This window comes from Helicoverpa zea, chromosome 1 (assembly GCF_022581195.2).
Source record: "Helicoverpa zea isolate HzStark_Cry1AcR chromosome 1, ilHelZeax1.1, whole genome shotgun sequence".
Classification (NCBI taxonomy): Eukaryota; Metazoa; Arthropoda; class Insecta; order Lepidoptera; family Noctuidae; genus Helicoverpa; species Helicoverpa zea.
Genome location: NC_061452.1, coordinates 14,734,072 through 14,806,160, shown reverse-complemented (window position 1 = coordinate 14,806,160; position 72,089 = coordinate 14,734,072). Strand labels below are relative to the sequence as shown.

Here is a 72,089-nt window from a genome sequence, read left to right as displayed (position 1 = left end):
TAATTTTCGTCCTTAAGGAAACGGTCCTTTGAGAGCGTTATCACACCAGCGGATTTGCCGCTACGTCTTCATATATTAAATATATATGTAAAAAATAACTATAGGTACTCTAGCGGATTTTATCGCGCATATACTTGGCTTTTCTATGCACGACATAAACGGAAAAAATCTGTCACGTGTATCTTTTGAACAGTTCATCATCATCATCATCAGCCTATCGCAGTCCACTGCTGGACATAGGCCTCTCCAAGTGCACGCCACTGAGATCGATTTTCAACTTCTCGCATCCAGCTCCTGCCAGCCGTCTTGCGCAAGTCCACTCCACCGTGCCTGAGGACGTCCTACACTACGTTTGCCGAGGCGTGAAGGCGTTTCTAAAGTGGAGACTTTAGAACTCGTTTACCCCAACGGTTATCGGTTCTTTGGCTAATATGGCCAGCCCACTGCCACTTCAGCTTGCTGATTCAGCTTTTGAACAGTTAGTTGTCAATAGTTTGCTGAAGCGTAAACTATCCGTTGCCGCAAGGAAAACCCGAGTGGAAAATCGGCTAGTGTGAAATGCTCGCTGTTAATGGTCCAGTAAAATTGAGGTAACTTTGACATTTGGAAAGGTCGGAGCTGTGGCTTACTAACGTAACAGAGTAAATAACTTTGAAGTTTCAATAAACGAAAGGTTAATACAAAGTGCTGCTTTTGTTTTGTATTACTTTGCGGAATAAAAAAGTTTTTGTTAGAAAATGCATTTTTTTGTTTTTTACATTCTAGCTTAATATTTTTGTACGATTTTTTTTTTTAGCTGCATGTCTGTCATTGAGCCATAATTACGTCAGTATGAATTCGTCGCTCAATACTAGTATCAAACTTGGACTGTTTGGACTATAATGACCGTCAAAAAACCGACCATTCACTTCAGCCAACAGATAAACGTCTACACACATAAAGTTCAAATCCATTTTATACAAAATAAATCTAGACACACGGCAGTGTGTCCGCCAAGTTCGAGCAAAAAAAGCGACACACCGGCCGTGGGTTATATTACACGAACCATTTCGGGCCAAATTCGACCCCCCTGTAACTCAAAATCTATTTTATTTACGCATATCCAATTTCTAGTATTTGTTGAGACCCCCTCACTTATCTAAAATACAAAATTTCATTAATATACCTATTGTAGGTCTTGAGATATTGACGTCAGAAAATCGATATTTTTACTATACACTCACTGACTGACTGACTGACTCACTCATCAAAAACCTAGACCACTTCCAATGGTCGTATTGACTTGAAATTTGGCATGGAGGTAGGTCTTTATGTCAAGGTAAAGGGAAAAATCTGAAAATGGCCAAGTGTGAGTCGGTTTCAAAATAATGAAGGTGTTTTATACCCGGTGTAAATTTATACCCCTAAGGAACTAAAACGAACTAAATTTATCTATATTTCCTACTAATATTATAAACGCGAAAGTTTGTATGTATGGATGTATGGATGTTTGTTACTCTTTCACGCAAAAACTACTGAATGGATTTTAATGAAACTTTACAATAATATAGCTTATACATCAGAATAACACATAGGCTACAATTTGTAAACATATTGTTCGAAATACTAAACCTGCGCAGACGAAGTCGCGGGCACCAGCTAGTATATAATATATCTTCGAATGGTCGTACCGATCTGAAATTCGTTACAAAGTTTGTATTTAGTCAAAGTAAAGTAAAAATCTGAAAACGGCCAAGTGTGAATCACTTTCGAAAATAACGAATGTGTAACTTTGATTCACGAACATAATATATGATAACATGTCATGTCAGTCAGTTGGTAGATCTAGTCCATTTAGTTAATCTAGTTCATTTCTTTGTAAGAAACATAGTGCACATAAAAAAATCTGAAAGATAGTATAAATGAGACATTTCTTTAACTAACTTCATCATAAGAAAAAAATAAAATAAACAACCTTACAAAAATAAATGAAATCCCACCCAAAACAAAAATGTGAAAGACTGCCAAGTTCGATAATATGGGAATGCTTCGCCTATAAAAGAAGTGAGATCTGAATAAGTACCAAGTTCCATACACATACCTCAGTTAAAAATAGTTACTTTTTAATGATGTTACTTGGCAAGTTTTAATAGAAAATTAAATACTTGATTCATGCGTTTAGTAGGTTTATAACAAGGTGTGTGAAAACTTGCCAAGTAACATCATTAAAAAGTAACTATTTTTAACTGAGGTATGCGTATGGAACTTGGTACTTATTCAGATCTCACTTTTATAGGCGAAGCATTCCCATATTATCGAACTTGGCAGTCTTTCACATTTTTGTTTTGGGTGGGATATAAATACACGAGTGAGCACTTCATAGAAAATGGTGAAAGTGACGAATTCGCATTAGCATCACAAAGCGAAGCCTTCGGACTTAGCATAATTTAGGCAGGTCGGCTCAGCCCACATTGTAGTTAGGCTACACACTGATTTCAATGGTACGACCATCAGGTATCGATTTGAATCGAATTTATGAATATTCCGTGTTTTATAACGATGAGAAACAATTTTGAAAGTTTATGACTTCGGAAAGCTAATAAGCTCTCTGTTTTAGTCAATTATTTTGTATAGTTTCATCATAATTTCACATTTAAGTTATTTGACGTCTCCCTGCATCAGATGTAGTATTGCAAATTGGTTACAATTTTGTGATTGGTTTGTGTAGTATTACAATTTTGGTTTGCTAACGGCAAAAGAAAAACAACAGTGTAGAAAAAGTTTAATAGCCTAGCAAAGTCAGAAATTCCATCCGTTCTAAAATAGTTAAGAAAACGTATGTAGGTCCATAATAATAAAAACAAACCGCATTCTTGTCAAAACTGAGAACTTTTTCTGTTCCTATTCTAGTCGACAAAGAAAATCCGGGAAAACAAAACGTTTACAATGAAATACTTGCAAAGGTTTCTTCTCCACATTACAAATAAACAAAACACTTGAGAAGTTCATTGTCCCCAAGGATTTTAAATCGTAACTTTTTCCATTCAAAACAAAAGAAACAAAAACAAACGCTGAAACTGGATTTTCAATAACTTTCCCATTTGCCTTTAAAAATGAAAGTTGGAAGTTAACTGCGCAGTTAAGTCGGACCATTAAACTTGAGTTAAGTGACGCCATCTCGCGAGATGCAGCATCTCTTGCAGCTGCTAATGTAATTATAGGAGCCGCTAATTAACTAAGGAAACGTTTTCTAAACTTACTGAAGTTCTTTAAAATTATCATCGTTAGTTCCGTTGAAGTTTCTTGCATAATTTCATGATATTATTTTAATTACTGCGTTTGTAGGTCAAGTGTGGTTTTTAAGATTTCATTCAGCGTTTTAATTTCCTTTCAAACTTAATGTCCAAAAAATTGATTCATAGAAAAAAGAATTAATCATATTATAATGTTCAGCTTTCAACCTGGATTCCACTTTACTTATTAGAAAACTAGCTTCTGCCCGCGACTTCGTACGCGGATCCTGTCCCTTATGCCAGCGACTACGGGGTCAGCAAAATCAAAGATCTGAACCGTCTGATATTGAATTTTAAGGGCCCGTTGACTTGAAAACAACGGAATACGGATAAACATTAGAAACGTTCCATATATTTAATTAAATTGGACTAAACAAAACGCTGAGAACTGAACCGCAATAGGCGTGATCATAGGGATAAAAGTAGTGATTCTAATAAGTCTGCATTTAAGTTATGTGGCAAAAATGTTACACGTATTATTACGTAAAAAAACATTAAATAGATGACAAAGTCGTGGTGACTTAGTGGAAGTCGTGGTGGTTTAGTGGGTAGAGAACCAATCTCTCAAGTATGAGCGTGCGTCTTTGATTCCAGGTCTGGCAAGTGCCTGCCAATGCAACTTTTCTAAGTTCGTATGTACTTTCTACGTATATTTTGGATACCAATAACCGTTATTTGGAGGGGATGTTAAACTGTAGGTTCCGGCTGTCATTGAACATTCTTGGCAGTCGTTATGGGTAGTCAGAAGCCAGTAAGTCTTACCAAGGTATGTTGGGTTGAGCGGGTAACCAGGTTGTGGAGGTCAGATAGGCAGTCGCTCCTTGTAAAATACTGGTACTCAGTTGCATCGTGACTGGAAGTCGACCATAACATAATTGGGACAAAGGCTCTTGAGATAATAACGACAATAATAATGAGATATAGGCACCGCAGGACATCTGAGGCTGATGACGGGGAGTAGCAACCCCGCGGGGCTATACTATATGCTGAGTTCTCCAGGGAGAGTATCCCCCATCTCCGGCCGGTCGGAGTGAACCATGACGGGGGTAGGTCTCACGCCTCTGGCTTGGCTTGGCCGTCCAGAGTGGAGTCGCTAGAGCAGGATTAGTAGCCCTGCTCGGAGGGTAGGTGCCTCATGGTAAGCACAGGGAGCGCGTAATCTGTGTTTAAAGTCCGCCGAGGTATCCTCACGCTTCAGGTTCCCGGGGGCCCAGTAAGTGAGGTGGCGAGTCTCCACCTGCCATTTTTACATGTACCATTGACATCCACTAACATCCCATCACAAATAGCCCAAGTAGTTTCCCTCAATAGTTAGCAATAGTTTAGCACAGAACCGGGGATTGTCTTTTTTTTTAACGACGTCCACCGGTGAATGTCCTTGGGTTCATTTCTATAGTGTATAAAGGGATAATCGACGGTATTGTGTCACCATTTCATTAAAGTTGTCTCAAAAGGGCTTCAGCGTGTTGGCTTCGGCCCCACGTTTGCCTCCCAAAAATTCGGAACTCTGTAGTCCCGAGGTCTGGAAGAGACATACAAAATAATAATGAGATATAACGCAACAAAGTCGGAGAGTGAGGGCTCGTGACGCCACGTCTAAGTATGTAAAATTTGTACTAAGCAGTGACTTAACGAAGCGTTGTTGTATCTTCGTTATTATTTGTTTGTGAGAGAGAGAGAAAAGAAAAATACGTGTCCATTATTTTAGGATAGGATTCACCATACCTATTTCATAACATTCATTTCTATACATTTCAAGTGTAGTATTGCTCTTGAAGTTTCATATCAGGTGTTCCAGATCTTCGATGTTTATACATCAATAGAGAGTGCTTATCAGATTGAACCACTTTTGCTAAAACGTCATATCTTCATATGCTATAGTCTAGCTGGACTCCTGGAGTTCCACATCAGGTGTTTTACACCTTCAATTTGTATAAGTCAACAGAGAGTGCTTATCAGATTGAACAACTTTTGCTAAAACGTCATACCTCTATATGCTATAGTCTAGCTGGGCACCTGGAGTTCCACATCAGGTGTTTTAGATCTTCAATTTGTATAAGTCAATAGAAAGTGCTTATCAAATTGAACAACTTTTGCTAAAACGCCATACCTGTATATGGTACAGAGAAGCTGGGCTCTTGGGGTTCCACATCAGGTGTTCCAGATCTTCAAATTTATTATCTCAACTAAAAATGCTCATCACATGAAACAATTTTTGCCATGGCACCATTTTTATATCTCTTATAGTTTTGTTGGTCTGTTGGAGTTCTGCATCAGGTCTTCAAGTTTCGAAGATATATTATAGCCTATATGTTGACCAGGCTTAATACTGATACAACAAAGAAAAAATCATTGAAATCCGTTCAGTAGTTCCGAAGATTAGCGTGTACAAACAAACAGACATACAGACATACAGACATACAGACATACAGACAAACAGACAGAATTTTTTTTTTGGATTTGTGCTCCATCACTGTTTCTAAACCCCACCCAATTATTATTTTTTAAATATATTCAATGTACAGACACAGTTTTTTTACAGATTTATTATATGTATAGATATAGATATAGATATTTCCTCCTATAATATAGAATACCTTCTCACTGGAGTGAAGCATACTTTTGTAATTTAACTTCCTACATAAATTGCATTCACTATACTTAGTATCCTCGTACTTACTGTATCTTTAATAGAAGCAAGCCTCAATTGATATTATTTAACCAAAGCAGACCACCGCAGTTGTTAGAATTTCAGTGTCAAACAGAGCAAGCATCAGACAGCCGGGTACAACCCCGGGTCAAAGTTGACAGAATCAATGTACCACGGAACCACATAAATACAACTGATAAAAAGTTAATATTGATATTTCTTTGGAATTGTTAATTTCACAAGGTCCTACTTTTATAACATCTAAACTACTAACTTTTATCAAAAACAAACTGTTAATTTAATTGCTCCGATCACTCGATTTATTAGCATTTGATTATAAGGTCCTTATAATTGCGTGCGTGCTGACGTCCATGTCAATAATTAAAATATTACAATTGCTGTTGTTTTGTTACTAACATTAGGATAAGGAATTACTAACACTTGTATGGATCTTTGGTCTGAAATAAATAATTTATAATAATTATTTTTTATGACAAACCGATTATTATTCGGTTCAACAGCTATAAGAACATAATGAAATGGTAAGTAGTAGGTGCACAGCTCAGAGCTCATCTTACACATCCAACAAAGGCGGTATTGTTTTCTACTAACACAGCTTTTCTTCATTTATTCACGGCATAGTAACAAAACAAAACTTTTTCCTTTCTTTCTGTTACAACCATCAATTTCCCTCCCTGTCTCAAAATGTTATTAAATAGTCAATATTTAAGCTAGTATCTAAATAATAAAATGTTACTAGAAGATAAATTAATGATTAAGTAAATAGTTGTTAATTAAAACTCGGAGATAAAGGTATTCCTTCAAAATATTCCACTGCGTACAATTAATCCATCAAAATTGTAATATATTTATTATAGTGATCCATATTCCGATGTAAAAAAGAGGGAGTGGCATTAATCCCATACCTGCTATTCTGTCTAATAATACCTACATAGATAATTGCTCTTTTTCTTATATTATTGTAATTTACTAGCTTCCGCCTGCGGTTTTACTTGCTTCCTGAGGAAACTACCTCCCAGTCTTGAATGCCTATATGTTTTTCTGTTAGCTATGTTTCGGCTAGGTATAATCTAAATTGATCATTAATTTGAAAGGAACAAACATCCATATATACAAATATCTTTTTTTATAGGATTTATCTAAGCAGATAAATCAGTATATTCTTAAGAAGACAGATAGCTGTGTCTGGCCTACATAGTGTAACTACTTAGTAATAACAGTTTTTTCAGGTTAGACTAGTTCTCCGAATTTCGGGTAATACACACTAGTCAACCACATTACCTACTTATTGATTGCTCGTCTGAGGTTCTTTTGATTGCAAGTATAGCATTTTACTATGACCATACCAGGGCCCTGTGTTTGATTACTTTGACCTGTGTTGTTTGACTCTAAGTATTTTTAGATAGCATACCTTAACAGCCTCTCATCATTGCTGTAACCAGTGCTACTTTCAAAATGTCTACTTTCCTCACTTTAGCAATTCTTGTCACACCACGCATCCATCTTAACATTCTTATTACTCAGTATTCTTTTTCAGTGCCCAAAACTCAGATCCATACAGGACGACAGGTCTAATTATCATTTTCGTCATCCCTTCCTCATTGTGTATAATTGTTTATGAACACCAATCAATAACGACCTAAATCTGCATGCACTAGGGATATAGGATGCACCCAACACTCACACAAATCAATACGCAATCATAACATTACCCACACATACACATTGAGATACAATTGGAATCCGGGTCGTTAATTAACAATATATTGCCGACTATAATGGTCCTATTGCTAACCATAGCTGAAATACTAGAACAAAATGACTAGCGGACATTTCCTAACGAAAAATCTCCTAAGAGAGAAGCGCGCCAAAATGCGGGTGTTTGGGGACGAGGAACGTAACTAGCTCCGCCCTTACACGCCTTCTATGGAACTCGCCCAATATTTTCAAAATAAAATCACCAATCAATCAAGACCAATCTTTGGCAGATTGTTTTTGATGTGACAAAGAACCCGAATGTCTCGTAAGTTCTATTAACTGATCACGCGTACCATACGTTGCTTGACCTACAAGAAGGTGCCTGACCTAGAAGAAGGCGCCTGACCTACTTTCCTTATGGCGTCTCCGCTAGCTTTCCTTCCTCCGAGGCTCTACTCTATATAGTCGACAGCATTACGTGATCCCGGCGGCTTTCACATGGTTATTGACTGCCTCAATTACCATAATAGGCTGTTATTAGTGTTAATAGTTAATTCTGTGTGTTGTAGATTCTTATGTTTAGGTATTTATCGCAGTTTTACGTAAACTAAGGAAATTGGAGTGCTATGTTAATCTAATAAATCTTAATCAAAAAAATCTTTAAAAAAGCCAGCGTAGTCAAGTGCTACTGCTCTGACTGTCTTGTCGAAAACCAATGGCCAATATAGCCGAGTGTCGTAGAAATGTCCATACGTTGAGCTTGGTCAGTTTATATTGTGAAGTGAAAGAATATGGACAACGACGTAAAGCCTATTTCAGATACTGCTATATATTTAACTAGCAACCCACCGTATTTGTTATACGTATAAACCTTCCTCTTTAATCACTCAATCTATTAAAAACACCGCATCAAAATTAGTTTAGATAGATAGAAGATTTAAGCATACATAAGGATATAGGGATAGAGAAAGCGACTTTGTTTTATAATGTGTAGTGATGAGTGCTTATAATTATTATTTCAGTATATACCGCACCAAGGTAGTGAAAAACAAAAGACCAAAGAAATTGAATACCGATGTAAAACATTGTTTATTACAAGTGCATAATATTCGCAAGGAGTGCGATAATTGCAACTTCGAAAATAATCAGAATGATAGTACATTAAAGTGTAAAGATGAATTTAAAGTTTATTTGAATGAAACTTCAGTAAAGTCTACTTAAAGAAAATAATTTGAAATATTTTCAAAAATTCGTGCTAAAGAGTTATTAAGTAGTTTAATGAGTATTTTGTTGGAATGCTATTCAGATTTAACAGTAACATAATTATACAGGGTTACTTGTAAGTAGACCGCATCCTTTCATGAGGTGATAGTATAGGTCAATACGGATAAATTTGACCATGGGATACACTGGGCAAAAGTTAACCCGTTTCAAGATAATCGAATTTCAAGATCAGTCGTCTAGGTACACGTATAAATTTTTATTATTAGTCAAAAGCCTCGTTTTTGTGGATTTTTGAATGTTTTTGGATAGAAGATGAATCACTTCATAATATATATATATATCTAGCCTGTAGTGTCCCACTGCTGGGCAAAGGCCTCCCCATCTCGCTTCCACCCTTCCCGATCTTTCGACCGTGTCCACCAATCCGGACGATAGGCGTCTAGTTCGTCACGCCATCTCTTCCGGGGCCTACCCCGCCTGCGGTGTCCACTTCATAATAACAAACCATAAAACCATTTCTTCAGTTTGAAGAACTTTAATTATTATTCAACATATCGAGTATAAACCCGTTGCTCGAAGATGAAAGATGGAACGGTGACATCGTTATCGAGCGCCCACCAATCTTTCCATATTGCCACGAAACCTCACTAGCCAGCATTAAAAAACCACGTGACAACACACAATATATTATACTAAACATATATAAAGAAAGATAGATACCTACATAAAAATTGGGCCCTCCGCTACGCATCTTGAATATCAACCGCGCGATACAACAAGATATTTATTTGAAAACTATCAATACAAATATACTATAGTTCGGCCATTCAGAGAATGCGTTCCTGACACGTCGCGATTGAACTGACGACGTAACTTTGCAATGGCGTTGCAGTTACGATAAAAATATTTTTGCTGGTTGTTTACCGTTTTAACAATTGAGGAGCATTAAAACAACATTATTATATCAATAATCAATGAATGTTATTACGTCGTCAGTTCAATCGCGACGTGTCAGGAACGCATTCTCTGAATGGCCGAACTATACAATCTGGAAACGTGGGGAAAACGAACAATCGATCTAATTTACCACCCTTATTGCCATGGAATAAGAATCATTTTACAACGACTCCTTAGGTTCTTTTGGTGAAGTCTTGGACATGTTTATTAGTGCAGTCATCATGATCCTTATTACAATGGGTTAAAGTTGTAAATTGGATGGTATGGCGGTAGTTACAAAAACCTGTAAGACAGCAAGTTCGTATCGAAAAGTATTCGTTTACATTGTACACAGTCGATATTTTCTGATATAAAATCAAATTCTTATATTCCCTGTAATACCTACAGGAGTATTATTTTGTGTAAGTGAAAATGGTGGCCTCAAGTGAATTTTTCCCATGTGTGTTGACATTAACCGTTTCTGTGTTAGAAATAAAGATAAGAATGAAAAAAAAGGAATGTAAGAAATTAAATGAAGTGCTTTTCTCCAATTAGATGATGGACAATTAGTTTTGATCAAAAGAAATCCAAACATAAAAAGATGGAAGCAGCATATCCGATACCCATTAATTTGCTTCTAAATAAGGTCAAAAAGAGGAAAACAAACTTCCTTTGTGCTAATTGTGAGCGCCCGCGGCACAACGTGCTGCCACTTCGAACGTATACACCTGCCATTGTCACTACCTATAATCTTATATCTTTAACTGTTTTTTACTCTTGCCCAAAGCCAACGTTTTATTGAACGCTAGATTATTTAAAATGTTACGAAAACTGATAGGCAACAAAAAAGTGAAGACAAAAAGGCACATTTCAGTTCATCGTGCAAGCCACCACTATGCACATATTATCAAGTCCAAGTTGGAGCAGATCACATAACAAGTTCGGCATAGTTCAGTAAGTACATCTGGATCGGCACAACAGCCACCGATTATAACTTAATCCGCGACCCGATATACTAGCCAGGTGAATTTATACCTAACGATATTACAGTTGTTACATGAATTAATAGACGACCATCATCTGCCTAGCCTTTTATCCAACTATGTTGGGTCGGCTTTCACTCTAACAGGATGAAGCTGAGTAACAGTTTTTTACATAGAGCGCCTGCCTCAAGATATGATCTGAAGAAATATCTGATCTTAAGTATATGAGCTCTACGCAGTTACCCAAACAACCCAAGAGAAGACTGGTTGTCAGACATTCTAGCTTCTGACTAAGTGTAACGACTGCCATAGATGTTCAAATGACAACCAATACCTGCGAATATAACATGCCGTAGGGAAGAACTTCGGTAACCCTCATTATAACTAATCAATTAACACTTAACTAATCTACATACAAGAAATAACTTACATACTTAAATACTATTAAAATCTACTCTCCGCAAATCTCATTCTAATATAACAAACTATGACCTTGAAACGAAACCGTTTAGTAAGATTCTCCTGAGCCCTCAGCTATTGGTAGGATATTGGTCCATTTATAGGTCGTCCCGTCCCCGTGCCGTATGTTGTAAATGGCACAATCTCTAGTACATCCGACCCGAAGCGAATGCTATTGCCGCGAGACTCCAACAACTTTTCAATAACCATATTGGTTCCAGCCGAACAAAACTTGTATGATTTGCGAGTTAAATAAGGGACGATATTCTTCTGGACTATGAATAATTACTGGCTTATTGTCTTCGAATGGCTTAAATAATATGGGTCAAGTATCCCTATGCAAAATTGTTAGGGGAATCCCCCGGAATAGTTTTATAATTGGTTTGATGACAACCCGTGTTGAAAACAATAGCACCAGGGGAAGTACCACACACCTCGTTGTTTTACTTAAGTACAATTTGATTCAAAACTGGTTTCAAAAGCTTACACCACTAGGTACTATCTACAGATTTATGGAGATGTGGTACATATTTGCTGCTTATCGTACTTTGGAGAGCGATCGGAATTAAGGTAAAGTCCAAACAGCTTTTTACCTTTATATTCTGCCTGGACAACATGTAAATCTTTGTCAACCAAGATCTACTGGATCTAAAAAGATTTACTCGAAGTAAAAGTTTATGCAAGAAAGAAAAATTAAGGGTCAATTCCCACTGAAAGAGCAACGGCCGGCAGTGGCTGTAAGAGCACGGACAATGTAAGAGCGCGGCGCGGCGCGGCCCAGCGCGGCGCCGCGCGGCCCGCCGCGCTCGCGCTCAATCACTTGCATTTACGGCCGCTGCCGGCCGCTGCTCTTTCAATGGGGATTGACCCTTAAGGTCAATTTTATATTTCTTAAAACAAATGAGAATAATCTTCATCCAAAGACATCATTAACAATGTACTGTAACCTAGAAACCCAACAAAGGCACTTACTTAACCCAGGTCACCGACCAACGCTACAATAAGTGAGAAGAGACAAAACAATCCGTGACCCTGTACGTTTGCCAGCACGTGTAGCTGACCAAAAGCCCCTACAACACGGAGCAAGGAAACATGAGCGGAGATGCAATAATGCAGGCAGGTCATGCGACTTCTTCTAGGTCAAATTCGTACAGTGGAAATGACGAAAACGATCAGTTATAAGTGAACAGCCATTCTGGTTCTTTGAAACATCTGTCAACGATTTTTGGTATGTATTAAAAAAATGGTCGGGTTCAAAGAAGGCGCATAAGAGCGAAAACAGTAAAGTTCTTCGTCTCTCTCTCTCTCCCGCATTTTGTCGCGCTACTTTCTTAGGCGATTTTCAGTTATGGCACCTCCGCTAGTTATTTTGTTCTCCATGCCCTACACGAACGTAATGGATTGGTTCGATGCGGCGAGTTATTGTGTAAACTGCGATCGGTAGCCGTTGCTGCTGTTTGCTTGTGAAATGCAATGTTTGATGACATTTTAAAGGGTAGGCCTTTATTTTAATGAGGAATAGTCTTTTAAAATATGGCTATGGGTATGATCTAAAATTATAAAGAGGATTTTTTCATGTTTGCGTATGTCAATTATGTGAAAAACTTCTACAAGATATAAAATCAAGAACCTGTCGTAAGTGCGTATGTTCTGCCAACCTATTTACCGAATTAATTACCCTCAATGCCTATTGAAGTATCGCCCAAAATGCGCTAAGCAAACAAAATACCTGCACCACTAGCTAAATACTGGTAAATGCTCAAAACACAGAAATGAGTAGAAGTTTACTTGCGCCTCAGTAGCAACTCAGAGTGCTCATTAACGGCATATCTTCTGACCGCAGCTCCCCAAGTTTCCTGGTTTGCTCAACATTATTGCTGTTAATTTGTGAACCAGCTTAGCAAAAAGTTTGTTTATATTTTTAGTAAAAATATGTAGGTCTATCTATGCTACGTTATGCAAACGCTCAACTGCTGAACTATATCAATAATAATATTAGTATCATATGATAGGTGCCTACATAACACTTACTTACAAATTGATCAACCTCTAAAAACAAAAAACAATCGTTACTCAATCAAGTTATACAATGAAAAAGAATTGTTCAAACACCGCTTTATTACGGAACACGACGTTTATTTGAAAAATACAATATAATGGATGTTTTGAACTCAAATCAAACGACATTACTGGAAATTGAAGCTGTGGGGATGACATCGTTTTTACTTTTAATTGAACGGGAATGCTGATGCTGTTAGTATCAAATAGTCTCAATGAGTGGAGATGTATTTTAATTAACAATCTGGTTATGTTGTTCACAGGTACCCTTATTTTGTATAAGTAACAAACTGCTACAATTTTCTTAACAGCAATAATGAAGAAAACAGGTCTCGAAAAATCCATGATGTTTCAATGATAAAACAAATAAATACATAGTAATCAGTGTATAGCAACAGGAAAAAGCCCAGACATTTTAATTTCAGTGGTTTTGTATTTTCCCTTAAAAAATAAACAATATTTTATTTTTCCTTCAGTAGTTCAAACAGAAACAAATCTTGGAGAGATCCTTTTTAAATGGAATAACATTTTTATCTTCAATCTTAAAGCGCTTTGGGACAGGGCTGATCACATAGCGCTGAAAACATACAAATAGTAAAGGATGAACCTTGTTTGGTTGGTCTGTGTTTGTGCCGCGGTCTGCTAAACTTGATACTTGATGAGACTTAGGTAAATCTATTATTTAGATAACAAATATTGTGTTTGTTACGTGGAGTTTACAAAGCTATGGTTCAAAGGTTTACAAACAAAGTAACTCTTTGTTCACAAATACCTTAATTGCTACTTTGCCAAAATATTTTTTCTCAAAATATAAGATCTCCATTAGACACAAAAGAAAGAACAAATAAATTACGTGTCGATTTTTCGCATCACATAAGTCATATGTCACATGAATCACGTGAATTATCCCAGCCATGTGGGCCTTTAATTAAAGCCGCATAGCAACAGTTATTTCCTACGCTTAGATGGAAAATGAGCAAAAAAATGTTTTTAATCTCTCTGCGGCCAGTATGTCGGCAGAGACTCGTTATTTTTAGCATTATAAGCAGCTCTGCAATCCAAAAAGTTTGCGTGTGTTAAAGAGCGTTGTTCGAAATATGAATTTTGTGGTTTGTTCCTGGCTGGTCTTTTGAGCCGCGATGACAAAGAACTTTTGGAATAGGAATTGACTTTTGTTTAAATCGTCATGAGAGTTGTACGAATCCTGAAAACGTATTAGTTTTTATCAGCCATGAAGTGTTAAAAATGTTCTTAATTTATATATTACGGCCATTTTTTTTAATAATGATAAAAAGTCAGTCTTTCAGAAAGCTTCCTGCTATGAATTAAAACCAGACACAAATATTAATCACTTACGCTCACATCACCAATAAATCCATCAGTCATGGACCACATTAATATTCAGTCCTAAACGCATCAAGGCGATCAGGCCTATCGCAGGCGTTAGAGGCTCAGGTGACCCTTGTCACCACGGCGATAGGGCTCCAGCCTGACAGCTAGGATTTCAAACTCTTCCAATAAAGGTAAGGAATATTTGTAGATTTAGTGTTAGATTGTGGCAAGTCGGATTTGTTGAGGGAAAACGTATGTTTGAATTAGGTAGGAATACTTGTTATTTGGAAAGTAGGGGTTTTGTCTGTTTGAAAGGTTTGTTCCATATTTTTTGGTTTGTCGTTGTGAATTGAGCTTTCTGTCCGACTGACATGTAATTCTAACCAGAGATGTTTTTACCTACGATAGAGGAGTCAATTATTTACACTATACTCAAGCCTAGAAGACAATATCAATATCAATAATGTCGGCAAAACAGATGATCAAATAAAATTATAATTAAACGTAAACTAATTCTAAGTTTTCTCCTCACTACCCTTAATCTACCTAACATTAGCTATTTAATATTCCTACCATCAATATGAAAGCGAGCCATTAGCCGAGGCGGTCAGCATCTGGTATAGTTTATAATATTCTCATTCGGCACACGCGCCGCCCGCCATTACTCACCGCGCCAATACCCACCAGACTAATGCGTCTGTCCACCAGATCAGCTACACCAATCTTAGAGTTTCTCACCAACTGGACATGTAAGACAGATGTCTTGAGAAAATGTCTGGAGGGTATCAGAAGGGGGTGAAGCAATGTAACCAATAGTGTTATCTGACTCGTTTGCCACATTGTTGACTTAATAATCGCAAGTGCAACGTGGTAGCTTTCACCCACGGTTTCACTCGAGTCCCGGAGAACTTCTTCCTATTCCTGGATAAATTATAGGCTATGATACTTGTAGACTAGTGTAGCTTTCCAACAGCAAAAATGTTCAGTAGTTTTGGAGCCTCTAGGATACAAATAGAAAAGGTTTCCTCTTTATTATATTGGTATAAAAAACTTGATACTTAATTGTACATCAGAGTATGACCAGTGATATTATCTTTAGCGAAGAGGAAGACAAGGAAATGGCATCTCCAGTTAGTTATATTATTTAAGGCACAACTATAGGTCGCGGAACACTACACTAACAGTACACGTTGAAATGTACAAGTGTTCACGTTGAAATGCACAATGTTCTTCTTAGCGGGAACTGTACAAAGTGTTGTTTTAATTTGTTGTGTACGTGGAGAGAATGTACTGTCTTGTGAAATGTGCACGCGTTTGTTTTACTAGAAGAAACAATTTGTTTGAAAGCTTTTTTTAAGAACTAAAAGATCCCCCGCATACCCGGCGCATACCCGATAGTTTGACAGGGCTCATAAATCAGTATGAGTCCACAGATTACCACTGTCAAGTATCCGACCTTTATTGTTTTGAGTCGCATTGACAACAAATACAAGTTTGATTCAGTGAGCATTTGAAACAAAAATAACAGAATTCAAATTCGTATTTCAAACATAGAACAAAGATAGAATGCATGTTCTATTTAAAAAAAGAATGAACACAAAACGTCAAGTTTACAATCAAAAAACAGAGTGCGTTTTCATGTCGCGTAGTATATTTTATTCAAATGGCGAGGCGCGATCGATCCGACCTTGTGCCTTGTGCCTTGTTTACATGAGCGCGATCTCAAAAGAAAATAATACTTTATCGTCACCTTCACGGTAGATCGCGCTCGCATAGACAATAGGTACATTCTTTTGTAGAGTTCTTAAGGAGTGGGGTGTGTAGCCACTGAGGTTGAATGGTGATGCGTAAGGAGAAGTGTTGGATGGTAATGATTCTATTTGTTTATAACAGATGGTTAGTTTTTGACTGTAGTATTGTACCTATATTAATCTTGCAAAATATTCTGACTCCTGAATCAATTGAGAACCGAGATCTTCTTCAATTCGTCATTAGAATTTATAATGTATTAGGTACTTGTATAATTATTTATATCTCATTGTTGCTTATTTGTTAAATGTAGCTAATAATCAAGAAATATTTAAGCATTTTTCTTCATGTTATCAAGAATGATGCTCATTTGTGTCATAACACAGCTAAGGAACCGAAACCACCACAGTGAAGAACCACCTTTACGTGTTGAACCGAGTTAAGAAAGTTGTTTTTATGAGTCGAGTGTAGAATCAATTGTCTATGTACAGGTATGTACAGTTGTATAGTGTACTTTATAGTGCACGTGAACTACATAAAAACACCATAAAAGAAACTGTTAGCTATTGTATCTGAAGTTGCCTATTACAGTTTAACTATTTGAAGGTATTGGTTAACTGATCTTTTTGTAAGCAATTGGGTATTAACTCAACATTTAAGAAACGTTACATAAAAAAATATGATTGAATCGCACAAAATTACCAAAATGTAGTCATAATTTTTTTTTACAAACACGAAAGGCGTCATTTTTAATGTATCTTTGCGAAAACACTCATAATTTTCAGAGGCTACACATCTGAGATTTAATTTTCAACCTTATGCTAATGACCACAGAGTTGCAAGTCGCTAACGAAGTGGTTGCAAAGAAGCTTACGCCAATTAAGGCAGGCTTTGCGTTCAGAAGTGCAAGGTGGTGTTACAAAACGTTTTACTAAATACATAAAAAAATTCTTTGGATATCATTTATGATTTGTAGACCTAGCTGGTTTTGTGTCTGCTATTTTTTTAAATTTTTGAATATCTTTTTGGCAGAGTAATTAAACATCTAATTGGTAACAAAAGGCATATTATGGGATAAATTATTTTTAAGCGATCATCATTTATTATTTTTATAGTACTTTCTATGTTACTTGAAAACCTTTTCTTGAGCCTTGACTTCAAAAAACATGAAAAGGACTACAAAAAACATGAATATAAAATGCCTAGAACACGTCGTAAATAACTTAATTCTCCTATATCACTTCTAAAAACCTTGTATCAACATTAGTATCAAAGCCAGCCAATTAGACAAGCTCTAGTAGTTCGTACTACCTTAGCACAAGCTTCAAGCCCCATTCACTTTGAACGTCAATGATAACTAACGGAGCTTGTAATGTACTGGTGCTTGTTAAACTTTCATGAACTAACTACCTGGTGATATCGAAAGCATATTACATATTTAACCTTCAGATTTTGTATGAACTTTTGATATTTTATAGCTTGTAAGTAAACCTACTTGATGCAAATGCGAGATTCTCTAACAAACAGTGACCAAATTGAGTAAGTACCAATATTTTTTAAATGCCCGCAAAATTGATTGGTTGTGTCTTAATCTCACCATTATGTAGCTAAGTGAAAAAAGGATTATTCTGCCTATACATAATCTGTATGTTGTACCTTAACGTAAGTAGGTACTTACCTACCGCAAAAACTATACTAAAAAAGAATAACACTCCGCTAACGTTCTGAATTAAGAAATCAAACAAAGCAAATAATGAAACACTTTACCCTGCAAACTACTGCAAAAGACTACTCTTGATTTAAACCAAAATCGACATGAGATACGTTAACTCAATCAAAGAATTCGTTTAATCCAATTCCGAGAGTACAAACTTGATTAGTGCTGGTTTTCCGACGGTCTTCGTTTTAGGAAAAGATTTTATTTCCTTTGAAATAAGGTTCATTTTCGTATGGCAGGGTTTAAAGGTATTGATGAAGTTTGAAAACTTTCGGCTGTCATAGATCTATTATCCGTGCAAACATCGTCGGAATCCGTTAATCACTGTTTGATCTACGGCTGATTGCGACGGGTCGTCTGACCCTACTTCCAGATTATTCTTCAAAATTGTAATTACTTTTCGAAATCTTGTTAAAGCAAGCCCTTTATGAGGTCTTTAGTGATTGTGTAGTTGTGCGGTTTCATTTTAATTAGGGATTTGGTCCGATTTGAACCTTTGAAAATGTTTTGACTTTATTATCTTGTCGGTTTTCTCTTTGTCTCCGTGGCAACGCGTCAGATACACTTGAAGGAAAATCACTTCAGATTAAAAAGACACTGGTTGCTAACTTTCTTTATAGGAGCTTATAGAATCTCGATGGAGTCGGTCATCGACCCAAGCCATACAACAAACGACTTGTCTATAAATTGAAAAGCAACAAATATCATTATCTCTCTTCGAAACTTTAGCACTAGGAATTATTTATCTAGTTAGGTATCTATACAAAATTGTAGTAAACTTATGGAACTGTTTATGTAATAACCTCTGGGGGCTGAAGCCGCTCCGTACTAACGCTTTTATAATACTCCATTAAAAAGATATCAGGGAAATTAAGTGAAGGCGTCGCTCTCCGCGAATATATTTTTAATCACTAGCTTTGCGATGCGGGTTTGTTTAGAGATTAGTTCTCATTAGTTTGAAATCTTAACGAGATCTTATTATAAATGCCTGTGAGTCTATATTCAAATTCCTATTTTGTTGATAAATAATTGAAATATTTTCCATATTTGCGTGTATTTATCTTATAACCTATAACAAAACGTACAAACACAAAGCTCTCAGTATTATATATAAATATAAATTAAGTCAATTACGAGCATCCCCGAGTGGTTTGTGGGCGCTTCCGTAAAATGCCATTAATTTATTTCGACCGCCATTAAAACCTACTTTTTAGGGTTCCGTGAGTAAAATCGATACTAAAGAGCATTAAATAAGGCTTACGTGCAACGTAACTTCAAATTATTACAGACCTTTATGAGTATTGTTGTTTCAACTGGATTTTGAATGTTATTGCAAATGTGATTGGTATTTCATTACTCACTCACATACACTTTAATCGGATTGTAAGTTTATGAGCAAGACAGAAATTGAGATCGACATTAGGTGATCAAGGTTATTTAATTGTTTATATATTATTACAGATGGTTGGAATTTCAAGTCATCATCCTCCGAGCCTTTTCCCAAACTATGTTGGGGTCGGCTTCCAGTCTAACCGGATTCAGCTGAGTACCAGTGCTTTACAAGAAGCGACTGCCTATCTGACCTCCTCAACCCAGTTACCCGGGCAACCCGATACCCCTTGGTTAGACTGGTGTCAGACTTACTGGCTTCTGACTACCCGTAACGACTGCCAAGGATGTTCAATGACAGCCGCGACCTACAGTTTAACGTGCCATCCGAAACACAGTCATTGGTGTCTAAGATATACTTAGAAAGTACATACAAACTTAGAAAAGTTGCATTGGTACTTGCCTGACCTGGAATCGAACCCGCGCCCTTTTACTCGAGAGGTTGGTTCTTTGCCCACTAGGCCACCACGACTCGACCTCGATTGTTGGAATTTCAAGTAATGATGAATAATTGTGCTTTATGCGTGAGTACAAAAAATATCTTTTTGAAATCCGTAAATGAAATTAGCAACACGCATCGCAGCAATCAATTGCCATAAAACGGCGCTAAGTATACACAATTTGCATAGTTATTATAGCGAAATTTGCTCCAAAATTGTTTCCTTATTAAAACCCTATTCGTAAACCGATACCAAGTAAAGAGTTATCGTCTGTCACGCTAATATTTATGCGTATACAGAACCCAGGTGCTATATGCAGATCGTTCTACTTCTTCTAATCCCAGCGGCTTCAGGTGGCTGCCATGAGCGTTTCTTTAATTAAAAGTCTCCGTCACCCCCACGGAGAACAGAATAACTAGCAGAGGTGCCATAACGGAAAATCGCCTAAGACAGTAGCGAGTCAAAATGCAGGGGACGAGGAACGTTACTGTCTTCGCCCTTACGCCTTCTTTGGACCCGATCACTAATTGTAATACATACCAAAAATCATTGACAGATGTCCCAAAGAACCCGAAAGCCTAGGAAGTTCACTCTCACTCAACTGATCGGTTTGGTCATACCCGTACTTTAACCTATAAGAGCTTCTGACCTACCTGCAATAAGCATCTCCACTTGTCTTTCCTTACTCTGCGTTCACTCCGCATTATGCGAGTTATTCGAGACGATCGACTTCACTATATTTCTTATTGGTTAACTTTCTTCATTTTAAGTTTTTGTCCCAATAAGTATTGAGAACGTTAGGAATGTTGGTTATCAGTGGCGAAGGGTGGTTTAATGAAATAGGGAAGCCGCAGCAAAAAAAAAACTGGGGGGGAGAGTACTCAGGGATGGGGGGGCGGAGAGGTAATGGAGGTAATTTCTCAGTCCACCTTTTAGCACTGACTGAGAGACTGATAGTTTGAACATGTTTTCTCGAGGAATTCGGCAGATTATTAATATCTATAAAACTTTATTATCTTTAGTTAGGTATATTAACTACTAGAATCTGAGAAAACTTGGCACTAGAAACAATACATTTTAAGTATTTAATTTACAACAGCCTGTTAGCCATTGATATTTATCGTAGGTATTTATCCGTCAGGACGTTAGTAATTTTAATATAGACGTAATATTGGTAGGTAATTCACCCGAGCGGCGTGCCCGAGTTTTATAACACGTTTTTATTCTCAAAACTTAACCTTGAAAAATAAGTTCCTTCCTAAAGTTAATAATCTGTCGGAAAACAGTCTAATGCGATAAAGGCTATCCTAGTTAAGTTTTAAAAGTAAATAGGTACACTAAAAAGAAACCTGATGCCAACTGTCTACGTATCAAAATAACTCATTTCAACGTAGGTATCTCTATTTTCACTAGGTACACACACTGTAGTACTGTACTTGTACTGAGTACCAGGTCACACAGTGCGATCGCGGGGATTAGTAGGGAGTAATGATACTGCTAACTACTTGAACATAATTATATACTTGGTGAATTCAAAAAAATATAAGTTCCCAACTAGGGTCATTAAATCACGGAGAATCTTAACACCGCGATTCAGGATTTGCATAAAAATGCACAACGCCATCTATGTTGACATAATGTAACTAAAACACTTAAACTAACATAAAATATTGTATACACACGAACTATGTTATTTCCAAATGATACGCACACTAATAAATTCAATTAAGTAATACAAAGAACAAATTGTTAATGGTATTATCTAAAACAAAATAAGAACAATGAGAGTGAATTTGTCTGATTTGTTTGTTTACATATTTGAGAGCTCTAAGCGCTGTCACTCGCGCGTAGACATATATAGCTACTCTACTCTTGACGCGTTCTTTCTCGTTCACTCGCGAGTTTTGATTGGCCATATTGGCTGGAAGCCGCTCCGTGAGCCGGCTTACCGCTCGCCCATATGCCGCGAACATCGCGCGGCGCGGCGTGGATGACGTCACGCAAGCGTAGTTTCGTATGGAGGAGGAAGCCGCGGCTTGTTTAGTAGGAGCAAAATGTTTCAAGTAATTTATAGACAATTTTTTTTACGGTGGTAGGCGTTTTGTTATACCTACATATTTAAATTGTGTGGTTAAAATGATTATATTAATTATACCTATACCTATATTATAACTTATACCTATGCTTCTTTCTTGAAATTCGAAAGGGAAGCCGATGGGAATCGGCTTATAAGGACGCCTCGCCACTGTTGGTTATTAAAGTTTTTTATGCTGATATTAAAATGTAGGGAGGTTCGTGTTTATTTTTAGAAGTACATCTAGAAAAATATTGTAAGCACTGGAGGTTATTTTCTCTATTTTAATTTACAAGACAATGTTTACGGCTGGAGGAAAACAACTCGTAAATAGAAACGCTTGTACCTCATCAGAACTTCAACTATAAAGCTTTTCTTGGTAGTTTTAAATTCCCTCTTACTTGCTGAAACGGCTTGTCAACTTTCTTTACGGCTCAGTTTATAGTTGTGAATTCAATTGTAAACAATGTTTATTCTGTTGAAAAATACATTAAATACTCTAGGCGACAAGTTATCTGCTGTATTATATCTTTATTTTCGTTCTGAAATTTTAATGACTATGCTAATACCTTGACTCAATCATTTGCCTAGCTTTTTCCCAACTATGTTGGGATCGGCTTCCAGTCTAACCGGATGCAGCTGATTACCAATGCTTAACATGGAACGACTGCCCATCTGACCTCCACTCAATGACTTGACTCAAAACGCAATTTGAATCAAAATTACCACTTTTAACCTTTAACTACACTACCATTTCGAAAAACACAATTCACCGTACTACTCATACAACCCTTTTACCCAATAACTAGCAATCGTTACTCGCCTAATGGGTATTCGATTGAGTGATGAACTCGCGTTGTGAGCCGGGGGTTGTCAGCCCCTTGTCAGAGCACGTGACCACGCATGGCTCTGCAAGTTACTACCGAATAATTAAAATGTGAATGCTTGCTATGTCGCATTAATTTGGAAACAAAGGGTATTTTTATTTTATTTTATCATTTACTAGCTGATCCCGCGAACTTCGTATCGTTCAAACCTTCCCTGGACCTCTACAAACATTTTAAAACCAAAATCAGCTCAATCGGCCCAGCCGTTCTCGAGTTTTAATCAGACTAACGAACAACAATTCATTTTTATTTATATAGATGACTAGAGTATAAATCTTACAGCTTAAGTTTTACTCACGCTAGTAAAACTATGATGTTTCTATGTTTTTGTTAATGTTTTTTCAACTTCATAGTACAACGGTGTATCATTTATCAAAGACAGCGCATACTTGAAGACACATTATCCTCACTTCCAACTTTGAAACCGATAAAGCATACTAACAACGAACAAAGCATCCCCGAGCGAGAAAATAATCGTTAGAGTTCCGCCGAACAGGCAGCAGGTGGTTCCAATCAGTCGTGATGACGATGCGGAACGCTCTGCCATCAAACATCATACACACACACACTACCGAAAGAACAAATACAGCGAAAAACTTACGCGAGCACACATACACCGGCCCTGTTCAAACGTACACACAGCACTCACACATACATATCAGCCACCAAAACCCACCAATCACGCATCGATTACATCTGTGTGCAGGACCAGGGACGTACTCAGGCATGTGTTCGTGGCGCTCTATTCGCGTATCTAGTGGGTCCCGCGTTTATCTCTGACCATACCAAACGCGTTAAAACCCTTTCCACGTCCAGGGAATTTTCCATCACATGTAAAATAAATGGGCGACAGAACGCAGCGGCCCGAAGCTTTATGCGTGGACCGTATGGAATTTAAATTTAAAGTAAAATGTAGGTTTTGTGGAAACTAGATTTCAGTAAACAATGGGCGGGAAAGTTGAAACTGAATTTGATGTAGTTGGCAAATCATTGAACTAAAAAATATATTGTTTTTAAAATAAGGCTGTCATAAAGGCTGCATAGTGTCCGAATATTTAGTAAGTAGCAAATCTACATTATCAGGTCAAAGTAGCGAATTTCCCACATTTCTTTGATCGGTTTAAAGAAGAATAAACAAACAAAAGTAGGTGGCGGTCAATTTAAATTCAAGATACACAGCACACTTCTCAATGCCATCCTCAAGGGCGGTAACAGGAAGCCTTTACAAATTGGCTGACTTAGCGCCCGCGCAAGGCATAAGCGAACAGCGATTTACAATTTATACTACACTGTAGAAACATTTTTAGACTTAGTTTAAAAATTGCGTGCTGATTTCTATTAGTGATTAGTGGATGCCTGAACAGAGAGATACAAAAAATATTATCTTTCTTGGAAGTCGGACAAAAAGGCTGATGATGATAATTTTGAAGGATTAGAAAAATACATAAATATGCTATATAACATTGTAGGTAGTGGGAATTAAATGTATTTCTAGAGGTTTGTTCCCAAAATATTAAATAACGCGTAAGTTTATAACTTAAAATATAATTGTATCGTGAAAATCTGTTGCCCTTGACTGATTTTTCAGCTATAAGATCGACTCTGCAATGTAGGACCAAACATATATAAAAATATTTATTTGTTTCTTAGCAAAAAGAAGATACAAAAGACCAAAATTGCATCTCTAACTTGCAGTAGATAATTATTTCGTACCCAACTGGTTCAAATGACTGAACAAGCCATGTGTTTGATTGAACGATTATTTCTACCAGTTGGCTACTACTCATACATTATAAGACTTCCTATTGCAATGTCCACCTCATACGTTCAGTTAATAAAAAGAAATCAAAATGCTAACAAACAACATGACTGCTTTGATTTAAATTTTAGTTAATTAAATACATAGTCCGTTATATTTCCCTTCATAGTCTCCAAAAGGTTGCCTCAATAGGGACAGTTTGAAAGGTCCCTATTACTACAACGTACACAAAATTACATAAAAGGAATTTTCCAAAGCAGCCCTTTATTAGAAAGGACGGCAGGCCCACACAAACTGATTCGGAAAAAAACTTTAAATTGTATTTGTGTTCGTGATCAGAAAAGTATATAAAGTAAAGTAAAAGGGGTAAACTCCTAGGTTCAGGAAAAAAAACGAATGTAGGAAATTAAAGCAATATGTGGGTTTTTTATTGTACGTATAAACTAAATTCATGTTGTTGGAAATAGGGAAGCTAGTAGCTAAGTAAGAACCGCAACTTTTTATCATAAGGCTGAGTAATGCTTGTCGCGCTCTGTCCGTGGATGAGTGACTGACTACTGATGTCATAAGAACTAGTTCCTCCATATTTCGCGTTTTACTTTTTGAAAACATAATGTTCCGCCAAATTATGCTTCTACCGATCTTGTTTCAACATACGATTTACACATCCCAATATTTTGCTCTTATTTATGTCTATAAATAACTATCGTAACTGATGATCACTATAAATACAGTCGTATAAAGGCCTTTAAAGTTTCCAATAACGAATAACAATTCCAGTAACTCAAGGTTCTAAATAAAACCTTCGCAGGAACAGATATATTATCTGATAAGGCGATAATGAGTCTCTTAATTGAGTCGCTAAGTAAACAACAGGCGCTGACTGAGAGATAAATGATCGCAGATATTTTATTAAAGCTTTACTTTCACTATTTCTATGGAGTCTTATAAATTCTGTTTATACATATTTGTGCTATGTGCACACTTTTTGTGCTATGTGGAAGTGTGTTTATGGTAGCTAAAAAAGGTTAGCCATCACTTTCATAAACCATCATATCTGCGTTAAGGTCACAGGACATGTATATCCACTGGGAAACGGATTGTAACTGTATCGATCTATTGTCTCGGGGTGATTCCAATAAATGTACGTTGCGGTTGTAAGTTTTACACAAACGTTACCGAACCGCTCGTGTTTATGCGATGATGAGGTGATATGTGTGCTACTACCTCAAATATTGAAAAACAAAAATGATAGTACTACATGATTATTAAATAAAACATTAAGTAATGCAGAATAAATAGCGCTGTACCTTTTTCGCATCGTTTATTTTCTTTCTTTCTTTCTTCTTTCTCAAATCATGTCTTCAGGTTACACGACGCAAGAACCAGTCGATATAATAATACATCTTCAAAATAACCCTACAAAAACATATCGCTCAGTAAGCCCAAATCCAAACATAACGAGTACCCAATCAGCAAATCCTATTTCCAAGACAAACCCCTTTAGAGATGTCCACGTATTTTGTACAGAAACAATATTATAGTAACAGATGTTATGTATATTTACATATGCCCACGGACGGGTTATGTCGATATCTTTCTACTATCGAATATCGAGAATGTTCCGTCTCATTTCTTAGTTTCGCTGATTGACGAATTATATCGTTGTTGTACTGTTTTGGTATTCCATGTAAAATTCATCTAGATTCATTCATTCCAGATCGTTAACCGTGAGTAATTTTTTGCGATTATATTGGGCACGTGATTTTTCGATTACGAAGATATTATGTATTGATGCTAATAACTTTATTAGTTGGTACATTATTTTAATCGATACCCGAAGTTTTGCATGCTATAGTTGTTACCACTTTGAAAAAAAATCGACACACCAACTAAAAGAAAGATAAGTGAAAACATAGAGCACATTAGCTTTGCAAGATATAGTACAAAGTAAATAAGTCTTCTTTACTTACACCGATTGGAAAGTACCTCCCAAAGCCTGAACTCCATTATAAAACTGTGTTCTAATTAGCTCCGAAAGCTTTCACGTCGCGGCGCTTACGTTAAAAACTTGTGGAACAGTTTCGAGCCTGTTGGGCGCCATATTTCATGGGATGAAGCAAGTTCGACCATCTGTTTCAACAAACACTAATAACGCTCGTGTGATAACTAAGTATTTTATATATGAATTTTGTGAAGTGAGAAGTTCGTTAAAATACATATTATAGGCGGTACATTATTAAGAATATTACTGAAAAATAATCACTCCGGGTTATATATTCATATGCAAATAGCTTCTTCGAATTTCTTAAATCGGATCAGTAGTTCCTAAGATTTGTGTGTTCAAACCTCTACAGCTTTATGATACAAGTAAAAATATTTATTTTTTCAAGAAAGTTATAGTAAAATGCTTTTTCTTTGAAGAAAAATAAAACTATTTTACAGACTTTACGTTGTAGATACCTCCAGAATCTATAGGCACTTTTAAGATATATACGGGGATCGGATAAGGGCGTGTATTTCTTTTCAAAACAATGACGCGGTAAACTTGACAGAAGGGGTGTTATGATAGGAACCTTGAAAAAAACGTTAAACAGTAATAGTAACTATCAGATGCGTTCAAAATTCAGTACAGTATTTTGTATACCTAAAAATGTATTACGCAATAAAATATCATAAACATTTTAAAAATAACAGTGAAATCCATAAAAAGCATTCTTGGAAAAAAGATAAATAAGTTCATATAAAAATATCTACAACCTGATACTTTACATAGAATTCACATTTTCCACTTGAAACTTGTGCAAAAATAGTATTTCCGCGAAGAGCGAGCATTTCTTTCCACTGGCTTGTCAGGCCGCTCGAGTCTTTCGTCGATAAGGTCAGTTCAGACGGGGCGAGTCACTGCGATTCCGTTCTGCACGAGTGTCTTTCAATAATGCTGTCTACGGCGCAATTCTTTCTAAGGAGCGAGTTCAGAATGTATTTTAAAATTTATTTAGTGGAACATTGTTCAAAAAATTATGGATTTGACACATGAGACATTTGTTTTAAAATCTGGTATGTTACCTGTCCTATATACATATATCCTATTTTATTTTATTTTATTTATTATGTTACCTATCACAGATTTGTACAAGTAGTGAAAACATACGTGAAAATATTTTTGTGTATTTATAGTAAGACCCTTTGGCCCGAATATCAGAGCTCGTTCTACTTTACTAGCACCAAAAATAATCTAAATGGACAGCACTCAATGACCAAAAACTTTCATACTCGAATGACTTATTTGATGTGCGATCAAATAAGTCATGCATTCAAAACACGACAGTCAGACAATCCATCTGAACCCGCTCTAACTTCACAACTGAACTTTTCCAACATTTTTCAATTTAATAACAAGATTCTTATCGTTTTGACGCGAAGAGCCGTTCCTTATACCTTTCTTTAATTGTTTGTGGACGCCCGTTATTGCAGGAGAACTACCTCAGATGGAATATTAATCCTTTCTGATAGGAAGGCCGGCTGCAGATCATTGGTCTTTGTTACACAAGGATGAGGTACGCGTGGTCACCACGGAATAAGGAAACATGAACGGAGATACCTTAATGCAGGTAGGTCAGGCACTTTCTTCTAGGTCAATGCTACCAGTGAACTAACGAGCGTTTGGATCCGTTCAGACATTTTCAACGACTTTTGGTATTTTGGTATAAAATTGGTGGATCCAAAGAAGGCGTGTACGGGTGAAGACAGTAACATTCCTCCTCTCCCGCAAACACTCATTTTGGCGCGCTACTTTCTAAGGAAATTTCCGTTATGGCACCTCTGCTAGTGATTTTGTTCTCCATGGTGGTGACCGTCTCGGATGATAAGTGTAACGTTATAGGAAGTTGGGTCGGCAGCGGTCTGGTTAGCATGGATTTTCTTGTTAGCGCGTAACTTATGGGGGTTAGTTCTGCAACTTAACGTACAATTGTGGCGATTCCTACAGTTATTTTAAGATAACGACTTGGATTTCGTGTGAGATATTGCTGGGTCTTTGTAATGTTATTTATTTCTGGGGATTTTCTTCGCCATCGCAATCATATACGACGTTTTAAATACCTACAGTTTAGCTCTTAATCGAGCTCAATCTTTTTAATCTTCATATAAAATTTAGATTTTAGAAAGAAGAAAGAAAGAAAGAAAAACCATTTATTAACGCAAACGACGCAAAAGCAATAAAACAAATAAAACTAATTACAGAACCAACAAACATTTAGTAAATACGCTGCATTTGCGCCACCTTGCGAAAAAGGGACAGCGCTCAGCATAAATGCTGTGCCTCGCGCACGCAGGCACGAGACAACAGCGCTGGTTTTCAGCGCTGACCCGCGTGTCCTTGCCTCGGAAATTTAATAAGTTCCGAGACAACCCTGGACATGCTTAACTCTGTTTCGGCAAGGGACATCATTAAAAACATGAATACAAATTATACAAAATATTACAAAAAAGTTTTTCAAAAAAGTTTATTTTACATTATTCAATTCATGTATTGTGTGTACTTACTCTCGCTGCTGAGCGATAGCAATATGAAGCGTTTTATTAGGGGCTATGTAGTCTATTGTCAAAAATGGTAGGTATCATCCCCTTAACACAACCAGAAACATCTTAATTAGCCAAGCCTTGGCCAATTACCCAAATGTACAATATGCCCTCAAAAGCATATCCGTGATGGTCACAAACGGCACGAGATGTTACGGTATATTCTATTACCGCACTATCCCGGGGTCAAGTACTTGCAGCTGGAGCCATCCGGCTTAATTGTGCGTTCGTAATGCCACGTGCGTTTATGCCCATACTAAGAGCATTTGACCAACGGGGCACCAGTATCTGCACAAATATCTTTGCGAAAAAGTCTGCCAATTCACGTGTATAAACGAGGCAACGTAGGTAATAAATAGTGACAAGTACCTAGCTTACTGATGCATATTACTAATACATTTTCAATCAAATCGTTACATAATGCACACAGCAAATTGACAAACACAAGCTTAAAGCTGACGCAAACAAGTATGAGCCCCGTTTTTGTGTTAAAAGTACGAAAACGGAGCTCATACTCGCATGGCACTGCTATGGCGTCTCCAGTTAGTTCAATTCTCTACGGCCCCGTGCATTTGAGGATCGGACTGTCAAACAGAATTGTTGTTACAGGCATAATAAGCGTTGCGCTAAACGATAATTGTTACGATTGCCGAAGATTGTAGGAAATGTTGTATTCTTAATATTGGACATGGTAATGTTGGACCACAACAAAGTACCCACGTCATATTAGAAAACACTAAGTGGCCACTGAGTGTTAGTAACTTTGGACAAACACAGTACTTGGTATATGCACATAAAAACAAATATGCACCATACATAACCCAATTATGATCACTTAATAAATTGCAGTTGATTCCTTCCCATTATACCTATTAGGTACTAAATAAAAATAAATTTCCGTACTTTCAATTGAATACCGTGAATATCATTTCATATTTCCCCAATAAGTAAAACACCGTATTTCGTTCGTACATACAAAATATCGGCACGGATTGGACCACTTAACTTCACAAATTGTACGGTCGGAGTGTGGGAAACACTCATTGTTGTGAAGGTAACCAACCTTCCTGCCGCAATTATTATTTGCCAGTCAAATATTTCCTGTAGCATGAGATTTCCATTTTGTTCCATTTTGCCACCTGAAAAACCATAGTGAAATTGGAACGCATATAGAAAGAAATGAGGTATAAAATTGGTTTAAATAAATTAATATAAGTAATTCTTTGATTTGGGGTAAAATAAGGAAAGTCATTATATATGGTGTCTGAATACCTCATAACTGGAAAATACATAGTTATCTTCCTTACTCTAATATTTTCCACTAGCTGGCTAGCTGGCTAGTGGCCCTTGTATTAAATAGCGTCCCGAGGGAACTACCTTTCCACGTTCAGATAAGAGAAGAAGAAACTTAAACCAACTTCATACATTATCCACCTTTTCAGAACTCTAAAACTCATCTGAAGAAAAACTAAACTTGCGTAAATATTTCGTCGTATTCTGTCGTTTCCAGCGAACATTTCTGTCAGTGCGGCTGACGTCACAAATCGGATTCAAACCGTGCGGAGTGACGCGATCCGGGAGTTCCGACCGACGCAACCGTGCGATGACACGACAAATAGACAATTAACATAGAATTCGGCACTTTGCATCGCAGAAATAGTTTTTATTTCCTTTCTAATTCTGTTTTAGAGTCAGTAGTGAATATTTAAGGAATACACATCAGTAAATGAAAAGTTACATATAAGGGGAGTCGAGTTAAAGTTAAGTTTGTATATGGTACGGAAAATGCTCGCATCCAGCTCCTGCCAGCCGTCTTGCACAAGTCATCACTCCACCGTGCCTGAGGACGTCCTACACTACGTTTGCCGAGGCGTGGTCTCCACTCTAGAACTCGTTTACCCCAACGGTTATCGGTTCTTCGGCTAATATGGCCAGCCCACTGCCACTTCAGCTTGCTGATTCGGTGGGCTATGTCGATGACTTTGGTTCTCTGACGGATTACCTCATTTCTGATGCGATCCCTCAGAGAAATGCCAAGCATAGCTCTTTCCATAGCCCGCTGAGCGACTTTAAACTTGTGGACCAGCCGTACCGTCAGTGTCCACGTTTCGGCTCCGTAAGTCATGACAGGTAGGACGCACTGATTGAAGACTTTTGTCTTTAGGCACTGTGGGATCGACGATGTTAGGACTCGACGTAGCTTCCCAAATGCAGCCCAACCCAACTGAATTCTCCTATTCACCTCGTCCTCAAAGCGGCTGGATGCGAGCAGCCGAAAATCGATCTCAGTGGCGTGCACTTGGAGAGGCATATGTCCAGCAGTGGACTGCTATAGGCTGATGATGACGGAAAATGCTAATGTTACCTTACGGCAATTTATGTCAACCCGCACTTGAGAGGCTTTTATTGAAGTATTTCTAGGATAACTAATAAAATGATCCAGTTTTTCCCAAGGCAAAGAGAACGAACTCAAAGATTTATATTCCTAGCCATTTCTAGTCTAGGCAATGCAAACATCGTTTTGATTTCTATCTGGCGATGTTCACCTCAGACATATTCATATGAGGTCGGAAGCCCCGGATATTGCGTCACGCGGAACTGACAAATATCCCTTTTCGATGACGACACATACATGAAAGCTCGTGAATTCTTGAGAAATGTATGCTTTATTATCTTTGGTCAATTCTTCAAGGAAAATATGTATATTTTTAATTTATTTGTGTGGTCTCTGACACTATAGAGCTTGTTAGGTGATTAAAACCTGCAGCTCACTCGATAAGAATAAGATTTCATCATTTGACATCAAAAGACTTTGCTGAGTGAGTCGAAAAATACCAGAAAAATACAGATTAATACATACCACGTACATGTGCCTAAACTTTGAAATGCAAATAAAAAGTGGGACGGAGGGGTGTACAGGAAAATACAACATTATCTCGATTGGTTTTTGTTTAGACTTATCACTTAGCAAATCCAACAGGTTTTTGACTAAACCCTCGAATTTTCGTGGGTATTGAACAAAATCCTCTTCAATATAAAAACAATCCCACCAAAAACATTAAATGTAAAAAAAAAGCCAATCCTCTACGCAATTCCTCCACCGTAAAAAGTTTTGAGATCGCATAGAAGCCAAGTCCTGTTCTACTTTATTTGTAATAATAAATCAATATTTTGTGACTATATCAATAGTTTCGTTCACTTTACAATAATATTGACTTGGCCATGAGCACAATAAACTACAAATATAATACAGCATATCTTGGAGAGGTGAAAGTCAAACATGAAGTTTAATATCACAGAATTAATTACTTTTAGTTTATTCAATTGTTACTAAATGACCGACAGTCAGTATCATCCAACACAATGAACTGCACATGTACTATGGCGCATGTTTAGTCCATGGTGATCTCAAATTCCAATCAGTCCAATCGTAAAATCATGTCCATATAGAATTTATCAATTCAATGGTATTTACACATTATCACAAGGAGCGACTTTTAACTTGTGCTCATGGCCAAGACTGTATTATTGTAATGTGAACAAAACTATTGATATAGTCACAAAATATTGATTTATTATTACAAATAAAGTAGAACAGGACTTGGCTTCTATGCGATCTCAAAACTTTTTACGGTGGAGGAATTGCGTAGAGGATTGGCTTTTTTTTACATTTAATGTTTTTGGTGGGATCTAATTTATTTTTTGTAGGTCTTTTTCTTCTCTAAGTATATAACAAATTAAATTAACTTACATGCAACTAACTAAATATATAACAAACTAAATATGTACACCTAAAGTAGCACGTAAACAATATTTTTTTTAACCTAAAAAATTTCGAGATTGTCGAATTTTTGAATCGAATATCTTTTAGAATAAAAGGGATTTCTTTCAGAGGTAGATGACGCTATCACATTAAATTATTTGATTTTTTTTTAAGTACTACTTATACTAAGCTATGTAACGAAACCATAGCGCGATTTAGACCAAGACAACGCCATCTATCGAGCGAGCATGCAGTGTTTATCGCACTGCATTAATATGAAAGATTTTATCATTATTCATTTCATTTGAACCTAGCTTTTTTATTCATATGTTGTATATTTAATACATAATAACAATATACCACTACGTAACAATAAAACAAATAGTAACATTTTGTACATAAATAAATAACAAAGTTATCAATGCAGTCAAAATTCATACACAATGTTCTTGAAAAACCGCAAATATAAATTTGTTTCCTATTTTTTTATTAAGTTTTAGGGTTTTTATAATTTTCCCTTTATATGTAGCTAATAACCTATCTTGGTGCCAAATTTGAAGGTTCTAAGTTTGCTAGAAGTACCTTAGACTTTTGATGATCGGTCAGTGAGTCAGTGACAAAATGGTGTAACTTTGATCGCTCATAACTCGTAAACTATTTATTCAAATGTCTTGTAATTTTGAGACTGAGCTTGTTCTAATACTTACTCTTGGTCATCGAAAACCTAAACTCCTAGCTTTGTTCACATGGAAGATACAGGGGGCTGAAATAGCCGCGAAACGCTTCGAGAAAAGATGGTACGGCCGTGCCCGCTTTGCTCGAGTCTTGGCTGGGGCACTGCCGTGCCCTCAGATAATATCTCGCTAACTGTTCATCGTTGATTAAATATCACAGGAAATTATAATTGCTCTAAATATCTAACCTAGGTCTAGAATAAAAATAAAAATATCGACTGAAGCAATATCGACATAATAAATAAATAATCCTATTCTACAACGCGGCAAGAAAATACGGTTTCTCGCTTCCTGTAGTATCACGGTTATTTCTCAGGAAAACCAGCAAGCAGGTAAAACTGTATGGGAATATGTTGAGAAGTATTGAAGATATTGATAGAAATAGAGAAAGTTAATAGAGAAAGGAAATACGTAAAACAGTCTTTCCGGGACTAAGACTACGGATTATTCTTAGTCTTACAAAATGAATTATAGGTACATGCATTAACAAATGAATCGTGTGGTAAAAAATAATGTTCGCATGTTACAAAACTCGGGTGCCGCAGCACTTCTCCTCACGTTTTTCTTGAGACAGATTTAAACAAATTCCATAGAAGTTGAAACGAGACATGCGCGTCACCACCAACCGCTGCGGAACGCGGTTGCCTGTTTGTATTAATTACTGAAACTACAAAAAATATACATAACTTCGGTGATTTATAGCAGTAATCGTGTTAAGTTGATATAAATAAGGCCCCAACATATTTTTTAATTACTTTATTGATTTATGAGTGCAATTAAAATTCCGAATTTATGATCTTTAAACAGGAAATTACATGCTGTGATTATCTTGAATTCCTATTTGCATTTTCTTGTTTAATGGCATTCTACGGGAGCCCATCGATCATATTCAGGTTAAGCAATACTCGGCGCGGTCAGTCCAAGGATGGGTAACAATCTTTTCATGATGAGTTCATTCGTGTCTTTAAAAATAATAATGCAGAGAAAACTACCGGTAACGTTATGCCAGTAAGAACACGAAGATCAGATTAGGGAGTATCTGTAGATAAGAAATTCTAGAAAGGTCATCCAATACCTACCTAAAGCAATACAGTCGACAAAAAAGTTATTTACGCAAATAATGTTATTCTAAAATGTGTGTCCATACGAAACAACAGTAATAATTTTGAAAACCTAAGTATCTATGTACCTATGTGCATGATGTTAAGTAATTTGTACATTGCATGTTCTACTAAAATCATTTAATCTTAGCAGCTTCACGAACCTATAATGCTTATGTTCTGACGGGGGCAATAATAATTTATAGCTATTACTCATTATTGAACACTTATTTGGGGTTAATTATTTATAACGCTTATTACAGATCTCAAAATATAATTATTTTGCTCTAGATCCACAAGGCAACCGATTTTAGTTTAGCGACTCCTATATATACAGTGCTCGCTTTTTCACATCTGAATTTTCGGTCGTTTTTAACACGATCGAAACAAAAGACGAGTATTCTTCTATTTTCAAGTAGCTAAGAAAACTGGGTTGTTCTCATCATAGTTTTTTCTGTCTAAACAGATGTTGCAATACTAAAAGCAACAAAACATGGAGTGGAAAATAGCGTTATTTTTCTTTGTGACATTAGGATCTGTGTTGGCACAAGAAGCAGTGTTGTATGACGCGTACTTTGGGAAGCCTATCAGTGAGAAACGCAGCGGCTACCTGGCAGGAGTTGCCAACGGGACGACGTAAGTTTTGCAAAGGACAAAATATCTTGTCGTATGAATTGTATCTAAGGCAGGCAAATGTGCAAAGATGTTTGATATCAAACTGTTCATACAGCGTATGCACAGTACTAGTGCTACCATGTCGTAAGGAGGAGGGACGGCGAGTGGACGGCACGTGCACCAACCCCAAGCACCCCTCCCGGGGAGCCAGCATGACCCCATTGCCGCGTCTTCTACCAGCGCAGTATGGACCCGGTATGTTGCAGATACCCCTAATAAATGGCATTAACAATTAGGGCCCCCTGAGTTTTTGAAAAGCAAGTCCTTTTCAAAAACTCATGATTTTGAAGCTTTTAACATCCGCTACTATATCCGCTATCCGCGATATCGCCAGGTAACACCTTAAGGCCAGCGAGTGACGGCTCAGAGCTACCATCAACTCGACTCATACGTACTTCGCTGCTTGCGGACGGAACACTCACTAATCATGAGTTCTCCACATTGGCTACACATTTCTTTGTCGCGTCGGCTGCTGATAACGTAGATCTTTTCTACTTGAGTAAGTATATTGGCATGATTTCTATAATCTTCTTGTGTCGTCATTAAATTAGATGCATTAAGACTAAAATTGTTTATTAAACCTGTCTAAGGAAAACTTTTGGACTCGATTCAATCATTTAAAATTGTCTTACAGCCAGGTACTTCCCATTAAGTGACTGCTGTGTCGGCAACACCCCCAATCGCGTCAACCCCTCGTGCATCCCCATCCCCGTGCCAGGCGACGACCCTTACCTCCGAATACCGCAGATCAGGTGTCTTAACCTCACCAGGATCATCAACTACCAGGACCTTGGGTGTCTTCCCAATTCTTTGTCGGCTGAAAGAGTAAGTGATTTATTCTTGATTAATTGCGATCTGGTGACTCAATTATCTCATTTACTTCCCTCAATATACCTCTTGAAGGATCCCTCTACTAACACAAACATTTCTTAGTACTCCGTAGTAACTCCCCTGCTGGATCTGTCACTCGTGTATGGGAACACAGAAGCGAGGAGTAGGATGATCAGATCTAATCAAGGAGGTGAACTGGCATTCAGGATGGAAGGGGATCGAGAGGTGCCTCAGGGTCAAAGCGTAAACTGTCTTAACAACCAGCCGCTGCAAGGCGAAGTCGTTTGCTACAATTTTGGTTAGTACACAAACCCCACAGCCACACACCTTGATGAAATAACGAACTTGATTGACTGCCTGGTTTTTCAGGTGATGATTTCCAATCCAATCTACTCCCGGGTATCTACTTGACTGCCATGTGGTTCTTTAGAGAGCACAATCGAATAGCTCGTGGTTTAGCCAAGGTCAACTCCTGCTGGGATGATGAAAAGCTGTTCCAAACGGCACGCCAGATCAACATCGCACAATACCAGTATATCTTCTATTATGAACTGATTGTGGAACTCCTCGGTAAGAGCGAAAAATGAACGAAATTACAAACCTTTTTTATCAAACAACAACAAAATCGGAGTGAACATGATGTATTTTGCTTCTGCAGGTCGCAAGAATGCTCTAGCAGAAGGCATCGTTTATGACACAGCTGGCTACGTGAACGATTTTGATCCTCACTACGAGCCTGGTGTCATCCGAGAGTATATCCTCGGTGCCCGATGGTTCCATAATTTCCAGCCGGGGCAATTTGAGTGAGTTCAATATTTTGTTTGTTAAATATATTATCCAATGTATTATCGGCAAAACCACACTAAGTAATCTCTTTGTCAATCAGCTTGTACAGGAACAGCAAGTACCGCGGCAGAAGACCCGCACCAGATGATTCACTGAGGAGTGGCATCCTCTCCGTCAACAACACTGAGGCGGACCTCACACAGGGCTCCTTGATCCAACCCTCTGATGACTTCGATTACGTCATAGCTCCTGATGTAATTATCCCTTCATTGTTTTGTTCCATTTCCTGTGATGCACTTACCGGAAAGCAACAATAGCTTTTCGTTAATTTAAATATCGCGATACGTCTCCCTAGGAGATTTCAGCATTCTCAAAAACTCGTTGTATTTTATTTTCTACAGCTAGCAGAACGGTACTTTGGTGAGGTGCAGACGGCGAACGATCTACCAGCTACTGACATGATGCGAGGCCGTGACGCCGGTCTGCCGCCGTACAATCACTACAGGAAGATCTGCGGCATGAAGCCTGCCAAGCATTGGGAGGACTTCCATGACGCTATAGATAAAGATGTAAGTAGCCATGTGGAGAGAAGTAGATCAATGACTTACGAAATGGAAGTTGAATGAAGGTATGAGGTCATAGTATACTGCATTATAAATGTCTAAGGACATAACAATGCAATTCTTAGCAATTGACGTGCTTAAAATGCAATCCAAATAAAAAAAAATATTTTTATAAATAACTGGCATGATGTTTGTTTGGTGAACCTTATCTAATTTTCAAACCTTATCGAACATTCCAGAAAGTCGAGGTGCTGCGGCGTATCTATGAGGAAATAGATGACATGGAACTGATGGTGGCGATCTACGCGGAGAAGCTGATGCCAGGCACGTGGGTCGGGCCGTCGCTCTACTGCATCATGGTGCACAACCTGCTGCTGTGGAGACGCTCTGACAAGTTCTTCTTCGAGCACGGAGACTTCCCCGCTGCTCTGACCATTCGTAAGTACTAACACACGTTTTACGTCATCCTTTTCAATCGCCTCCAGGGTGATGTCACCAACTTTAGACGTAAAAGAGTGGTAAAAATGATAGTGAAGAAAATATTGGTATCAATTATTTAATTAGTTGTGTCAAAGTGCAGGAACCAGGTTTCCAAGTAAAGAGGAACTATATATAATAAGAAGAGTAAATATAAGTAATTCAAATATTCTTCTGTTTCTTCAAGCATCATATGCTTAACTGTTAGGCTACGGCCACTAACGAAGTGGCTCAGTGAGGGAAATCCTATAGGGCTTAGATGTTGATGATGATGATAAACCTCGTGTTTCAGCTCAACTCAATGCAGTGCGGAAGACGAGCATAGCCCGTGTGCTGTGTGACAGCGGAGATAGCATTACGCATATACAGCCTGCTGCTTTCTTCAGACAAGGACATTGGTAAGGCAACCTCAAACTACCTAACTGCAATATAATAATGTTTTTATTTTCAATCAAATTTTTACACTACTTAACTTTAAAAAAATATTATATACAAAATAAAAACATATAATTGATAAGGCGTCGAAGTATGCCTCAACATCACTGTACCCTGGAAACGTGCCCACATAATGATGTGAGGTTTAGTGGTCATTTACGGTACATACATTGTTCCATATAATTTGGACTTTCACGGAGTTCCAATAGTTATTTATTTTAACACTTATTTTCAGGAACAAACCGGTCTCGTGTAAGGAAATTCCAGGAATCAACTTGAACAAGTGGAAGGACCCCTGGTGTCCAAAGGACAAGAAAAAGTGATTGTCTTGTAATTAAATAAATACTGGCAATTAATTCGGCTGAATCAGGAATCTGTCCCTATTATTATATCTCATATTGGCCATCATTAAAAATAAATACATTGTCGTTACAATGATTTTGCACCTACCACGGCTATTTCTCCACCACCCAAAGGTAGACTGGTAGAAAACGCCTAAGGCGTTAAGTCCGCCCTTGTACAAAATGTGCAGAAGCATTAAATACATAAATAAATAATGTTCAAATGGGTGCCAGTGGATAATAAAACTTTTGAAAATCAGTAATTTTTTTCCAGATTATTGTTTTTAAATTACACTAGATTTACGAGTGCAATTAAAATTCCTTAATCAAGTGAACTTTAAGTAGAGGCATTTATAACAGTAACATGATAGGTAGGTAACTCTTTGCTGCAATTATCATGATTAAACGTTTACAATCGATTAATCAGATCGTTAAACCGCTTTTTGTTCTACATAGATACTTGCACGAACTACTCAATACACGCTTTAGAAGGATCACGCATCGGCAAAAATGTAGGAATTTTGTAACAGCAGAACAAAGTAGTATAGTTAAAGTACATATTACGATTCCTAAGTAATTCCGTGGTCTATCAACTTTAAGTCGGCCGATAGTTGGTTTGGGCTCATAAATCAGTATAAAGATCAATGGAAGTACATTGGTAACAACGATGAAGTATTTACCCGGTATCAGATGGACTAAAAACTAACATAAGTCGTGGTGGCCTAGTGGGTAAAGGACCAATCTCTCAAGTATGAGGGCGCGGGTTCGATCCCAGGTCAGGCAAGTACCAATGCAACTTTTCTAAGTCTGTATGTACTTTCTAAGTATATCTTAGATAACATTGGCTGTGTTTCGGATGGCACGTTAAACTGTAGGTCCCGGCTGTCGTTGAACATCCTTGGCAGTCGTTACGGGTAGTCAGAAGCCAGTAAGTCCGACACCAGTCTAACCAAGGTGTATCGGGTTGCCCGGGTAACTGGGTTGAGGAGGTCAGATAGGCAGTCGCTTCTTGTAAAGCACTGGTACTCAGCTGAATCCGGTTAGACTGGAAGCCGACCCCAACATGATTGGGAAAAAGGCTCGGAGGATGAGATGGACTAAAAACTTTTACGCATGACTGAAAAAAAAATGTTTTTCCAACCAGTGGGCAACAGTCGGCCGACTGCTCAGTCTGCTGTATGCATTTAGGCTAAAGGTATTCATGTTTAGTACAATCCAACGCAATGGCTATTACTTATAATATTAACCGACTTTCTTTCCTACGAGGTACGGTACAGCCAGTAACAAAATAGCTAAAGAGTTACATTGATATGAAGCGCTTATAGAGTAAATCATGTACAACATAATATAATTGATGAATGAATATACAGGATTAAATAATGTAGGATATTTTTATTGTAGGTATGCACTTACTCAATAGACGAGGGAACGGGATACTAGTAAAACTGTGTACATAGATTTGAGCTAATATTAACAGCTGCGATGCATGATGTTAAATGCATCTGTTGCACATTGCACGTGATATTTAAATAATTGATTCACAACATCTTTGAATTTACCTCTTAATTCTAAACACTATAAATAATTCATAGTTATTCCTCATTATCTAACACTTTTTTGGGGTTAATCATTTAAACGCGCCCATTACAGTGCTAAAAAATAATTACTTTGTTCTAAAACTACAAGGCAACCATTTGATAATCATTAAACGAATCATATAAATACTACTTGATTTTTCACACTGGGAATTTTCGGTCGTTTTTCTATCTTACGAGATCAAAACCACAGTTCAAACAAAAAAAAAAACGTAACTACAAATCAAAATTCCAAAACAAATGTTACTCAAATTATATATATATTGATAGAAAAAATGGATTGGAAAATAGCGTTATTTTTCTTCGTAGTGTTGGGTTCTGCGTTAGCTCAAGAAATGCCAGTGCTGTATGACGCGTACTTCGGGAAGCCTGTCACTGATAAACGAAGCGGTTATCTGGCAGGAGTTGTTAATGGGACGAGGTGAGTAAATAAGAATAATCAAAACCCGTTTTATTGTCATTATTCATTAGCACCAAGATGTGATCTTGATACTACGTAACCATAACTCCAATGCAAAATACGGACACCTTTGCGAAAATTGATATTTAAAATGATACGGATCCAAAAGTCTTGTTTACTGAAATATTGTGTTGCTTAAAAAGGATATGAAGCTGGTATGTCATAATTTTGAAATATCGCTTAAGCTGAAATTAATATACCATAACTTGTCCATGTAGCCTATGCACAATACTTGTGCGGCCATGTCGCAAAGACGAGGGGAGGCGAGTGGACGGGACGTGCACCAACCCCAAGCATCCCTCCCGGGGAGCCGGTATGTCTCCATTGCCACGACTCCTACCAGCGCGTTTTGGACCAGGTATGTGAGAAGCAGTTAGTATCAAGATACACAAGTTACTTACTATGTCAAAGGTGCTTAATTCTTAAGACACCCAGATTTTACTGCCTTGAATTCAATTTATGGCTGCGGTCACCCATTCTCATTTTGCTTACCTTTTGGCAATAAAATACCGCCCTTACGCCTGGCCAACATGGCCCCAGTCTCAAAAAACCTAATTCCAACTGTGGTTCTACTACCTTGTTAAATATTCTAAGTATCACCAGGTAACACTTTGAGGCCAGCGAGAGATGGGTTTGAGCTACCATCAGCTCGGTACCTGCGTACGTCACTGATCGCGGATGGAACGTTCACTAATCCTGAGTTCTCCGCGTTAGCTACTCATGTCTTAGTCACTTCGGCAGCTGACAACGTGGATCTTTTTTACCTGAGTAAGTTTCGATTTAAACAATCAGGTTTGGTCTGAGAGAACGATATTGTCTTTCTCATTAAAAATAATTCCAATTGTACCTCAGATCGGTATTCCCGAGTAAGTGACTGCTGTCTCGGCAACACCCCCAATCGCGTCAATCCCCTTTGCATCCCCATCCCCGTGCCAGGCGACGACCCCTACCTTCGAATCGCCCGAGTCAGGTGTCTTAACCTCACCAGGATTATCACCTACCAGGATATTGGTTGTTTACCCAATTCGTTGCCGGCTGAAAGAGTAAGTGGACTTCCATATTAAAAAAAAAAATATCAATTAATAATCAGCCATTTACTTCCTTGATTTGCCTCCTAGACATTGGGTACTTAAATGCTATCATACCTAATCAAAAACGGCAAGAAATCACTGCTTATTAGACAATGCATCTTTGGGCCACTTAAAGAAGAGATTTATTTCTCAGTACTCCGTTGTAACTCCCTTACTGGATCTCTCAGTCGTGTATGGATACACGGACGCGAGGATTAAGATGATCAGATCAAATCAAGGTGGAGAACTGGCATTCAGGATGGAAGGCAATCGAGAGGTGCCACAAGGCAATAGCGTATTCTGCACCAACAACCGACCTCCTGAAATCAGCTGCTACAATTTTGGTTGGTACACGATACATTATATGTGCATTGTATTATTTTTTATCAATAAACTATATTCGTTGACTATTCTTTCAGGTGATGATTTCCAAACCAATTTACTCTCCAGTATCTACTTGACTGCCATGTGGTTCTTTAGAGAGCACAATCGAATAGCTCGTGGTTTAGCCAAGGTCAACCCCTGCTGGGATGATGAGAAGCTGTTCCAAACTGCTCGCCAGATCAACATCGCACAGTACCAGTATATCTTCTATTATGAACTGATTGTGGAATTCCTTGGTAAGAGCTACAATTGTTACAATACAATACAATTGTTTGCTTAAGTCGAAAGCCCAGAACCGTGCATAATTTATAACTTATGACTTCAGGTCGCAAAAATGCCCTAGCGGAAGGTCTTATATACGAGACAGATGGCTACGTAAACGACTTTGACCCTCACTACGAGCCTGGCGTAATCCGAGAGTATATCATCGGCTTCCGGTGGTTTCACAATATTCAACCGGGCAAATTGGAGTAAGTTTCTCCAGCCATCCTCTTTACCCGTAGAAAAATCCTGTTAACAACCCAATCCTTTTTTCCGCGGTTAAACATAGTTGCTACTTATTTCCAATCTTTCAGAGCACATATCAATTGATCATCTTGCTGTTCAGTCTTTACAGGAATGGCAAGTACCTTGGCAGTAGGCCCACGCCTGATGATGAGTTGAGGAGCGGCATCCTTGCCATCAACAACACTGAGGCCGACCTCACGCAGGGCTCCTACATCCAACCCTCCGACGAGTTCGATTACGTCATGGCTCCCGATGTAATTATCTAATATCTATCTACCAGTTGTTTAGTTGCACAATAGTTCGCTTTGTCAGATATGAATTTCACTGACTTTTAGGAGTGAAGCAACATTTGCTTATACGTAAAAACATGACTAGCATTTCAAAATTGTCTTTTTTCTGAAGGGCACTCAACTTCAGGAGCTAATCAAATGTTAGAACATAATTAGACAAATGACTTCAACTTGAGGTTCCTAACTATTGCAAACTGCCTCTTTCAGAGATTGCCACATTAGCAAATGTGTTTTACATTATCATAGTCCTCAAACCCAGTTTCTTTAGATGCCTCTGTATTTTGCTGCATTCCAGCTAGCAGAAAGATACTTTGGCGATGTACAACTAGTGAACGACCTCCCAGCTACTGACATAATGAGAGGCCGTGACGCCGGTCTGCCGCCGTACAATCACTACAGGAAGATCTGCGGCATGAAGCCTGCCAAGCATTGGGAGGACTTCCATGATACTATTGATAAAGATGTAAGTATAAACCTTAAAGCACTGGGTAAACCCTTACCCAGTGCTTTAAGGTTTAAGGTGCATGGGTATGCAGCATGACTTTTATTTTTTGTAGAGAAAACTATTACTTCCATGACCTAGCTTAAGAGAATAAAGTCTTACTTTATCACGAATTTAATGGAACCTTCCAGAAAGTCGAGATGCTCCGGCGCATCTACGACGACATAGATGACGTGGAACTGATGGTGGCGATCTACTCGGAGAGGCTGATGCCGGGCACATGGATCGGGCCGACGCTCTACTGCATCATGGTGCACAACCTGCTGCTGTGGAGACGCTCTGACAAGTTCTTCTTCGAGCACGGAGACTTCCCCGCTGCTCTGACGATCCGTGAGTGTTAAGATAATATTCTAACATTTATTGTCAATTTCTCTCATGTAGACAGTTTCTTCTGAGATTAAAAGAAGTCTTGGTGTTAGAAACCACAAAAAATTATGGGTCGGTATTCGAGTTCAGAAATGTAATTTACTGTTGGTCAGAATTAATCTGCTGCAAACATAACTGATATCATAAGCGTTCTCGCTTTCAGCTCAATTGACAGAAGTGCGGAAGACGAGCATAGCCCGTGTGCTGTGTGACAGCGGAGATGACGTCAAACATATACAGCCTGCTGCTTTCTTCAGACAAGGACCTTGGTAAGGGCAACGTTTAAAAATTGTAGTTTCATTACTACAGGTTGCCATAAGTTCAGCTAGTAACTTAACCACTCCAAACGGGTTGACCTAAAGTCCTATAAATCGAAAAAAAGGAGGATAAAACAAAAGCAAGATAAAGTAACCTTCTCAAAACATTTCGTGGGAAACTAATATCCAGGCGATCGGACGTAAAATATTTACTATGGCGTACGTGCGGTAGATACCGATACCGACCTTTTAAACATATTGCCTACACCTACCCTATTTATTTACTAGTAAATGTACAAGCTATCCATTTATCTGAAGGGTCTAAGAAACATGCTTGGAGCATAAGTAAATAATTTGGTCCTTTTACACTAACAACTTTATCACACTAGCGGATTTTCTGCTCGGCAACGTAAGCTTACACGTGACAGCAAACAATGACAGCAACTTTTTTAAACGGACACCTTGAAATCCGCGAATTTTTTTCAGCCGCTCTTCAAAAAAGCCGTGCCTATACGCGTGACAAAATCCACTTGTGTGAAAGCCATTAAAGATCAGCTGGTGCTAGAGTTCTATATTGGGAATTTTTCTTCAATTTCGTTACTAAATACAATGCTCATTTCCAGGAACAAACCGGTGTCGTGTAAAGAGATTCCGGGCATCGACTTGAACAAGTGGAAGGACCACTGGTGTCCAAAAGACGAGAAAAAGTGAATTTGGTAATAAATGAATATTGGCAAGAAATTTGCCTGACATACAATTATTTTTATTATTTATTTTTTATAGTTAGTTTTGTCAAGGCGTAACCTTCACATAGGTAAGCTATATGTACGTTTCTAACACAGTTGGCAAATAATTTGCATGACGCGCACTAAGCTCGTAAAAGGACATGGATCCATCATATATTTAGACAGCTATATCTTTAAATTTATTGTTTAACATTGACCAAAGAATACATCAATCGATTAAAGGTGATCCTTTGACATTGAATGTAAAACTATTGTCATTTGAGATGACTTTATAGTTAGTTACATCACGTTCAATAAAATGAGAATTATTTGAAATGGTGATGGTTACTTGAACGATTATCAATCCTGCAGATTCTGGCATTTTACGTGATCTACAGAAAAAATACACATATTTGCAATAATACGTAGCTAGCTTATTCAAATTATGGTGACTTCTTGCATTATTATTTAAAAAACTGGTAACCTTTAACAACTGGTCTGCCCATCTTTTGGCGAGACGTTTTGATTTCAGTTTCCTTGTCACAAAATAATAATCTAAAAAATATTACAACAGGTAGACGAACGCAGAAAAAAAAATATAAAAGATATATTTTTTGTGTAGACGTTAAATAAACCAATGACCCCACGGCCGTGAGTAAAAAAAACAAAAAAGTGTTAGAATTTTAATAACAAAAACCAATATGTTCGAATGCAAAAAAAAACATATAACGAATACGCTCAGGGGCCCCCAAATGATCCTTTCAAAGATCACCCACCGTTCCGGTGATGTCATGATGCTGCGCGCCCAACAGTCTACCAACAGTTAATGAGGCTTATTAGTTACGATAGCTTTAAATTAATCAATTAAAACTTAACAATGTATTAATAAATGCCTTCCCGGCCGATTGTTAGCCATGGTGGCTGTTCCCATTTAAGGAAATCACCAACTTGCAGAATCTGCCGTGTGCAAATTTCTTAATCCAACAAAACGACCTGGCTCGATAATCAAACCCGCGACTCCGTGCACAGAGTCGTGCTATATGCCTGCTAGACAAGGCCAACGACCAAATATGATTGTAGTAGTAACCATGACATCTGAGAGGTCGTAAACGAAGATTCCCATACCGGTTTAACAGGTGCTGGTGATTTATGAACAAAAACGCGTCTACGACCAACCTTTTTTTAAGGTGGGCACGGCAAAATTTGCATTCCACAACAATAAACGTAAATAAATGAGAAACAAAATTCAAAATTCCAAATACCTTGAATCTTCTCTTTAATGAAAAATATGTATGCATCAGCAGAGATAAACTCAAAAGATAATCAACATAAAGTATTGGCTACACTGGGCTATGCGGTTTGTTTTCCTGGTTGACCCACCAGGACATGGTAGAAAAAGTACCAGTTACAGAAAATAATAAAAACAAAAATGCAAAATCGGTGAAAGGGGGAAGGAAGGCGTCGGCTTTCTTAAAGGTGAATGGCTTCCAGATAAGAAATTAACAAATGAGGATGTTCGTAGTACCTATGGCTGATTTAAATTATTAAGTTAGACTAAATAAAAAGAGTTCGTATTTATTTGCTATCTCTATGCATATATATCTGCAGCTAATAAAACAACCTAAAAACCATAACAGGTATCTTTAGGAATATAAATATATGGCATGTCAATAAATTACACTATAAATGGCCGTATTGAGAAAGTAAAATTTTATCTCTTAAGAATGCACATTAATTTATTCGAAACCACTCTGACTAATCAAACGTATCCACTATACGCTTTTTCCTTAAATCTCAAAAACATTGTGAATGTGTGTGTTTTGAGACCATAAAATATAAAGGCTGTTTTAAGGATAAAAATCTCAGTGATACAAAATATATTCAAGATGAAATACCTATCTGTGATATTTCTCTGTGTTGTGATCGAGCTCACAAGCTCTCGATACGTGAGGTTTCCTAGTGGTTTAGAAGTTTGGATCCAGAAAGTGAGGGTTTACGAAGTGAACGAATACGGTCAAGAAATACATCCACATAATTATGATGATGAAGAACCATTGATAGATATCAGGTCGGCGTATCCGAGCAACCCCGGAAAACCAGGGTGGCCACAGAAACCGTTTGGAACAGGGAACATCATTGATTCTACGGGGTATACAGGAATATCAGGTGACCACTGTCCGTCAGGAAGAAGAGTAGGCAATAAATGTATTGTTCCTGATAAGTAATTCACGAATATAATTTAAATACTGCGCTTTTGTGGTTTTATTTGTGAACTGTGGTTAAGTTTCCTTTGTGAATGTCTATTTACTTACTTTTGTGCTATTTTATAACCCGGTTTTGATTATGTAGGTAAGTACTAAAAAAACGGAGTACTGAAAATACTTCGTCACATAAGTAGTTACCGAAATAATAACTTCATTCATTAAAATCATTCACTGTGCAATATTTATTTAGGAACATGGTGGTAAATTATGTGAACAATTTTATTTAAACGTTTTTGTAGTTTGGCATATAATAAGCCGTCCAGAAATAAAGCCATTAAATGTAATAAATCACTAATATTAATTTTGTTTGTATGTGTGTACGAATAACTGAGTAGGTGCCTAATTTTCCTTTACCTCACAACTAAACAGCAATATTATCAGTACTTCAGGCACATTATTTAAACTACACTAGGTCCCTATGTTCTGCAGTTTTCCATATGATCTGAGGGCACGGCAGTGCCCCAGCCAAAACTCGAGCAAAGCGGGCACGGCCGTACCATCTTTTCTCGAAGCGTTTCGCGGCTATTTCAGCCCCCTGTATCTTCCATGTGAACAAAGCCAGGAGTTTAGGTTTTCGATGACCAAGAGTAAGTATTAGAACAAGCTCAGTCTCAAGATTACAAGACATTTGAATAAATAGTTTACGAGTTATGAGCGATCAAAGTTACACCATTTTGTCACTGACTCACTGACCGATCATCAAAAGTCTAAGGTACTTCTAGCAAACTTATAACCTTCAAATTTGGCACCAAGATAGGTTATTAGCTACATATAAAGGGAAAATTATAAAAACCTTAAAACTTAATAAAAAAATAGGAAACAAATTTATATTTGCGGTTTTTCAAGAACATTGTGTATGAATTTTGACTGCATTGATAACTTTGTTATTTATTTATGTACAAAATGTTACTATTTGTTTTATTGTTACGTAGTGGTATATTGTTATTATGTATTAAATATACAACATATGAATAAAAAAGCTAGGTTTAAATGAAATGAATAATGATAAAATCTTTCATATTAATGCAGTGCGATAAACACTGCATGCTCGCTCGATAGATGGCGTTGTCCTGGTCTAAATCGCGCTATGGTTTCGTTACATAGCTTAGTATAAGTAGTACTTAAAAAAATCAAATAATTTCACAACTCCGCTTCTGACTCTCGTCGTGTACGGACGTGTCGCTCTGCGCTCGCCCGTTTACGACTTTTGTCTTTGTTACGCCCGACGTAACGCTCACCGTAGTCGCTCTGCCGACTACAAATATATCAATCCAAAGCTGCTTTTTTCAAAGCGGCGGACGATTATCCTGTTTCTAAAACGTTTGTGTCAAGTAAATTCACTTGACCCCTTCTGGGTAAAAGCCACAGTTTCGTGGTTCTCGGTTGAAACCATACGGTGCCAACGAAGCCGAGAGGGTGTTGACCCAATCACACCCGCCGAACCCCTTCAGGGCAAGGCAGTCAATTGGACGGGAGCTCGGATTTCGGCCTTGGGGGATCTCCTAGTCGTGCCTTGCATCTGGTTTGCTTTCACAGCTACACACCTGGTGTCGGTTGGGTATCTCTATACCCTTCGCACTAGACTGGCTAGGGCCCGTTCGCACAATAAGACTGGCGAACGGTTTACAAGCTTAGGGCTCACCAATAGGTACTCACCTCCCTGCCTATACCCGGCAGGGAGGGTTACACATCCCCGGGCCCATCCACCCGGGGAGATAGGAAATAGGTCTTAGGTTTTTATAATTAGGCCCCCATCTCTTTTAGCTCGGTAGCCCTCTTCCCTCACGGGAAAATGACTACCGAAGTCTATAAATTCTTCTTCGAGGTCCTCCTCAAGGACCAAGACATTGTCGCCAAATATGGCGACATGATCAACAACCTTGATATCAAGGACCCGCGCCTAGCGCGCTATTGTATTATCACCGATAACGGCTCAACAAAGGAGGCCGGCGCAGCTGTGTCGCGCCCCATTGTTGAGCCTATAATCGTCTCTTCGGGGAAAACCGCCGCATTAGCGGAAACGGTAATCCCCAATACAATGGTCGATGCCCAGCTGCACTCGACCATTGTTCCTAATCCCATTGTCTCACAGACAATGGAAATAACTCAGGCGAGTGCACCTGCGTCAAACGTCGACGCCGAATGCATGGACACCTCGTCCTCCCGCTCTGCCTCACCCGTCCCAGAGGATGCTCAACCCTCCGAGCCCTCTGACTCCTCTTCCTCCGACGACGACTTCACCGTCGTACAGGGAGGTAAGAGGAAAAAGAACAAAAACAACGACAAGGCGCGCAAGACCATCGCCCTTGTCGCATCTCCTCTCCCTAGCCCGCCCGCTGTGTCTACAGCATCCCCCGCCCCGTCACCCTCGACCTCGCAGGTCGCTTCCTCCCAAGGTGCCGCTAAGCCCAAAAGCGCACCAAAAAACAAACCTCCGCCGCCTGTATACTTACAGGACAAGGCAAAATGGACCGAAGTGTCCAAGCTGTGTGTTGATCGTAAGATCAACTACAGATCGGCCTCCAATACCGGCAACGGTATAAAAATCGTCCTCCCTACGTCAGACGACTATAGGGAGATAACTAAAGCGCTAAGAGCGAGGAACATTTCGTTCCACACATACTCCCTCCCCGAGGAAAAACCTCTCCGGGTCGTCATTACCCGTATTCCGAAGGAAATCCCTTCGGATGACATTTTAAGTGACCTTAAGTCACAAAACATCCCTGCGACGCAAGTCCATAGGATGCACCGCGCCCGCAGCGGCCACGCCTTCGACATGGTGCTCGTAGTATGCGAGCCGTGTCCTTCTAAAATCCACCCGATTTTTAACATCAAATCGGTATGTAATTTAACCGGCATCTCAATCGAGAAGCCAAATAGATCTGGCATTGTATCCCAATGCCACCGTTGCCAACTGTGGGGTCACTCACAGCGCAACTGTTTCGCCCAGCCTAGGTGCGTGAAATGCCTAGGCCAACACGGCACCTCCGACTGCCCGCGACCCAAGGACCGCACTCTGTGCACCGAGCCTCCGAGCTGTGTACTCTGCGGCGCCTCAGGTCATCCCGCCAACTACCGCGGCTGCCCAAAGGCCCCAAAAACGTCTCCCAAGCTGGCCAAGCGTGCAAACGCCCGCCAGCTAAGGGAAAGCCCATCAGCGAGGCTACCTACCGCTCAACTTCCCGAGCGTCTCAGCCCACAACGGCCCTCCCCATGGAACCCTCTCAACCATCAGAGAGCCTTTCCAACCCCGAGGCCAACTCAGCACCAGCCAACTCCCGCCCCGGTGAATAATCCCACCGCGGCGCCCGCGAGCTTACCTCGCGTCCCTCCCGTCCTTCCCTCCGCGCCCTCCGCGCCCTCCGCGGCTCCTATAGCCGCCAAGCCCGCGCAAGCGCAAGCGATCGCGCCCTCTTCTAGCCCAGTATCAGCGCTCAGTTCTATGAACGTTATACTGAGCACGTTCAGTGTATTCACGAGCGACAGAGCTCAACAACTTTCGAGGAAGATAGTCGCCAGCAATGGCGACCTTATCAAACTCTACTCCGTTATGCAGGAGTATTCAGACGTCGCCCAGGCAGTTCAAAACCTGCCTCACTTTAGGAAATAGAAATGGATAATACATCCAAAATTAAACCCCATTCCCTTAGGCTTGGCTATTATAATGCCAACGGTATTCTCGGCCAACGCGACGAGATTTCCGCCTTCCTACAATCCCATAAGATAGACATTCTTCTCGTACAAGAGACCTTCCTAAAGCCGCGTGTACGCGGCCCTAATATAGCTAACTATAAGTTAATTAGAAATGACAGGATCACACGCCACAAAGGCGGCACGCTTATCTATTATAAAAGATCGCTACATTGTGTAGAGATCACTCCCCCCGACTTAAGCTGCATTGAAGCCTCAATCTGTCGACTAGCCATGTCCCAGCACCAGTCGATCACTCTCGTATCGGCCTACTGCCCTCCCACGTCCTCATCCTTTCAGTCCTACGACCCGATCCTTTTCACGAACGATCTCAGAGCCTTACTAGGCCTGAGCGACTCTGTAATAATAGCAGGCGATCTAAACGCCAAACATCCCGCCTGGAATAGCAACACTACTTCTCCAAGAGGCAGGTTGCTATTCAATCAGTGTGAATCCCTCAACTTCGATGTCATCGCTCCGATGCATCCCACTCACTTTCCTAATATAGTCGACCACCTTCCCGACGTTCTCGATGTAGCGCTCCTCAAGAACGTAAACTTACGTTTACATTCGATCGAGGTACTACACGAGCTCACCTCCGACCACAGACCGGTTCTTGTGGAACTAGCCTCGCGCTCAGGCCCACTCGACCCGGATCGCCCTCCTCCCACCCAGATTGTCACGGACTGGAGAATGCTAAGCGAAAGCTTAAAATCCTCCTCCGCCCAGTTAGAATCAATTCCCGATGAAATCAACTCAGTCGCTGACATGACGGGCGCGATCGGCTCGTTCACCGAGCACGTACAATCCACCGTGGACAAGTGTTCACGTAGAGTTGAAGCGACGAGCTTTCATCGCTTCAAGCTCCCGGATGACGTGCGTGCTCTGGTGACCGAGAAGAACGCGGCTGTCCGTGCCTACAGTACTTTTCCCTGCGACGCTAACAAGTCTCACATGCGTAACTTACAGCGTGCTGTAAAGGAACGCCTTGCTGAGATGCGTCAAACGCGCTGGGACAAGACGCTGAGCGAACTCGAGCCGACTCATCAAGCCTTCTGGCAGCTTCAAAGGAAACTCAAATCCGATGAAGTAGCTTCCACCCCGCCGATCAAACGCCCCGACAATTCCCTCGCCTTCGAGGACCATGAAAAAGCGGAATGTCTGGCCGACAGCCTCGAGGCTCAATGCTCGCCTAGTACCCAACCGGTCGACCCGGCTCACCTACTAAAGGTCGAAGCCGAGGTCGAGCGCAGATCCTCCCTACCACCGCAAGAAGACCCCGACGATCCCTTGCCTCCCGTCACTCCAGACGAAGTGGCAGAGATCATCAAACGTCTCAAACCCCGTAAAGCTCCGGGCCCAGATAGAATAACCAATAAAGTTTTCAAAATCCTACCCGCTTCCCTCGTAATGCTCATGACCGCGATCTTCAATTGCGCCATGACCCATAACCTGTTCCCACAGGCATGGAAAGAGGCAACCGTAATCGGTATTCCCAAACCCGGTAAACCAAAATCAGACCCGTCCAGCTATCGCCCTATCAGTTTACTCAATGTGTTCGGCAAGATCTACGAGATACTTATCTATAAGCGTCTCAAAGATTACGTCGAAGCAAAGAGTCTTATTCCATTAGAACAGTTTGGTTTTCGAACCCATCACTCTTGTGTCCAACAAGTCCACCGCATCGTGGAAGGTGTGAGCCACGGATTCCAACGTGGCCAACTCACCGGTACGATTCTCTTCGATATAGCAAAGGCATTCGACAAAGTCTGGCACAAAGGCTTGATTTACAAGCTTTACCAACTCGGTGTCCCAGACCGTCTCGTCGTCATCTTACGAGACTTTTTGTCGAATCGCACCTTTCGCTATCGCATTGACGGCACTCTTTCTTCGGCCCACCCTATAAAAGCTGGCGTCCCACAAGGCTCGGTACTCTCCCCCATCCTCTTCACGCTATACACTAGCGATATTCCTAAGAACAAGCATGTTCAATTAGCCCTATTCGCCGACGACACGGCAATCTACTGCTCAGGCCGCAGCCCAGCCGCCATAGTGAGACATCTCCAAGCCTATTGCAACACCCTAGGTGTCTGGACTAGGCTATGGAGAATCGAACTCCACCCCGACAAAAGCCAGGCCATACTCTTTTCGAGCCCTCGCCGTAGGCTTCCTCCCGCGCCCCCGTCAGTCACCATGTTTGGTAGGCCAATTCCTTGGAAGGAGCATGCCAAATATCTAGGTGTAATCTTAGACCAGCGCCTCTCATTCGCCGAGCACATAAGTAAGGTGCGCTCTAGAGCAGCCTTTGTGTACGGCAGATTGCACTTCTTGCTCAATTCAAAGAGCAAATTATCTCTTAAATGCAAGTTACGCCTCTACGTATCGTGCATACGCCCCGTCATGACGTATGCTTGCCCTGTGTTCGCACAGGCAAGCCATCGCCGCCTTCACAGAATGCAGGCCCTTCAAAACCGTGCTTTACGGAAAATCACAGGAGCTCCCTATTATGTTCGAAATGAGATTCTTCATCTCGACTTAAAAATCCCCACCATCCGCCAGTATATGAAGCGTGCCGCCATACGGTACTTCGAACGCGCTGAGAAACACGATAACTCACTTATCGTGTCAGCCAGTAATTACACTCCCTCCCGCATCAGTAGGATTCGCCGCCCTAGGCATGCCCTTCTAGAACCTGACGATGAGATAACTGTCCTCCAAGAGAGTAGTAAACTCACTAGTACCCTACACAAACACAAACCGCGTTCGTACAAACCTCGCCGCCGAGGTCCGCCGCGACGTCCCGATCTCTGTCCTCCCGACCCTTGCTCATCGAGCCAGCCCGCGAGCTGAGCCAGTAGCTTTAAATTCCCCATTCAATAATAATGATCATATGATCCAGCCTGTCCCTTTGCTGCCTCCCCAGCGACGCCCTAAGCCGAGGTCCGACCCCACAGGGGGTACCCTTAGCGCAGTCGCTTAGTTTATAAGTTGTTTTACGCCCCTGGCTGGAGGCCTTAAAATCTAGGCATCCACAGGGAAAAGTCCGGTTAAGCAGTACACGGCCTCCTAGGCTGAACTGCGAGATGCCATACCAAAAAAAAAAAAAAAAAAAAAAAAAAATCAAATAATTTCATGTGATAGCGTCATCTACCTCTGAAATAAATCTCTTTTATTCTAAAAGATATTCGATTAAAAAATTCGACAATTTCGAATTTTTTTAGGTAAAAAAAAATATTGTTTACGTGCTACTTTAGGTGTACATATTTAGTTTGTTATATATTGAGTTAGTTGCATGTCAGTTAATTTAATTTGTTATACCTATACTTAGAGAAGAAAGAGACCTACAAAAAATAAATTAGATCCCACCAAAAACATTAAATGTAAAAAAAGCCAATCCTCTACGCAATTCCTCCACCGTAAAAAGTTTTGAGATCGCATAGAAGCCAATTTAAGCCTGTTCTACTTTATTTGTAATAATAAATCAATATTTTGTGACTATATCAATAGTTTTGTTCACATTACAATAATACTGTCTTGGCCATGAGCACAAGTTAAAAGTCGCTCCTTGTAAGAATGTGTAAATACCATTGAATTGATAAATTCTATATGGACATGATTTTACGATTGGACTGATTATGGACTTGTTGGAATTTGAGATCACCATGCACTAAACATGCGCCATAGTACATGTGCAGTTCATTGATGTTGGATGATACTGACTGTCGGTAATTTAGTAACAATTGAATAAACTAAAAGTATTTAATTCTGTGATATTAAACTTCATGTTTGACTTTCACCTCTCCAAGATATGCTGTATTATATTTGTAGTTTATTGTGCTCATGGCCAAGTCAATATTATTGTAAAGTGAACGAAACTATTGATATAGTCACAAAATATTGATTTATTATTACAAATAAAGTAGAACAGGCTTAAATTGGCTTCTATGCGATCTCAAAACTTTTTACGGTGGAGGAATTGCGTAGAGGATTGGCTTTTTTTACATTTAATGTTTTTGGTGGGATAAAACTATTCTATCTTCATAATCAAACATATGAGTTTTTACTATATTGGCATTGGATTGTATCATTTTTTGTGCCAAAACAAGATCCACTTAGAACAAAAAACACACGTCGGTAATGCAAACAAAAACGTATGATCAAGCTAGTATTTGCCTGACCTTGAAACATAAAGACGGTACAAAACGTACAGTCTATACTTGTACACCACGAAGTGCGGTCAACAGCTCAAAGTTTACACAATGAGGTTCTATTTCATCACAGTTCTATTCTGTGTAATGAGTGTCAGCGTGACTACGTGCCACTCTACCAGTGATGGCGATGGTGACACGGGAGATATCGTCACCCAACCTCTACCTTCAGAGGCTGCCATACAAGCTGACCCATGTCCAGTGAACCTTGTGAGAGTAGGATATAAATGTGTACCTGTTGATTAAATTAATATTTGTTTTTTGGAATCGTGTTTTTTTTCTACGAATCATTATGGTGAATTAAATTATATGTATAAAGGTAGGTCTCACTGTAAGTATTAAGTGTAATAGTTTACCTTTGACCGCTGTGGCATGATTTCCTTTTCAACATGACGGTAAAAATATTTGAAGGTCGCAAGTGTACGTACTTCTTGATATTTAAATTAATTCATCTCAATAAAACCCTAGGAAACAGGAATTAAAGAAAAAGGGAAATAATTAAAAAGCCAACGTCACGCGGTATTCCCAGGCGGTCACCCATCCAAGTACTAACCGCGCCCGATGTTGCTTAACTTCGGTGATCGGACGAGAACCGGTATTTTCAACATGGTATGGACGTTGGCGACTGCTGAAATGAAATTACTATTAACTATCAGAGTGTATTGGCAGGCTGCCAGTAATTAATTTATTTCTGTACTGAAGATACATCGCAATGTCTCTGTAGAGTAATTAGGCTCGTACTCACTAAAACTTCAATCAGCATAAGATCATAGTACGCTCTTTCATAAAATAAACTGTATTTTTTTCTACTTTGTTGTAGTAGGTACGCCCCGCTTTCCCGTAATTAATTGAACCAGTAAATCGTGTCACTGACCTACCCCACCACCTTCTACTGACCAATGTATTTAATGACTCAGCGGTGAATATCCTGTTCTCAGACCTTTAAGGTAAGACAATGGCAGGTAACATCGTACACTTATAGGAGACATGTAAATAAAATATGCAAATTGAGAGTAAGTTCAACATCTCGTAATTTATGTCTGGCTTACACACTATTTACATACTCTACAATGAAAGCTACTCAGTTCTCTCTTATACAAATAAATATGAAAACACATAAGTCATCATCATCACACTATTCTACCACTTCACGGAGACCGAGAATAGAATGCGGTTCTACTTCGTCACAGTACTGTTCTGTGTTTTGAGTGTCAGTATGACTACCTGCCCTTAAGCCCAAGAAGAGAGCCGTTATCCTGAACAATTAAATCTGCCAGATTCGATGATCAAAGCTGACTACCTAATACCATGTCCTATTAATTTTGTCAGAGTAGGGAATAACTGTGTGCCTGTTGATTAAATATTTTGACAATGAAAAGATTTTAATAATCCAAAAAACCTATTCCAACATCTATAGCGCCGTAACGCCTTAGATTACTAACGATAACGTTAGACTGTTAGGTACTGAATTATGTATCTACATCTATCCATGTCAGTCTTGTTTCTCTAAGATAATTGCTTTTTATTACCCAGCCCTGAAACGATCCTGCCAGTGCTGTGAGATTTGAGTCACCGCATCTCTTGTACTCAATGGCTCCAAAAAAAAGACAGGGCTCATCAGATGCTCCAAATCTTTGTTGAAAGTCAAGTTAGGGTATTAAAACAAAAAGCCAACGTCACGCGGTATTCCCAGGCGGTCACCCATCCAAGTACTAACCGCGCCCGATGTTGCTTAACTTCGGAGATCGGACGAGAACCGGTGTTTTCAACATGGTATGGACGTTGACGTCTGATGAGCCAAAGTTGTTATTTGCTAGCAGTTCTGTTGGCAGTTTTCCAATAATTATTTACTTGTTATTTTGTCTGTACAAACAACTAGGTCTCTAAACGAGAGCGAATAATGCCCAGGAAGTGGGCAGACGTTGTATAAATACAATAATTTATGTTGTCCATGAATAGAGCGCAGCTATACAAAATTATGTTTGTAATCAACTCGTCGCTTTGTGACAAGTAAATTATCTAAAGCAAATTGTAAGCAATAAACATAAGTACATATATATACATAGGTATACATACAGCGTAGTTCAGACTCGACTTACTATTCCTCCACATCACTGCGGGAGCGAGAAATCCAGTGTCGAAATGAGGTTCTACTTTATCATAGTACTAATGTGTGTAATGAGTGTCAGCGTGACCACGTGCCAATCAACAACTGATGCTGAGCGTCCTCCGGATGGCGAGTTGGTTATTGAAGCTGCCACCCCATCAATTTTCAAAGCGGACGCCTTCGTATGTCCTGAACACTTTGTAAGAATTGGTAGCAAATGTGTGCCAGTTGATTAAATTATTTTTCCTCAATGGTGTTCTTTTAATCAAATCAAATCAAATAATTTATTCATTTTTATCAAATAGCCTGAAACTCAGACTGAGGAGATAGGCAGTTAACCATCTTTGAGATTTTTCGCGGAAGGATGGACGTACAAACGGACAGACGGACTTGCTGAAACTGTAAAGGTTCTTAGTTGACTACGGAACCCTAATAAGGAGAAAAATGCCCAGGAAATGGACAGATATTATGCAATCATAATGTATTACATAAATACAGCGCAGTTATCCAAATTATCTTTGAAATCAACTTGTCGCCGTGTGACAAGTAAATTATTTAAACCAAATTGTAAGTAATAAATAAGTGTAATACATATACATAGGTATACACATGAAAAGCGTAGTTCAGAGTCGTCTTACTATTAGCCCACATCACGTCGCGCAATTCAGTGTCGAAATGAAGTTCTACTTTATCATGGTATTAATGTGTGTAATGAGTGTCAGCGTGACCACGTGCCAATCAACAACTGATGCTGAGCGTCCTCCGGAAGGCGAGGCGACTATCCAATCTACCCCATCAATTTTCAAAGCGGACGCCTTCCTATGTCCTGAACACTTTGTAAGAATTGGTAGCAAATGTGTGCTTGTTGATTAAATTATTGGAACTCAATGGTGTTTTTTTACGGCTAGGTTAGCGGGTCGGACGGATGGACATACAAACATGGCGAAACTATAAAGGTTCCTAGTAGACTACGGAACCCTAAAAAGGGGAAAAATGCCCAGTAAATGCACAGACATTTGTGCAAACATAATTTATGCAGTTCATCAATAGAACGCAGTTATCTTAATTATCTTTGAAATCAACTCGTCGTTGTGTGACAAGCAAATGATTTTAAACAATTTATACCTATTTAAAAATGCACAGATACATAAAAGCATAGTGCAGTGTCGAAATGAGGTTCTACTTTATCACAGTACTATTGTGTGTAATGAGTGTCAGCGTGACTACGTGCCAATCAACAACTGAAGGAGAGCATTCGGAAGAAATTGCAATGTATCCCCCAGCCATTTTCAAAGCGGACGTCATATGTCCCGTGAATTATATTAGATTAGGTAATAAATGTGTGCCTGTTGATTAAATTATTGTGACTCAATAGTCTTATTTATTTTGACGCTTTAACGTAAGTATTACAACCTTTTTATAAGTCGTCATGTCACCTCAGCACAAATAAGGTGGAATGCGATGATATACTAAATAAATGAGATATATGAGAGAAAATGACAGGCAGATGATAATATGATATATCAGTAGGTTTTCTGTTTCCTGCCACGTTATTTGACAAAAGGATGCATTAATAATAAAATAAAAAGAACGAAAAAGCTAACGTCACGCGGTATTCCCAGGCGGTCACCCATCCAAGTACTAACCGCGCCCGATGTTGCTTAACTTCGGAGATCGGACGAGAACCGGTGTTTTCAACATGGTATGGACGTTGGCGACTGATATAGGAAATTACAATTTAGTATCATGCATATTGCATTGGCAGCTTTCCAATAATGTTTTATTTCTGCACTAAAACTGCACTTCTCCACCGGTTTTCGCAAGGACGAAACTTTACGATAAGTTCGATGCCGGGAGGGGAGTAACTTAATTTAAAGCTAAAAGTTATGGGCTTTCAAACGAGACCATAAACATTTAACTGTAAATATTTTATCATTAGCAATCGTTGTAATTGTATAGCGCAAGGGGGCGATTCCATTTTTTTGCTCGGGAGTGTAGTCTTCATATAAATTACATGACTAAAAACAAAATTACCTACATTAAATAGTTCCTATTTAAATGATTTTTCGTTTGGCTATGACACACTGGTAAATTGATCAATCCAAAATTGCTTAAATACTTCATACATCGTCCTCGAATACATTATAAAAGACAGAAGGCACTGAAAGCATTCTATTTTGCAATATCACGGGGAGTAGTGAAGACCTGACGATATGCCAATGAGGTTCTATTTCACGATACTATTAATCTGTATAATGAGTGTCATAATGACTACGTGCGTGGCCAGTGGTGACGACCCTGAGGCGGCAGAGAATTCTACTACCATAGAAGGAGCAATATTTGTAGGTGACCTGTGCCCTGCTAACTTTGTGAGGGTTAACAATAAATGTATTCTTATTGATTAAAGACTTCCGCAACGTAACTAAATTTTTTCTTCCTTCCCTCGTGCCGAAAAGTAATCTAAGCCTATGTTATTATGATAAATAATTTCCAAGAGCCACTATCTTCTGGTCGTCGATGCTGTCTATCGTAAAATAATGCTATCAGGCAATCTTACACACAAAATCATTACAACGGGGCATGACAAACAATTACAATAAATAGTCTTAAAAAATATATTTACACTCTCACTTTCAATAGGCTCTTTCAATGTTTTGCTAGTTTATGTATTTTTTAGCGAAAGGTCATAATAAGAGTCTAGGCTTAAAAGCAAAAAGCCAACGTCACGCGGTATTCCCAGGCGGTCACCCATCCAAGTACTAACCGCGCCCGATGTTGCTTAACTTCGGTGATCGGACGAGAACCGGTGTTTTCAACATGGTATGGACGTTGGCGACGGAGAAATTAAAGTTCTGATTGACTAGCAAGCAGAGCATATTGGCAGCTATCCAATTGCTTATTTCTGTATTTACAGCACACAATGTTTATACCTATAATCTATACTTAATATTATAAAGCTGAAGAGTTTGTTTGTTTGTTTGAACGCGCTAATCTCAGGAACTACTGGTCCGATTTGAAAATTTCTTTCAGTGTTAGATAGCCCATTTATCGAGGAAGGCTATAGGCTACTTTTTATCCCGGTACGGGAAGTAGTTCCCACGGGATGCGGGTGAAGCCGCTGGCAGAAGCTAGTCGTCTATAACTATGAAACTGACATAACTCTACGGCAGTATGTCAGTATACACCTCATCTATCAACGAAACATTTTTTCCTGTTTGTTGAAGAGGCGGTACTGGTCAGTTTTCAAACCACATTAACAGAAGCAGGCTATTACGACAATAACATAATCACTGCACTTATTTTTTCACATAACGTAAAAAGATATGCCGTATTATTTTCATTGTAAATTATGGAGCATTATTTACCTAAGGCAAATTACATTTTAATGTTTGCACACTACTTAACTTTAATCGATTTGTGGTTAAGCAATGACGTATTGGGAAAAAATTGTGGAAACAGGTAAATAACCTATTTACGTTTTATATAAATATGAAAATTATTCAATATCATCATACTATTCTGATAGAGTACAGGGAGTAGTGCAGATCTTATACAATGAGGTTCTATTTCACTGTAGTACTATTCTGTGTAATGAGTGCCAGTGTGACTACGTCTCATCTATCCAGTGACTACCATGAACCGATAGAAACAGTTTCTGGGGACATCACGGAGGTACCGACTGGAGTCATATTCGAAGTAAATGCATGTCCAGCAAATTTTGTCAGAATCAACGACAAATGTGTAGCTATTGATTAATATAATATGTTTTTGGATTGTTGGCCTGTTTCTTGTAATGTTTGGCCATTAGAAAATATGTTTTAGTTACAAATACAGGAAAATTGTCGAGATTATACTTTTTTTTATTTATTTTATATACTTACCTATTTTTCCTTCTTACCTTTTATATATTATTCGATAAAAGATCCCCCTAATATCAATGACCTTTTTTATAATAGTAGTGTAATTTGCTCAAACATTTTTTAACAGTTACGACATAACGATCATTTCCTTCTACTACATCAATGATCAGTTAAAATGATCGCATGAAAAAAAAGAATTTGTTTTAAATATCCTTAGTGATTTTACGCTTATTTGTTTCAATAATAGTGATAAATAAAAAATACTCGCAAAAATTGCGCGAAATCGGAAGCATATGTCTGTAGAACCATAAAACAGATATCACTCTTAATTTATTTCTATCCTAATGGTTATTCAATTCAGTGCAATGCACTTCTAATGCATTTTAATTCTTTTAGAAAACGGAAGACCGTAGTTATTGGTTCCTTAGTATCAGCGCATGCGCATGCAATGTTTCACTACTTATCATTCTTGCCGCTTCGATGATCTGAAGATACGTCAATAATTTGTCAAGTGTGAGTTTTTTGTTTGATATCTAGTGTGGTTACAAATAGCAACTATGTTTAACTATGTAATGTCAGAAGAAAATGCCATTCAATACCTACTACAGAATAACATAATTGCTTCATTAAGAGATGGAAAATGTAACTAACTTATGTGTTTCCTACAAAATAATTCAACTAAATACACAACATAGGTAGAAAACTCACGTTTCTCCTCACCTACTGAGAAAAATGCTAAAATTTGTCAATTAAGTCATTGCTAAGTTCCACACAGAAGGTGCAAAAAAATCCGACCAAACCCACATAATTTATTCTCCAAAGCGTGCAGCGATCCTAAACCATAATAAATTAGCACAATTAACAATTAAGTGATTAAATTTGCACAAAATAACGGAACAGCATAAATAAATGCAACAGATAGACTACTAGTTAATTACAGAAATCGTGTTTGTTGGCCGCGATGATCGTCAAATTTACATTTTATTTATTACTCGGCCATTTTGTGGTTTCCCAAGTGATATACGATGCGTATTTCGGAAAACCAGTTAAGGATGAAAGGGGAAAGCTGTTGGAAAGCTTGAATTTGACTACGTGAGTTCATTTTCAATTTTGCATATTAATTATTTATATTTTTAGTTCTTTTTTTGCTTTTTTTTTTCAAAGTAAGGTTTTTATTCACAAACTATTTACATTAATTGAAAAAAAAAAACTTTTTTGCTTGAATTTCTCCGTTGAGCTTATAAGGTGCGAATGCTAAGAGTACCTATGGATATTAGAAAACAGTTTTTTGTTGAAGTCTTGTAAAAAATATACAAAAACTGTTCTGATTATTGGCCATCTTCAAAAAATTAATATTCAGCTTCCATTAGAAGAGCTAAATTGATCACTTACATAAAAAAGATTTTCTGTTAAATAAGAAAGTTAATAATAATTACCACAGGTAAAACATAATAAAATTTGGAAACGCAATTAACCAACTCTTCTTTTATCTATTAACATGTTAGGTACATCTTCGATCCCAGGTCAGGCAAGTACCAATGCAACTTTTCTAAGTCTGTATGTACTTTCTAAGTATATCTTAGACACCATTGGCTGTGTTTCGGATGGCACGTTAAACTGTAGGTCCCGGCTGTCATTGAACATCCTTGGCAGTCGTTACGGGTAGTCAGAAGCCAGTAAGTCTGACACCAGTCTAACCAAGGGGTATCGGGTTGCCCGGGTAACTGGGTTGAGGAGGTCAGATAGGCAGTCGCTTCTTGTAAAGCACTGGTACTCAGCTGAATCCGGTTAGACTGGAAGCCGACCCCAACATGATTGGGAAAAAGGCTCGGAGGATGATGATGTTAGGTACATCTTAGTTTCAGTTTTATTTCAACATAAATAATAATTAATTTCTCAGTTCCTCAAAAATCTGTTCGGTTTAACCCACCTATATCAGTCCCATTGTCATCTTCGAACTATAGGCAGAATACATATATGTTGTGAGCAGGCCCGCCGCTAGCTGTTTGTTCGCCCGCGTGCAAAACTGATTATGCCGCCCTACGACTACATACGTTTTGTCAAAAAATATGGCGGATACAGGGGGTCCGGACCCCCCCCCCCCCCCCTCCGCCCATTCATATCCATGTTACAGTCCAACAGAAAAAAATATGTACATGCACCGCTCTGATTGCAGAAAACCCACCTACTTTTGGATAAATAACTATTGCAATACATAACATACATTACACATAACTTTTTATTTAAGTACTTGAAATGTTCAGAGTAGGTAACCTAAGCAGTCCTGGGTTAGCCCATAAGTAAACTAAGCAATTGCTTAGGGCATCAATGCAGTGCAATCATTACCCAAGTGGCCTCTATGTATTGAAAGATTGTGATTAACTTAAACTAACGCACTTAAATATCTATAACAATGTTTAAATTCAGTAAAATATGCTATTTGGTGGGTTTCCCGTTGAAAAGTCAACTTATAAGACACATGCCATATGTAAGGAAGAATTATGTAACGAGAATTTTTTAGTCTAAGAACAAAACAAATAAAAACCACTGTAAATTAACAAAGCAAAGTCAAAAAGTAAGACATGCACAGAAGTGAAGTGCAAAAGCCGCGAGCGAAGCGAGCGCAATTTTTTCCTTAGAGTTTTCTTGAAGTAAACATATCATAAAAAGCCATAACGGACGTGCGCGAAAAATATTTTTTCGGAATTGAATGCCTCAGCAATTAAACTAAGATAAAATGCGAAATCTGACATGGAGCCGCGAGCGCAGCGAGCGCGAATTTTTTTGGGGATGCAAAGGGTGAAACAGTCAAAATTGATAGGAGACGACCAAAGCTAGGGCGGCTTTTTCCGAAATTTTATTGGTTTAATTTTGCCGCCCCCTAAATAGCATTTGCCGCGCGCTACGCCACTGGTTAAGAATCTTTTATTTTGAAAATGTCCTTTTAACAGATGTACCTAACTGAAACTGGCAGTGTAAGTAAGTTCTTAGCGCTATTGCTGTGTTCGGAAATATTGAAATCAAATCATAAGTAAAAAGATATTGTATTTTTTAAATATTACGTGATAACTCGCTGGATTTGCCGCCCCCTAGGACGTGCCGCCCGCGTGCTGTGCACGCGCTGCACGCCCGCTTACGGCGGGCCTGGTTGTGAGCGAGCAAGGATTTTAACAAATTGTGTAAAGAGTACTCTTTTGACCCATTCAATACCAGGAGTGCTGTGGTTCGTAGGCAACTAAATCACGATTTTTTCAAAATTTAACCTTGTATTATGTAATTACTAGCTTCTGCCCGCGACTTCGTACGCGGATCCTGTCCCTTATGCCAGCGACTACGGGGTCAGCAAAATCAAAGATCTGAACCGTCTGATATTGAATTTTAAGGGCCCGTTGACTTGAAAACAACGGAATACGGATAAACATTAGAAACGTTCCATATATTTAATTAAATTGGACTAAACAAAACGCTGAGAACTGAACCGCAATAGGCGTGATCATAGGGATAAAAGTAGTGATTCTAATAAGTCTGCATTTAAGTTATGTGGCAAAAATGTTACACGTATTATTACGTAAAAAAACATTAAATAGATGACAAAGTCGTGGTGACTTAGTGGAAGTCGTGGTGGTTTAGTGGGTAGAGAACCAATCTCTCAAGTATGAGCGTGCGTCTTTGATTCCAGGTCTGGCAAGTGCCTGCCAATGCAACTTTTCTAAGTTCGTATGTACTTTCTACGTATATTTTGGATACCAATAACCGTTATTTGGAGGGGATGTTAAACTGTAGGTTCCGGCTGTCATTGAACATTCTTGGCAGTCGTTATGGGTAGTCAGAAGCCAGTAAGTCTTACCAAGGTATGTTGGGTTGAGCGGGTAACCAGGTTGTGGAGGTCAGATAGGCAGTCGCTCCTTGTAAAATACTGGTACTCAGTTGCATCGTGACTGGAAGTCGACCATAACATAATTGGGACAAAGGCTCTTGAGATAATAACGACAATAATAATGAGATATAGGCACCGCAGGACATCTGAGGCTGATGACGGGGAGTAGCAACCCCGCGGGGCTATACTATATGCTGAGTTCTCCAGGGAGAGTATCCCCCATCTCCGGCCGGTCGGAGTGAACCATGACGGGGGTAGGTCTCACGCCTCTGGCTTGGCTTGGCCGTCCAGAGTGGAGTCGCTAGAGCAGGATTAGTAGCCCTGCTCGGAGGGTAGGTGCCTCATGGTAAGCACAGGGAGCGCGTAATCTGTGTTTAAAGTCCGCCGAGGTATCCTCACGCTTCAGGTTCCCGGGGGCCCAGTAAGTGAGGTGGCGAGTCTCCACCTGCCATTTTTACATGTACCATTGACATCCACTAACATCCCATCACAAATAGCCCAAGTAGTTTCCCTCAATAGTTAGCAATAGTTTAGCACAGAACCGGGGATTGTCTTTTTTTTTAACGACGTCCACCGGTGAATGTCCTTGGGTTCATTTCTATAGTGTATAAAGGGATAATCGACGGTATTGTGTCACCATTTCATTAAAGTTGTCTCAAAAGGGCTTCAGCGTGTTGGCTTCGGCCCCACGTTTGCCTCCCAAAAATTCGGAACTCTGTAGTCCCGAGGTCTGGAAGAGACATACAAAATAATAATGAGATATAACGCAACAAAGTCGGAGAGTGAGGGCTCGTGACGCCACGTCTAAGTATGTAAAATTTGTACTAAGCAGTGACTTAACGAAGCGTTGTTGTATCTTCGTTATTATTTGTTTGTGAGAGAGAGAGAAAAGAAAAATACGTGTCCATTATTTTAGGATAGGATTCACCATACCTATTTCATAACATTCATTTCTATACATTTCAAGTGTAGTATTGCTCTTGAAGTTTCATATCAGGTGTTCCAGATCTTCGATGTTTATACATCAATAGAGAGTGCTTATCAGATTGAACCACTTTTGCTAAAACGTCATATCTTCATATGCTATAGTCTAGCTGGACTCCTGGAGTTCCACATCAGGTGTTTTACACCTTCAATTTGTATAAGTCAACAGAGAGTGCTTATCAGATTGAACAACTTTTGCTAAAACGTCATACCTCTATATGCTATAGTCTAGCTGGGCACCTGGAGTTCCACATCAGGTGTTTTAGATCTTCAATTTGTATAAGTCAATAGAAAGTGCTTATCAAATTGAACAACTTTTGCTAAAACGCCATACCTGTATATGGTACAGAGAAGCTGGGCTCTTGGGGTTCCACATCAGGTGTTCCAGATCTTCAAATTTATTATCTCAACTAAAAATGCTCATCACATGAAACAATTTTTGCCATGGCACCATTTTTATATCTCTTATAGTTTTGTTGGTCTGTTGGAGTTCTGCATCAGGTCTTCAAGTTTCGAAGATATATTATAGCCTATATGTTGACCAGGCTTAATACTGATACAACAAAGAAAAAATCATTGAAATCCGTTCAGTAGTTCCGAAGATTAGCGTGTACAAACAAACAGACATACAGACATACAGACATACAGACATACAGACAAACAGACAGAATTTTTTTTTTGGATTTGTGCTCCATCACTGTTTCTAAACCCCACCCAATTATTATTTTTTAAATATATTCAATGTACAGACACAGTTTTTTTACAGATTTATTATATGTATAGATAATTTTAATACCTCATAGACCAGCTGATTACCTAGCTTTAGGCGTGTTATTCCATTATTATCCGTGAAAACCTATAATTGGCTTTCTGTTTCTATATATGTTTACAACATTGTTTTGTATAGCCGTTGGTTTTCCAATAAATAAATAAATAAACATTGTAACAAACAATTCTATAGTGAAATTCTTACTATCCAGGCAATGCACAGTGCGGGTGCAACCATGCGACGAGCACGAGGGTCGGCGCATCGACGGCACCTGCGTGAACCCCAAGTACCCCTCCCGAGGCGCCTCCCCTACCCCCATGCTAAGGCTGAGGTCAGCCAAGTTCGGACTCGGTAAGATGGTGATGAAGCTTTATGCGAAAGGACCAACATTTTTAATATTAGGGAAAAAACTGGGCCTATGTTAGACGTAGTATTATGTCGTTGTCAGATTAAAATGGGTATTTTGTACAAAGAACAAAAAAAAATATTTAAAAATTCTTTTATAAAAAAAAAAGTCGTGGTGGCCTCTCGAGTATGAGGGCGCGGGTTCGATTCCAGGTCAGACCAATGCAACTTTTCTAAGTTTGTATGTACTTTCTAAGAATATCTTAAACACCAATGACTGTGTTTCGGATGGCACGTTAAACTGTAGGTCCCGGCTGTCATTGAACATCCTTGGCAGTCGTTACGGGTAGTCAGAAGCCAGTAAGTCTGACACCAGTTTAACCAAGGGGTATTGGGTTGCCCGGGTAACTGGGTTGAGGGGGTCAGATAGGGCAGTCGCTCCTTGTAAAGCACTGGTACTCAGCTACATCCGGTTAGACTGGAAGCCGACCCCAACATAGTTTGGGAAAAAGGCTCGGAGGAGGTACTTTACTTTTTCTCCGATTGTGTCAGATAGCCAGCCCATTAAAATATGAGAGAGTGGGAATTGAAAGTGCAATGTCTGGGCGCCGTTACTTAATACTGCTGATATTAACGAATACGAGTACATTTCAGGTAATAGCTTACGACCTGCCATGAACGGCTCCGAGCTACCATCAGCTCGTCTGCTGCGCACCAAGATCCTGAGTGATGGCTTCCCAGAAGACTACCAGTTCAATACCCTGGCCACTCACGTGTTCGTCTTCTCCATCGTGGATGTTGCTGACTTGACGGTGCTGCGTAAGTCTTTTACTAGTTTGGCCACCTTGATGGCTTATGTTATGTTAAAGGTAACCACAATATGTTCCATTTCTATAATTAATATCAGGCAACTTAGAACAGACTTGAACAATGTTTATGTTACTGTTGAATTGAAAACCTTGAGATACTACAAACAATACTTATTAAATTACATCTCATACTTTCTTCTTAATTTGACAGTTCGCTACGCTATCGCCAGCGACTGCTGCCTGGGCAACACGCCCAACCGAGTCAATCCTCTTTGCATACCCATACCAGTTCCTCAAGACGATCCCTACCTTCGGAGAACTGGCATCAGGTGCATGAACCTTACCAGATTCTCCACGTTTCAAGAGATGGGCTGCATACCCAACACCCTTCCTGCTGAACGAGTAAGTACATGAGTTGAGGGGATCCACCTACCAATTGGATTATGGCCCAATTGCCAGGGTTACGCTTTAAGGATTGAAGAGCATGACTTCCATCTGCCCCAAATGCGCTTTTGACACTCCAGATACAAAGGTGGTTAGTTTGAGGATAACAACTCACACTACTTATAAGCTTTAAAAAAATACTTTTAATTAAAAAATAATTACTTAAATGTGAGCTGATCCATAAAATATGTACTTGAAAATATCCCGTTCCACAGTACAATCTACCAACTCCGTTAGAAGACCTGTCAATTGTATACGGCTATACCGACGCTCGGGAGAGACAAATAAGAACATACCAAGGAGGACTGCTGAAGTCTGAAGAAAGAGACGGCGTGGAGAGACCACCGGGCACTTCTGCTATTTGCGTTAATAACCGAAGACCTATTGAGAACGCCTGCTATGAATTTGGCAAGTATTCTTAAGGGACTATTAAATACCTTTGACCTTCAAATCATAGAGCATGGTTACCTACTAATTGGGTGTCATTGTGCCAGATTTCAACCAACTGATATTATAAAGCGAATATTGAACGGTCATGGTGGTTGTTTTTCAGGTGACTTCTATGACGGGAACGTCCTATCTGGCATATACCTAACTGCGATGTGGTTCTACCGGGAACACAACAGGTTGGCACGTAAGTTGGCAGTGATCAACCCCTGCTGGGATGACCAGAAGCTGTTTGAGACCGCTCGCCAGATCAATATAGCTCAATGGCAGTATATGCTGTATTATGAACTGATGGCAGATATCTTAGGTAAGAAATTATTACGATTTTTTGGCTACATTACTTTCTTTGTTTTCAGATTATTAATTCGTAATCACTTAATACTTTCGCTTCAGGTCGAAAGAATGCCCTGGAGACTGGAGTAATATACGAGACGACTGGCTACGTCAATGATTTTGATGAGCACTCCAAGCCGGGAGTATACCACGAGTATCTGATTGGAACACGCTGGTTCCATACCTTCCAGGATGGAAGGACCGAGTAAGTCAATCATAGAATTATGTCTATACCTAAACATTTTTTGCTTCATCTCTTGTTTTCTCCCAGTATTAAATTAATTGGCAATAAAGTGGCGTAGATAATTATCAAAAGTGGACCTGGCTAGTACAGTAATTGTTAAAGATCTAAAAGACAATGTTGAAAACTCTCATTACCTCATTAACCAACATTTCTTTCAAAGCGTTACACATTAATGGTGCTTACAAACAGACGTAGTTGTAGTTAGGGCAGAATTATATCATTAACTTCGTTGGATAAACATTATTGCAATACAGTCTGTATTTAATGGTATAAAAAATGGCAGTGGAAGCTTTTAGTACTAATATTAAGAATACTAGCAATGATGATGTTCTTCCAGCCTATACAGCAAGAAGGGTAAATACCTTGGCACCCGCACCACAGTTGACGATGAGTTCAGGAGCGGTATCCTTGAGGTGAATAACACTGAAGCAGACCTGACACAGGGTGCTTTCAGACAGAGAGCGGCCAAGTTTGATTACACCATTGAACCTGATGTAAGAATACCATTCAAGAACGCTATTGTTATTGTTATTTTACTTATTACTTCTTCCATTAAATGAAAGTTCAAATGTAGTAGAGCTTGTGTGTTTTCGTGACAGATAGCGGAGCGTGTCTTCGGAGAATTACAATCAGCTTCAGATCTCAGCGCTATTGACATCATGAGGGGTCGTGACCAGGGCTTACCTCCGTACAACGAATACAGGAAGATATGCGGCTTGCCTGTAGCTCACAAGTTTAAGGACTTCGAAGATACCATCTACGCTGACGTAAGTATCCATACCATTTTCACCTAAACATAAGTATTATTTTTGTTTATCTTTCTAGACCTAACTTTTTCTCAAGTTGGTAACCATATATTATAGTTATTCCCTAATGGTATTATTTTGTCCCCAGAAAGTGGAACAACTCCGTCGTATCTATGACAATGAAGTCGATGATATGGAGCTGATGGTAGCCATATACAGTGAGAAGCTGCTGCACGGTGCCTGGGTGGGACCGACCCTGTTCTGCATCATGGTGGAGAATCTCGTCAACTGGAGAAGATCCGACAGGCATTTCTTTGAAAATGGACAAACTCACTCTGCTTTAACTCTTTGTATGTATCAAAAGACCAGAAAAATATCTAGAAAAAAGTTATTTATTTTTCTTTTTCAGTGTTAATTTGTCGAAAAATTAATTTATACTTGTCTTAAAAAATAATTTCGTCTAATAGCCCAACTGAACGAAGTAAGGACTACCAGTGTAGCTCGGCTGCTTTGTGACAACGGCGATGGCGTAGAAGAAATACAGCCCAAAGCTCTGCTTAACGTCAGCAAAAAGTAAGTCTTATGTCAATAAAGCTAAAGTCTATTTTCACTGCTTCAAGTTTTTGCACATCAAGAAATCATAAATACAACTTCGTTTCCCTATTTATGTAGAAGAAACTTTGTAGTTTCCGAGTATTCCATTTCTGCTTACAAAACTATTTTAAGTACGAAACTACAAGAAGGCATCTTATTATTGTGCACAAGAGGCAATTAAGTGAACAAGATTGTTCGTCTGTAGAGCCATGACCTATAAACTTGTTTTAAAATAAAAAGTAATGTTCTTTTCAATTCCAGGAACAAAATAGTGCCGTGCGATCACATACCGGGTATGGACCTTAATAAATGGCTGGATCCTACATGTCACCTGGATAAGAAAGACCAACATGACCACGTGACGAAGAAGGACCAGCATAGCTATGACTGGAAGACTAATAGTTATAATCCAATGTGGGATGGAATTGGGTATGGGTATAAAAAGAAGTAGTCCAGAAAATCAGAATAAATGAATTTTTTTTTTGAGGAATTTTCACATTAGTCAATAAAATTGGCCTTACTTACATATGTGTTTGATTTGCCTACTATTAATTATTTTTGCATTTGCGCGTGCAGCTCTTAAATCCAAATATGTATTGAGACTAGGTAAGTGTGATTTAAACCGTATCATTTAAAAACGAAAACTGGATTAAACCGAGTCCAAAATAGTGCTGACAAACAATAGCACCTTTTACTGAAATTCTTGCTGAAATCACGACTCTGGGAATGCAAATGAGAAATAATAAGTTAAGGATTATGGACTTTGGTACTACTACCAATGTTTTTTGTTCAAAGTCAAAGTCAAAGTATTATTTATTTGTAAAACATAGGTAAACATAAAATGTAGATCTTAAAATTAAATAAAATATTGCGCTATGTTCTGTCTATGGTGAGACGTACAAATATAGTTTGAAGTTTACGTACTACGTAAAATAAGAAATTTTTACAATTACATCTAGAATTAAATTATATCAAAATCTAAATTAGTCATTTAGGAACTCATCGACCGTGTAGAAACATTTCTCAATTAGAATTTTTTGCAATGTTTTCTTAAATTTATGGAGAGGTAGTATTTTAACCTCATCTGGAATTTTATTGTAGATTGTTTGAGGTGAGATGGTAAATATGTACGTGTAACCTTCCTTATAGGTAAGTGAAATAGTTTAATTTGACGTTATTACTAAATGAAATGTTATCTGACATCAGATCTGGCAACGTTATTAGCCAGATATACACATTTATTCAGTACACTCAAAAGGACACAAACATACACAA

At 38.8% G+C, this 72,089-nt stretch overlaps 3 protein-coding genes and 4 non-coding genes across 7 annotated transcripts; 3 read left to right on the top strand and 4 right to left on the bottom strand.

Moving 5' to 3' along the window:
• The first annotated feature begins 35,322 nt into the window (after positions 1 to 35,322).
• LOC124629640 (peroxidase-like) lies at positions 35,323 to 38,919 on the top strand. Its single transcript, XM_047163137.1, has 12 exons — positions 35,323 to 35,465; positions 35,560 to 35,699; positions 35,839 to 36,003; positions 36,139 to 36,329; positions 36,438 to 36,633; positions 36,705 to 36,905; positions 36,994 to 37,138; positions 37,222 to 37,375; positions 37,523 to 37,690; positions 37,924 to 38,122; positions 38,454 to 38,559; positions 38,832 to 38,919. The coding sequence occupies exons 1-12, from the start codon at positions 35,323 to 35,325 to the stop codon at positions 38,917 to 38,919; spliced, it is 1,896 nt and encodes a 631-aa protein (XP_047019093.1).
• Positions 38,920 to 40,807: 1,888 nt separating this feature from the next.
• Positions 40,808 to 45,079, top strand: LOC124629634 (peroxidase-like). Its single transcript, XM_047163128.1, has 12 exons — positions 40,808 to 40,953; positions 41,211 to 41,350; positions 41,596 to 41,760; positions 41,845 to 42,035; positions 42,217 to 42,406; positions 42,482 to 42,682; positions 42,772 to 42,916; positions 43,054 to 43,207; positions 43,539 to 43,706; positions 43,877 to 44,075; positions 44,275 to 44,380; positions 44,992 to 45,079. The coding sequence occupies exons 1-12, from the start codon at positions 40,808 to 40,810 to the stop codon at positions 45,077 to 45,079; spliced, it is 1,893 nt and encodes a 630-aa protein (XP_047019084.1).
• A 10,680-nt stretch (positions 45,080 to 55,759) lies between these two features.
• LOC124635619 lies at positions 55,760 to 55,878 on the bottom strand. The gene has a single exon (XR_006985040.1). It is a non-coding gene; the product is annotated as a 5S ribosomal RNA (ribosomal RNA).
• A 1,045-nt stretch (positions 55,879 to 56,923) lies between these two features.
• Positions 56,924 to 57,042, bottom strand: LOC124635629. The gene has a single exon (XR_006985043.1). It is a non-coding gene; the product is annotated as a 5S ribosomal RNA (ribosomal RNA).
• Positions 57,043 to 58,959: 1,917 nt separating this feature from the next.
• Positions 58,960 to 59,078, bottom strand: LOC124635570. The gene has a single exon (XR_006985028.1). It is a non-coding gene; the product is annotated as a 5S ribosomal RNA (ribosomal RNA).
• A 999-nt stretch (positions 59,079 to 60,077) lies between these two features.
• LOC124635611 lies at positions 60,078 to 60,196 on the bottom strand. Its single transcript, XR_006985039.1, has one exon. It is a non-coding gene; the product is annotated as a 5S ribosomal RNA (ribosomal RNA).
• Positions 60,197 to 62,090: 1,894 nt separating this feature from the next.
• Positions 62,091 to 71,296, top strand: LOC124633265 (peroxidase-like). Its single transcript, XM_047168445.1, has 12 exons — positions 62,091 to 62,314; positions 67,064 to 67,203; positions 67,852 to 68,016; positions 68,218 to 68,408; positions 68,666 to 68,858; positions 69,004 to 69,204; positions 69,291 to 69,435; positions 69,812 to 69,968; positions 70,074 to 70,241; positions 70,369 to 70,570; positions 70,688 to 70,793; positions 71,076 to 71,296. Exons 1-12 carry the CDS (start codon positions 62,184 to 62,186, stop codon positions 71,263 to 71,265), a joined length of 1,989 nt encoding a protein of 662 aa, XP_047024401.1. The 5' UTR covers positions 62,091 to 62,183; the 3' UTR covers positions 71,266 to 71,296.
• The last annotated feature ends 793 nt before the right edge of the window (positions 71,297 to 72,089 follow it).

What these genes read in the sequence shown, in the direction of transcription:
- LOC124633265 (XM_047168445.1), top strand. Translation starts at nt 62,184, where the DNA reads ATGATCGTCAAATTTACATTTTATTTATTACTCGGCCATTTTGTGGTT. An exon ending in GAACGCCTGCTATGAATTTG is followed by an intron (nt 68,859 to 69,003) that starts GCAAGTATTCTT and finishes GTTGTTTTTCAG; the next exon opens with GTGACTTCTATGACGGGAAC. An exon ending in ATTACACCATTGAACCTGAT is followed by an intron (nt 69,969 to 70,073) that starts GTAAGAATACCA and finishes TTTTCGTGACAG; the next exon opens with ATAGCGGAGCGTGTCTTCGG.
- LOC124629640 (XM_047163137.1), top strand. Translation starts at nt 35,323, where the DNA reads ATGGAGTGGAAAATAGCGTTATTTTTCTTTGTGACATTAGGATCTGTG. An exon ending in AGTCGTTTGCTACAATTTTG is followed by an intron (nt 36,634 to 36,704) that starts GTTAGTACACAA and finishes CTGGTTTTTCAG; the next exon opens with GTGATGATTTCCAATCCAAT. An exon ending in ATGACGCTATAGATAAAGAT is followed by an intron (nt 37,691 to 37,923) that starts GTAAGTAGCCAT and finishes CGAACATTCCAG; the next exon opens with AAAGTCGAGGTGCTGCGGCG.
- LOC124629634 (XM_047163128.1), top strand. Translation starts at nt 40,808, where the DNA reads ATGGATTGGAAAATAGCGTTATTTTTCTTCGTAGTGTTGGGTTCTGCG. An exon ending in CGTGGATCTTTTTTACCTGA is followed by an intron (nt 41,761 to 41,844) that starts GTAAGTTTCGAT and finishes ATTGTACCTCAG; the next exon opens with ATCGGTATTCCCGAGTAAGT. An exon ending in CCCCGCTGCTCTGACGATCC is followed by an intron (nt 44,076 to 44,274) that starts GTGAGTGTTAAG and finishes TCTCGCTTTCAG; the next exon opens with CTCAATTGACAGAAGTGCGG.